The sequence below is a fragment of the Chiloscyllium punctatum genome, chromosome 30 (assembly GCF_047496795.1).
Source record: "Chiloscyllium punctatum isolate Juve2018m chromosome 30, sChiPun1.3, whole genome shotgun sequence".
In the NCBI taxonomy this organism is placed as follows: Eukaryota; Metazoa; Chordata; class Chondrichthyes; order Orectolobiformes; family Hemiscylliidae; genus Chiloscyllium; species Chiloscyllium punctatum.
Genome location: NC_092768.1, coordinates 31,931,706 through 32,003,794, shown reverse-complemented (window position 1 = coordinate 32,003,794; position 72,089 = coordinate 31,931,706). Strand labels below are relative to the sequence as shown.

The following is a 72,089-nucleotide window of genomic DNA, read 5'->3' as shown; positions in this document are numbered from 1 at the left end:
CGGTCCAACCCGTCCATGCCGACCAGATATCCCAACCCAATCTAGTCCCACCTGCCAGTGCCCGACCCATAGCCCTCCAAACCTTTCCTATCCAAATATACACATCCAAATGCCTCTTAAATGTCGCAATTGTACCAGCCTCCACCACATTCTCTGGCAGCTCATTCCATACACGTACCACCCTCTGCATGAAAAAGTTGCCCCTTAGGTTTCTTTCATATCATTCCCCTCTCACCCTAAACCTATGCCCTCTAGTTCTGGACTCCCCAACCCCAGGGAAAAGAATTTGTGTATTTATCCTATCCATGTCCCTCATGATTTTATAAACCTCAATAAGGTCACCCCTCAGCCTCTGACGCTCCAGGGAAAACAGCCCCAGCTTGTTCAGCCTCTCCCTGTAGCTCAAATCCTCCAACCCTGGCAAGATCCTTGTAAATCTTTCTGAACCCTTTCAAGTTTCACAACATCTTTCTGATAGGAAGGAGACCAGAATTGCACACAATATTCCAACTGTGGCCTAACCAATGTCCTGTACAGCTGCAACATGACCTCCCAACTCCTGTACTCAATACCGTGACCAATAAAGGAAAGCATACCAAATGCCTTCTTCACTATCCTATCTACCTGTGACTCCAGTTTCAAGGAGCTATGCACCTGCACTCCAAGGTCTCTTTGTTCAGCAACACTCCCTAGGACCTTACCATTAAGATTTGCTTTCACAAAATACAGCATCTCGCATTTATCTGAATTAAACTCCATCTGCCACTTCTCAGCCCATTGGCCCGTCTGATCCAGATCTTGATGTAATCTGATGTAACCCTCTTCGTTGTCCACTATACCTCCAATTTTGGTATCATCTGCAAACTTACTAACCGTACCTCCTATGCTCGCATCCAAATCATTTATGTAAATGACAAAAAGTAGAGGGCCCAGCACCGATCCTTGTGGCACTCCACTGGTCACACGCCTTCAGTCTGAGAAACAACCCTCAACCATCACCCTCTGTCTTCTACCTTTGAGCCAGTTCTGTATCTGAATGGCCAGTTCTCCCTGTATTCCATGAGATCTAACCTTGCTAATCAGTCTCCCATGGGGAACCTTGTCGAACGCCTTACTGAAGTCCATATAGATCACATCTACTGCTCTGCCCTCATCAACCTTCTTTGTTACTTCTTCAAAAAACTCAATCAAGTTTGTGAGACATGGTTTCCCACGCACAAATCCGTGTTGACTATCCCGAATCAGACCTTGCCTTTCCAAATACATGTACATCCTGTCCCTCAGGATTCCCTCCAACAACTTGCCCACCACCGAGGTCAGGATCACCGGTCTATAGTTCCCTGGCTTGTCTTTACCACCCTTCTTCAACAGTGTCACACCTGTCCATCTTCCTTTCCACCTATCGGTTCCACCCTCCACTCTGTCACCTTCACCCTCCCCCTTCATCGACCTATCGCATTCCCAGCTGCCTTCCCCCCAGCCGCACCCACTCTCCCATTTATCTCTCAGACCCCTTGGGCACCCCTTCTCGTTCCTGATGAAGGTCTTATGCTCGAAACGTTGACTCTCCTGCTCCTCAGATGCTGCCTGACCGGCTGTGCTTTTCCAGCACCACACTCTCGACTCTGATCTCCAGCATCTGCAGTCCTCACTTTCTCCTTGCTGCCAGATCTGCTGAGTTTCTCCACCCCGACCCCGATGTTTGCAGCAGATCTCCTGCACACACTGTATTTGACGTTACTTTTCCCAGGTCTCGGACCTCAGTGGTATTTCGAAACAGGGGCTCGGAAAAACTGCTTGAGTGAAGGAAAATGCAGAAGTGGCATTCATGGGGAGGTAATAAATGGCAGAGAGAAAATTGTACGTGTGGAGAGAATTGCAGGTCATTGTAGGAATTATGTCGGATAGGGACAATCACGTGGCAGTTACTGCGGTATGGAACAATGTGAAAGGGGGGCAGTGATGATTGGAAGGGGTATCTGTGGGGTGAGTGAACGAAAGCTCAATAAACATGGGACTGGACAGAGCAAAATGGCAGATGTTCACTCACACCCTCAAGGATTCTCCCTCTGCTGGACAAATACAGAATTGTCTTCTCTATGGATTGTAAACCAGGGGAGGGGGTGGGATAGAGAGAAAGAAAGAGAGAGACAGGATCCACCAATTTTAGCGTCATCAGCAAACTTACTAACCATATCTCCTGTATTCACATCCACATCACTGATATAAATGATGAAAAACCATGACCTAAATGAGCGGTGGGGCAGCATCTACAGGCTGAATGGTCTACTGTTGCTATCTTGTGAGGGGACCATTGTAACTGTGCAGGCAGCTGGGGTGAATATCTTCCTTAATGCTGGAAAACGGTCAGCTCCACAGACCCCAGCAGATGGATCACTGCCTCCCTCTGCTGGAGTAGCCCCTGCACTGCACATTACGGCCGGTTGAAGGTCCAGCCCAAAAACAAGTGAAAAGCCCTTCCTCATGAAGGGCTTATGCCTGAAACGTCGACTCTCCTGCCCCTCGGATGCTGCCTGACCGGCTGTACTTTTCCAGCACCACACTCTTCAACTCTGACTCTCCAGCATCTGCAGTCCTCACATTCTCCTACGTTATTATCAGTACACCTCACAAACCTGCTCCTGTTTTGATTACCACCTCTCATCCCCAGGAACACAGGGACAGCAGACCATTTATCCCACCATTTAATGTAGCCATGGCTGATTGAACAGTTACCATTTACTCGCAGTATTGCCATCGTCCCTTTTACCAACGATACCTAAAACTCTAAACTTTAAAGACAGCTAATTCCTGATCTCTTAGGATTCAAATTCCAGCATCTGTCACAATGGGATCGGAACCTGCACCTCAGAACATCTCCTGAGCAAACGACAGGTCAGGGTAACCCTGAGGGTCGATGCCAGTGGGAACATCCTCCACCCACCCTCCAGCTTTGCCATCGGAGGAAGCAGAGGTTTCCTGACATACGCAGGGTTGCCGAAAGTGTGCCGAACCTGCGGGAGGCCAGGCCACATGACGGCGGATTGTAAGGTGACCGTCTGCCGAAACTGCAAGCAGGAAGGCCACCCGACCAAGGAATGTAAGGAAGCCAAGAACTGTAATCTGTGTGGAGAGGCGGGTCACATGTACAAGGCCTGCCCAAGACGAGGGGCCACCACCTACACACAGATGGCCGGAGGTGGCAACACGAGCCGTGGACCACCTAAGACCAGCAAGGTACCACAAACCAGCACGGGGACGGTGTCTGGAGGCACCCAGAAGGAAGGGCAGGCTGTAGCAGAGCAGGCGGCAGACAGCGGGGAGATGCAGCAGCCGATCCAAGCTCCTTCAAGACAGACGGAGGAAATGGAAGAGGAGGGATCAAAGGAAGCAGAGGATTGGATTACTGTCAAAAACAGGAAGAGGAAACCTCCCAAAGCCACCCAGCGAAGGGGGAAGCGACACCTACACGACGAGGATACAGGCAGCTCTTCCGACGGTGAGGACGGGAGCATGGAGGGTCATCACCAGAGGAAGAGGCAGAGCGCCGTGAGGAAAAAGGAGGGCAAAGCAGGAAAAGACGATCCCTCTGAGGGGATGGGTAAAGGCCTCCCCCGACCTGGTGAGAACCAAGAGGTACCCACCGGCCCACAGCTCCAGGTAACTGGGAGCAGCGGTCCTGATACAGCCCCGCTGTCAGATGGAGAACTGGACTAGACTATGTGGACCCTGGGCCCGACCCGAAGACACCAGAGCGGGGAAATGACTCCAGCGTGGAGCCGGACAGCTACCTCAGCCCTGGGAGGGTCCAGCAGTTTGCCGTCACCACGGGGATGCACACAGCTTCCCCAGAGGGGCAAGACCACCAGCAAATGGACACTGTTCACCTCGTAAACTGTTAAAATGGGGTTAAAAATTGCCAGCATCAATGTGCATAGCATCAAATCGGCCACGCGATGTGTTTCTACGATGGCCTTCGTGGCCAATGTTAAAGCCGATGTCCTGTTCCTGCAGGAGTGTGGGATACCGCACCTCAGCAGTTACAGGAGATGGTCGAGCTTGTGGGCCCATGGGCCGTCAGTTTGGTCAGGGGGCAACGATAGCCTCGCCTCCGGCCTGGGTATCCTGCTGCGAGGAGGCAACTTCACCATCTCTGAGGTTGAGGAGGTGGTGAGCGGGTGCCTCCTCGTCGTGGACATCATGTAGAGGAATGTTCCCCTGAGACTGATTAATGTGTACGCCCCAGTGGGAAAGAGTGAACGGTTGGCCATCTGCAGCAGCTTCCACTGTTGCTGGCTACGTCCAGGCTGGTCATTCTGGCCGGAGACTTCAACTGTATCATTGATGCAGATGGACGATCCGGCAGGGGTGGGGGGGTGGGGAGGGGGTGGATGGGAACAGTAAACTGGACGCCACGTCCAGAGTTTCAACCCCAGGACACCAATGTGAACTTCACCAGTTTCCTCATATCCCCTTCCCACACCTCACCCCAGTTCCAACCTTCCAGCTCAGCACCGTCCCCATGACCTGTCCTACCAGCCAATCTTCCTTCCCACCTACCCACTCCACCCTCCTCTCTGACCTATCACCCCCCCATCCCCATCTCCATTCACCTATTGTACTCTTTGCTACCTTCCCCCACCCTCCCCTCTGACCTACCTCCCCACCCCATCCCCCTTCACCTATTCTACTCTGCTACTTTCTCCCCACCCCCACCCCCTCTCATTTATCTCTCCACTCTGCAAGCTTCCTGCCTCTATTCCTGATGAAGGGCATTTGTTGGTTTGTTGATGAGAGTAAAACTCCAATGTTTATAAATAAAAGCAAATTACTGCGGATGCTGGAATCTGAAATCAAAAGAGAAAATGCTGGAAAATCTCAGCAGGTCTGGCAGCATCTGAAGGAGAGAAAAGAGAGCTGATATTTTGAGTCTAACTGACCCCTTGTCAAAGCTAAAAAAAAGGAAGAAATAGGATGGTATTTATACTAGGCTGAGAGAAGGTATTTATACTAGGCTGGAAGTAAGCGAGTAAATCAGAGACATATAAAAATGATATTTACTTTTTTTATTTCAAAATATACTTTATTCATGTAAATAAATCTTTGGTACTTGTACAATTTTCCATGTCGTTCATAGTTATATACATTGCATGTCTTAACATTACAAAGAACAAATTGAATTGATATAATTTACAGTTATCCTATTAACAGTTACCTTTATTAACTATCCAGTCTCTTGGTATTTGGCTGTGGCTTCAGTGGAACCCACCTACTGAGTGGGTGCCCTGTTATATGAAAGCAAATGAAATTTCTTTAACCCCCAGTTTATGGAGTTACCATTGTCCATTTGACTGTCCTGTGTCTGGGGTGACTTGTCTACATCCCCAAGGTAAGCACGAACTGCTGGACCTTCGCTGGGCTGAGGTAGCTATCCAGCTCCTCACTGGGGTCATTTACCCGCTCTGGCATCATTGAGCCAAGGCAAGGGTCCTCCCTGTCCAGTTCTGTGTCTGACAATGGGACTGTCAGAGGATCACAGCTCTCGGTTGCCTGTAGTTGTGGGGCAGTGGGTACCCCCTGGTTCTCACTGGGTGGAGAGTGACTTCAGGGGGTCTATTGTCTCCTGGTTGGGAGGAAATGCCCTCCTATTTACCGACGGCGCTCTGTCTCTTCTTCTGGTGGTGATGACCTTCTTTGCGTCCAGCTTCCCCCTCCGAAGAGCTGGCCGTCCTTCCCTCGTGCAGCTGTCTTTTCCCCCTTTGCTGGGAGGCTTTGGGGGCCTGGCAAGATTTCCTCTTCCTGTTTTTAACAGGTGTCCACTCCTCTGCCTGCTTGATTACCTCCTCCTCCTCCATTTCTTCCATCTGCCCGGCTAGAGCTAAGATCAGCTGCTGTGTCTCTCCGCTGGCTGCCGCCTCCTCCACTCCAGCCTGTTCTTCTTTCTGGGTGCCACCAGACTCCGTTTCCCTACTGTCCGGGTGGACCTTACTGGTCTTTGGGGGTCCACGGGTCACATTGCCACCTCCAGCCATCTGTGCGTAAGTGGGGGCCCCCCCGTCTTGGACAGGTCTTGGACATGTGGCCCGCCTCTCCGCACAGGTTGCAGCTCTTTTCTTCCTGACAGTCCTTAGTCAGGTGACCCTCCTGTTTGCAGTTCCTGCAGATGGTCACTTTGCAATCCACCGCCACGTGTCCCGACTTCCCACAGGTTCGGCACACTTTCGGCTGCCCTGCATATGTCAGGTAGCCTCTGCTCCCTCCAATTGCGAAGCTCGAGGGTGGGTGGAGGATGTTCCCACTGTCATCGGCCCTCAGAGTTACCCTGACCTGCCGCTTACTGGTCCAGATCCCAATGGGGTCGATCACATCAGTGGCTTCTCCCTCAACTTGGACGTACCTTCCCAGGAAGGTCAGGACATCAGCCGCTGGAACATAGGATATGTATGTATAAAAATGATATTTACATTAAAAATGATATTTACATTTGAATCACGGGCCTGTTTCTTTCACACCAGAGGGTGTTAAAGAATGTGTATCCAGAAAAGGTGGTGCTCTCAGTTTAATGTCACATCCAAACAACATTGAGAAATATTTCCTTGTCCCTGGAATCCTTAATCTTAACCGTGAGGTCTCCTGAAGGAATTGATTTACATGGTGGAACACAGAGGGTGGGAGATTGCAAAGCTGCAGTTTCACAAAAGAAGATTTGTTCAGTTTGTAGGGATTAGGAAAAAGTGATGGCAAAATATCTTTCAAGTTTCACCAGCAAAGCTTAAAAATTGCTTTTATTCGCGTTCACCTAACATTACGTAAACAGTGTTTGATAACAGAGTGCTTCAGGTGTCTGAGAGATTTGTGGGGCTTTGTTTTGGTGAAAGAGGAGTCAGTCTGAAGGGGGCGGGGCGTTCTCGTTTCCGAAAGAAATGCAAATTAGTGCAGCTTCTCCGGGTGCCCAGTGAGTGTAGTATTCAGTGAAACATGAGCTTTTCTCCGGGTGTTCTTTGATCCAGGTGAGAAATGGCGCTGTTGTGCAGACAGGGAACCTCAGGCAGGTGAATTTTCGATTTCCGAAAATGCAGTTAGTGTGAGTGTAAGAGCTATGGGCTGTTGTTGGGTTTGAGCGAGTGCGAGTATTAAGCATACTTACCTGGCAGGGGAGATACCATGATCACCAAGGTGGTTCTCCCAGGACGAGGCTATCCCATTGCACTTCGGGTGTGCTGACGCCTGCGATGTCCCCAAATGCGGGATACTCGACTGCAAAATTTGTGGTAGTGGGGGACTGCGTTCGCGCTCTCCCCTGATTTACAAACAAAAAACAGAACATTCAGCAGAGGGCGCTCATTTCTGTGCTTCATACGGCTTTCTATATACCGTGCATCTATATGGACAGATATGCTGCACGTCTTACACCATCCTCTCTTATATTCAGCTCTGTCCACTTATTCTTCTAAACTGGATGCCACGTTCAGAGCCCTGATGGACACGGTAAAAGATGCCAAGCTGCACGATGTCTTCAGCACCCCTGCAGATGGAGCGCAGCGTAGATGCACCTGGTCACGGGCAGACGGGTCTATCTGCTCAAGGATAGATTACCTGTTTGTGTCCCGAACGCTCTCGGTCAGATCCGCTGAAGCCACAGCCAAATATCAAGAGACTGGATAGCTTCCCAGTCAGATCTGGAGTCAGGCAGTGCTGCCCCCTCTCACCCGCCTTGTTTGCGTGCTGCTTAGAGCCATTTGCCGAGTCCATCAGGAAGGATGCGAGCCTGAGAGGGGGTGACTATTCCTGGCAGCGGGGGCCTGCAGGTTAAGGCCTCCCTGTACATGGATGACATTGCCGTTTTCTGCTCGGATCCGCTGTCCATGCGCAGACTTATGTGCATATGTGACCAGTTCGAACGGTCCTCGGGGGCCAAGGTAAACCGAGGCAAGAGCGAGGCCATGCTCTTCGGGAACTGGGCCGACCAATCCTCGATCCCCTTCACCGTCAGGACCGACCACCTGAAGGTGCTGGGTATTTGGTTCGGGGGGGCTGGGGCGTGCGCCAAGTCTTGGGAGGGGCGTATCAGCAAAGTGAGGCAGAAACTGGGCAGATGGAAGCTACAGTCGCTCTCCATCGCCAGAGAAAACCTGGTCATCAGGTGTGAGGCACTATCATTGCTATTAAACGTGGCACAGGTCTGGCCTATTCCCAGAATCTGTGCCGCTGCAGTCACCCGGGCCATCTTCCAGTTTATATGGAGGTCAAAGATGGACCAGGTCCGAAGGGACTCACTGTACAAAGATCTGGGCACCGGGGGGAAAAATACACCCAATGCCACCCTCACCCTGATGGCCATCTTTGTGTGTGGCTGCATCAAGCTGTGCGTGGATCCCCGGTACGCAAACACCAAGTGTCACTACGTACTGAGGTTCCACCTATCCCCGGTGTTGCGAAGGATGGGCCTGGCCTCGCTGCCGCGGAACGCTCCGAGTAGTTGGACCGTTCCGTATCACCTGTCCTTCGTGGAGAAGTTTATGAGGAAAAACACCTTTGACCACAAGTCCATCAGGAAGTGGTCAGCACGTAGTGTCCTTGAGACCCTTCGAGAAAAGGAGAGGGCGGATCCTGTCGAGCGGTTCCCTGAGCAGACTGTCAAAGCCATTTGGCAGAATGCCTCATCGCCAGGACTTTCCAACGAGCACCAAGACGTGGCTTGGCTGGTGGTGAGAAGGGCTCTGCCTGTGAGATCCTTTATGCACGCCCGGACTCTCTGCCGCACTGCACGCTGCCCTCGAAGTGGCTGCGGGGGGGACGAGACTGTCACACACCTCCTTCTGGAATGTGCCTATGCAGAAGAAGTCTGGAGAGGAATGCAGTGGTGTTTGTCGAGGTTCGTCCCGAGCAGCGCCGTGATGTGGGACTCCGTGCTCTACGGCCTGTTCCCGGGGACTCACACCGAGACGAACATTAACTGCGCCTGGAGGATCATCAACTCGGTGAAGGACGCTCTCTGAGTGGTCAGAAACCTGTTGATCTTCCAGCTGAAGGAGTTGACCCCGACTGAGTGTTGCAGACTGGCACATTCCAAGATCCAGGACTACGTGTTGAAGAACGTGCTGAAGCTTGGGGCAGCTGCCGCCAAGGCGCGGTGGGGAAAGACCACCGTGTAAGATCTGCCTGCCTAAAGAAGAACAGGGGGCCCCGCGCAGTCATTTGGGCTCTGCTGACGCCTCAGCTAAAAATGTAATCGTACAGACCTGTAAATAGGAATGATTACTCTGTTTTAGGTATGTAAACAAATGGAATGTTTACATATGTATGGCATATTCAACTGTACAGACCATCAATGTATTTTATGAATAAAGCATATTTCTGAAATTAAAAAAAAGTTCTCCCAGGACGAGGCTATCCCATTGCACTTCGGGTGTGCTGACGCCTGCGATGTCCCCAAATGCGGGATACTCGACTGCAAAATTTGTGGTAGTGGGGGACTGCGGTCACGCTCTCCCCTGATTTACAAACCAATGACTGAATCTGAATTGCACTTTTTCTGTAGGCACTGCTGTTATACTGCGACTTGTCTTGTCACTGCTCCGTTAACGCCCAGGTTTGCTCGGGCAGTCTTTGGAATACCTTTCTTCCCTCTCCAAGCAAGATCCGTCCTAAGTTTAAAACCGTTAAGCCCACCAAACCTCTGCTGCATATGTGACCATTTCCCTCGATTTCCTCACTATATCTCTCAACATGCTTCATAAACACCTTCCCTCTTAACTGCTCTCAGTCACCATCTGCTCCATGTCTTACCACCGTTTGCTTCTTCGCCAACCTACCAAGCAAGGGCACCAACACCCTGAGCTACAAAGTGCAAAGCCCAGCCCACCTCACACCAGGGGGGGAACAATGCCTCATCTTCCACCTTCGGACCCTCCAACCACACAGCATCAATGTTGACTTCAGCCGTTTCCTCATCTTCCACCCCCCACCTCATCTCAGACGCGCCCCTCCACTTGACTTGTCCCACCTGTCCATTTTCCTTCCCACCTATCCACTCCACACTCCACGCTGACCTATCCCCATCAATGCTCCCCAACCCCCACCCACTTGCATGTACCTATCACCTTCACAGCAAGCTTCCCCCAGCTCCACAACCACCTCCAGTCCAATTACCGCTTTCACTCCGCTCCAAGTCTCCAGTCTGCTCCATTCCAGGCCTCAGCCATTCTGTACTGATACAGGCCTCAGCCATCCTGTACGGATCCAGGCCTTGAATCCCCTCCATCCAGCTCTCGGTCACTCTGTACTGACACAGGCCTCTAATCCACTCCAATCCAGCTCTCAGTCACTCTGTGCTGATCCAGGCCTCTAATCCGCCCCCATCCAGCTCTCGGTCACTCTGTGCTGATCCAGGCCTCTAATCCGCCCCCATCCAGCTCTCGGTCACGCTGTGCTGATCCAGGCCTCTAATCCACCCCAATCCAGCTCTCAGTCACTCTGTACTGACACAGGCCTGTAATCCACCCCAATCCAGCTCTCAGTCACTCTGTACTGACACAGGCCTCTAATCCCCCCCCCATCCAAATCTCGGTCACTCTGTGCTGATCCAGGCCTCTAATCCACTCCAATCCAGCTCTCGGTCACTCTGTCCTGATCCAGGTCTCTAATCAGCTCCAATCCAGCTCTCGGTCACTCTGTGCTGATCCAGGTCTCTAATCCGCTCCAATCCAGCTCTCAGCCATTCCAGACTGTTGCAGCTCTCCATCGGCTCCTCTTCAGCTCTCAGCTGCTCTGCACTGATCCAGGCCTCTGGTTCTCTCTGTTCTTCCTCACAGCTGCTCCACACTAATCCAGGGCCACAACACACTGCAGTACACCAGAACTGCAAAAAGAGGAAGAAGAACACCTATACAATGTATTCGCCAAAAACAGATATCCGTGCAATTTCATCAAAGGATGCCTAAGGGAGAGACAACGGAACTAGTACATGCCACGCTACAATACATCAAGAACATTTCCGAACTAACAGCCAGACTACTGTGATCACTAGGACTCATAACAGCACACAAACCAACAGCCACTCTCAGACAACAACTCACCAGGACGAAGGACCCGATACCCAGCATGAGCAAAACCAATGTAGTGTACAAAATCCCAAGCAAGGACTGCACAAAACACTACATAGGACAAACAGGAAGACAGCTAACGATCCGCATCCATGAACACCAACTAACCACGAAACGACACGACCAGCTATCCTTAGTAGCCACACACACAGGTGACAAGCAACATGAGTTCGACTGGGACAACTCTACTATTATAGGACAAGCCAAACAGAGAACAGCCAGGGAATTCCTAGAGGCATGGCACTCATCCACAGATTCAATCAATAAGCACATCGACCTGGACCCAATATACCGACCACTGCAGCGGACAGCTGCAACTGACAACCGGAAGCGGCAGATTCAAACCACTCTAAATGCCGGAGGAAACATCACAGAAGCGCTTCACAGGAGGCTCCCAAAGACTGAGGATGTCACCTAGACAGGGGACAAAACGTCTGCAACATAAATTCCCAGCTCGGCGAACAGAACCACAACAGGTCTTAGACGACAGAACACGAGAGAGGCTGGACCAGCCGCTATCTCTGGACGAGCTGACCAAGGCCCTCGAGTCCTTCGAAAAGAATAAAACTCCCGGAAGCGTCGGCTTACCGGTTGAGCTGTATTCCGCTCTGTGGGACTTGATTGGCCAGGACCTGCTGGAGGTGTATGTCAGTATGCTCCGGGCAGGTACCATGAGTGAATCCATGAGGAAAGGCATCATCACCCTCATCTACAAGCGGAAGGGGGAGAGGGAGGAACTCAAAAATTGGAGACCAATCTCACTGTTAAACACAGATTACAAAATTCTGTCAAAGGAAATCGCCAACCGGGTCAGGTCTGCTCTGGGGTCGGTGATTCACCCTGACCAAACCTGTGCTGTACCGGGCAGGAAGATCTCTGAGAGTCTCGCATTCCTCAGGGATACGATCGCCTACGTGCAGGACAGAGGGTTGGACACCTGCCTGATCAGCCTGGACCAGGAGAAAGCCTTTGACAGGATATCACACAGGTATATGAGAGATGTTCTCTCCAAAATGGGCTTTGGGGAGGGAATCTGCAATTGGATCAGACTGCTCTACACCAACATTGTCAGTGCAGTCTCAATCAATGGGTGGGAATCAGAGAGCTTCCCAGTCAGATCTGGAGTCAGGCAGGGCTGCCCTCTCTCTCCTGCCTTGTTTGTGTGCTGCATAGAGCCATTTGCCGAGTCCATCAGGAAGGATGCGAGCCTGAGAGGGGTGAGTATTCCTGGCAGTGGGGGCCTGCAGGTTAAGGCCTCCCTGTACATGGATGACGTCGCTGTTTTCTGCTCGGATCTGCTGTCCGTACACAGACCCGTGTGCATATGTGACTAGTTCTAACGGGCCTCGGGGCCAAGGTAAACCGAGGCAAGAGCGAGGCCATGCTCTTCGGGAACTGGCCGACCAATCCTCGATCCCTTTCACCTTCAGGACCGACCACCTGAAGGTGCTGGGTATTTGGTTCGGGGGGGCTGGGGCATGCGCCAAATCTTGGGAGGGGCGTATCAGCAAAGTGAGGCAGAAACTGGGCAGATGGAAGCTACGGTCGCTCTCCATCGTGGGAAAAAACCTGGTCATCAGGTGTGAGGCACTGTCATTGCTATTAAACGTGGCACAGGTCTGGCCTATTCCCAGAACCTGTGCCGCTGCAGTCACCCGGGCCATCTTCCAGTTTATATGGAGGTCAAAGATGGACCGGGTCCGAATGGGCTCACTGTACAAAGATCTGGGCAACAGGGGAAAAAAATACACCCAATGCCACCCTCACCCTGATGGCCATCTTTGTGTGTGGCTGCATCAAGCTGTGCGTGGATCCCCGGGACGCAAACACCAAGTGTCACTACGTACTGAGGTTCTACCTGTCCCCGGTGTTGCGAAGGATGGGCCTGGCCTCGCTGCCGTGGAACGTTCCGAGTAGTTGGACCGTTCTGTATCACCTTGTCCTTCGTGGAGAAGTTTATGAAGAAAAACACCTTTGACCACAAGTCCATCAGGAAGTGGTCAGCACGTAGCGTCCTTGAGACCCTTCGGGAAAAGGAGAGGGCGGATCCTATCGAGCGGTTCCCTGAGCAGACTGTCAAAGCCATTTGGCAGAATGCCTCATCGCCAGAACTTTCCAACAAGCACCAAGACATGGCTTGGCTGGTGGTGAGAAGGGCTCTGCCTGTGAGATCCTTTATGCACGCCCGGACTCTCTGCCGCACCGCACACTGCCCTCGAAGTGGCTGCGGGGGGGACGAGACTGTCACACACCTCCTTCTGGAATGTGCCTACGCAGAAGAAGTCTGGAGAGGAATGCAGTGGTGTTTGTCGAGATTCGTCCCGAGCAGCGCCGTGACGCAGGACTCCGTGCTCTACGGCCTGTTCCCCGGGACTCACACCGAGACGAACATTAACTGTGCCTGGAGGATCATCAACTCAGTGAAGGACGCTCTCTGGGCGGTCCGAAACCTGTTGATCTTCCAGCTGAAGGAGTTGACCCCGACTGAATGTTGCAGACTGGCACATTCCAAGGTCCAGGACTATGTGTTGAGGGAGGCGCTGAAGCTTGGGGCAGCTGCCGCCAAGGCGTGGTGGGGAAAGACCACCGTGTAACATCTGCCTGCCTAAAGAAGAACAGGGGCCCCGCACAGTCATTTGGGCTCTGCTGACGCCTCAGCTAACTATGTGGATAGTAATCGTATAGGCCTGTATATATGAATGATTACTCTGTTTTCGGTGTGCAAAAAAATGGAATGTTTACGGATGTATAGCATGACCAATTGTACAGATCATCAAAATATTTTATGAATAAAGTATATTTTTAAAATAAAAAACACTGGTCTGCGATTCAAATCTAAACGTCATTTTCGAGTAGATCTGATTTACTTATCGACATGAGACATTTATTATCGTTGATGCCAGTTTTTCCTTCTAACTTCCTGAGTAACCTTACAGTTCCTAAATAACCTCACACTCATTTACAATTTGCTTTAGAAGCACAACATATTTTTTACTTAAAAATATAATTTATTCATAAAAACATCTTTGTGTGTGTACACTGCGGTAAATGCCGTCCCGTTCTGGACAGGAGCATTTGAAGTAAATAAACAAAACCTTTGAGTTTGACTCTATCCCAACAAACCAAAGGCATCCTGTACACACCCAAGACTATATTTCCTTGTATTGAGACACCAGGAGGATCCAATAGTTAATAAAAAGGTTTATATTACCCTGATTGAAGCTGGTCAAATTGGAGTTGAGGTTGTTCTTCCTGACGTTGCTGTTTCTTGGTGCTAATATTCTCTCTGGAGTGTGTGAGGGCTCTCTGATTTGAAGGTGTTTTTAAAATTAGTTATTCAGGTCATTTCTGAGTACAGTTACTGAGCAGTAGTTTAATGTCACAATGTAATTAGCATAATTTAGTCACTTGATGTTTCTATCGCAGGAAGAGGGTTACAAAAGACAGAGTTGGATATTGTAATTTCCCTATCGATTGAGCTGAGCTGTCTCAGAAACAGTTTTCCTGAAACTCAGAACTATTGGTCCACCCACAACCTTGCAACATTGCCCTGTCAACAGCAATTCAATCGTTAATCGAGGTGAATGGTTCATGTACCTGTCTGGCTTGATCCAAGTGAATGTTGGAAGTGTCCTGGCTTAATATCTCAATACCAGTGTCTCATTAACACCTATTCAATGCAATCAATCAAGATTTGTGTATCTGTCTGTCTAACCTGCTCCAATTCCCAGCTCTTTGTTCGGTTGGCCAGTTTTCCCAGCATGGCATTCAGTTTCTCAATGTTGCTTTCAGTCTCCCAAAATAGCTGTTATTTTATTTCAAGGGGACATTTCACTACCTACAAAAGAGGATACAAAGATTTCGTACAAGGTTCCAGAAATTCCCTCACCTGCCTCCTTCAGCGTTCTGGGAGGGATCCCGTCAGGGCCGGGGTCTTGTCCACCTTAATGCTTTTTAAAATACCCAACATCTGAAATATCAAAACAGCTCTCGCAAAACTCACCATACCCTTCTGCTTTGATAATACTGATGCAAAGTTTTCGTTAAGGACTTTACCCACTTCCTCCAGTCTCATGCATAAATTTAGATTTAGCTTTTATTGTCACGTGTACAGGAGTCCAGTGAAAAGTGTATAATGTCGCCACACACGGGGTCATCTTAGCTACAAAGATACCTAGATACAAATAAACTTTCATACTAAGTGTTAAAAGAATGATAAAAATCACACAACACCAGGTTATAGTCCAAGAGGTTTATTGAGAAGCACTAACTTTCAGAGTGCTGCCCCTTCATCAGGTGATTGTGGAGAATAAGATCACAAGACACAGAATTTAGAGCAAAATTTTACAATGTGATGTAACTGAAATTATATACTGAAAAAGACCTGGATTGTTTGTTAAGTCTCTCATCTTTTAGAATGACCATGTTGGTTTCAGTTCTTTCCTATGTAAATCCCAAAAAGTTTTTTAAAAGTTATATTGTCAAGTGAACTTTAACAATACGTGCCATGTCAGCTCAGATATGCATTGAAGGTGGAAGGTTAAAGGTCTGTCTGCCTGTGTCCCAATGTTCAGACTGATTCTATCTCTATAAAAGGGATTTACAGAATCATACATGGATTCATGCAGTTTTTGAGCAAAATAAAATACAATTCTGCAAGTACAAATTCACCGCACAAACCTACGTGTGTGTGTGTGTGTGTGTGTGTGTGTGTGTGTGTGTGTGTGTGTGTGTGTAGGACAGAGGGGTCACCTGGAGTGTGACATGAACCCAAGGTCCCAGTTAAGGCCATCCCCGTGAGTACCCAACTTGGCTATTGGCTATCAGCCTCTGCTCGGCCACTTGGAAGGCAGACTTCAGGACAGGTAACAATGTTTATAAAATCATGAGGGTTGTGAAGAGGGTAAATAGACAAGGTCTTTTCCCAGGTGTGGGGGAGTCCAGAACCGGAGGGCACAGGTTTAGGGTGAGAGGGGAAAAATGAAAAAAGGGACCTAAGGGGCAACTGTTTCACCCAGAGGGTGGTGCATGTATGGAATGAGCTGCCAGAGGAAGTGGAGGCTGGTACAATTACAGCATTTAAAAGGCATCTGGATGGGTCTATGAATAGGAAGGATTTAGATGGATATGGGCCAAGTACTGGCAGATGGGACTAGATTAAGTTGGGATGTCTGTTAGGTGCAGACGAGTTAGACTGAAGGGTTTGTTTCTGTGTTTGTTTGACTCCATGACTGCACCTTCCTAAACCCTGATCTCTACCCATAAGGCCTTGCTGGGTGAGCCCTCCAAGGTGTCCTCCCTCAGTAAAGCTGAGATATTCTCCCTAATCAGTAGGCAACTTACCCACCACCTTTACATCCCTCCCTATTTCACCCTGCAGAGTGGAACTAGTGGACCTCCCTGCCAGGATATTGATGTCCCACAAGCTTAGGTCCCTCTTGGACCAGTCCCATCTGCCCCAGATGGCATCTCAAAGATACACACACCTGAAGCCCTCTCTCCGACACCAGCTCTTTTACCACATATTTAGCTGTATGTTCTTCCCATTCCTGGCCTGACTGGCATGTGGCACTGGCAGTAATCCCAAGATTTTAACCCTAAAGGTTCCTGCTATTCAACTTGCTAGCTGACCTCCTATGCTCATTTTACAGGATTTCATCTCCCTCATTGTCTAAGTTGTCAGTGCCAATGTGGACCACAATCTCTGGCTGCTCACTCTCCCTTTCAGAACATCCAGTGCCCACTCAGTGACATCCTTGACCCAGACAAGGAGGCAACGCATGACCTTGAAGTCTCACTCACAGACACAGAGATATCTCTGTGTGTCCCTCACTATACAGTCCCCTATCATTACTGCTCGCCCACACTTTGACCTTCCCCGCTGTACAACAGTGGAGATTTTCCTGTACTTCCACACACATCATCAACTGTGTCCGCTACTCTTGATGTGGTCTCCTCTACATTGGGGAGACGGGATGCCAACTTGCAGAATATTTCAGAGAACATCTCTGGGACACACGCACTAAACAACCCCTCCACCCTGTAGCCAAACATTTCAACTCCTCCCCCATTCCACAAAGGAGATGCAAGTCCTGGGCCTCCTCCACCACCAATTTCTAGCCACTTGACGATTGGAGGAAGAAGGTCTCATCTTCCACCTTGGGACCCTGTAACCACACGGGATCAATGTTGATTTCACCAGTTTCCTCATCTACCCTCCCCCCCCACTCATCCCAGATCCAACCCTCCAACTCGGCACTGCCCTCTTGAATTGTCCTGCTATTGACAATCTTCCTAGCCACCTGTCCGTTCCACCCTTCACTCTGACCTATCACCATCACTCCATACCTCCATCTACATATCACCTTCCCCACCAATTTCCTGCCAGCCCTTCCCTCCAATATACCTCTTAGCCCCCTTGGGCACTCCCCCACCTTCCTGATGAAGAGCTTATGCACAAAATGTTGACACTCCTGCTCCTCGGATGCTGCCTGACTGGCTGTGCTTTTCCAGTACTACCCTTTTTGACACTGTACAACAGTACCAGTTATGGTGCTACTGCTGCTTTACTCTGAGAGACCATTCACCCCCAACATTATCCAGAGATGGATATCTGTTTGGAGGGGAGTGGCAAAGAAGAATCCTGTTCTGCATACACAAGCTTACCCATCGTCCTGGTGGTCACTCAACTCTTCTCTGTCAGTGTAGTCCTTACTGGTGGTGTGACCAGCTCACTCAATGTGCTATCCATGACATTCTCAGCCTCAGGGATGCTCCACAGTGAGTCCATCCAGGTGCTCCGTGCAGAATATCTGCAGCTGAACACGCTTCCTGCATACGTAGTCAGCATGGTCACTGGAAATGCCCTGATTTCCCAACATTGCAGGAGGAACATTCCACAGGGCTGAGCTGTCCTGCCATTTCCAACCTCAACAACTAAACCAACCTTATCAACAGCAGATAATAATCTGGAAACAGATTACACAACCTTACCCACTCGTCACCAAACCTGGGTCTGTCACTCCTGAGCAGACTACAATATTTATTTTTATTTAAAAACTATATTTATTCATAAAATTGTCTACAAGCACAAACAGATGTTCTAAATCATTATCTTTGCAGAAACAAACAGGATGTTGGAATTTTGCCATTTCCCAGAGACCCCCAAAGTTGCAAAAAAGCAAAAACATTTTTTCCTCATGCAGGGAAATTCATTTGGAGGCAATGAAACAGCGCTACAAATCAACACCCCCCCCCCCCACCCTCCATTGTACTTCAGCAAGAAGGCCCCAGACGGTGGTCTATCCCCACTGCACCTTGGCAGCAGCTGCCCCAAGCTTTAGTACATACCTCAGCACATAGTGCTGGACCTTGGGAATGTGCCGGTGTACAACACTCAGTCAGGATCAACTCCTTGCTCTGGAAGACCGACAAGTTACAGGCAGGCCAAGGAGCATCTTTCACCGAGGTAATGGTCCTCCAGGCGCAGTCGATGTCTGTCTCGGTGTGCGTCCCGAGGAACAGACCGTCGAGCACAGAGTTACTCCAGATGAACCTGGCAGAGGTCTACAGAGTTACTAAAATTTGGGGCATAGAATGGATAGTCACGGTGTTTCTCCCAGGGTGGAAATGTCAATTGCCGGGGGCATATACATTGTACTGAGTTCACACGATATTGGGTTTTGGAATTGGAACATTACGTGGAGTACTATGCCCAGTTCTCATCTCCCGATTACAGGAAAGACATTGTTAAGCTCAAGAGCATTCAACAGGATGTTTCCAGTAATGGAGGGTTTGAGTGATAAGGAGAGGCTGGATAGGCTGGGACTTCTTTCACTGGAGCGTCGAAGGTTCAGAGGTGACCTTACAGAGTTTATAAAATAATGAGGGGGAGAGATAAGTGTCATTTCCCGAGGGGGGGGGATTTCAAGATGAGGGGGGTATATTTTCAAGGTGAGAGGAGAAAGATTTTACAAAAGACAATGAAGGCTTTTTTTTAAACACAGAGAACAGTTCGGGTGTGGGAAGAACTGTCAGACGAAGTGGTGGATGTGGGTACCTTAACAATGTTTAAAAGACATTTGGATAAGTTCATGAATAAGAAATGTTTAGAGGGATATGGGCCAGGAGCAGGCAGTTGGGAATAGTTGAGTTTGGGATTATGGTCGGCATGGACTGGTTGGACTGAAGGGTCTGTTTCCATGTTGTATGACTGTATGACTCATGTACATTCAGAATATACCCTCAGCTAATGGGCTGCACACCTTTCAGAGACTTTCTGTCTGCCAACAACTATCTGATTGGCTCTCAGACAGCTGAATGGCTGATGGGTGGGAATGATTGGGCAGAAGTTACCAAACCTTGGGTAAGGAAAGAGCAGTATAATAAAACCATCAGCCTGAGGAAAACCAGTTTACTTATCCTCATCAGTTGCTGGAAACTGTGCTCTTAAGCAATAAGGCAGAGATTTAAATCGTAGGGTGGCTTGATGGTTAGCGCTACTGTTTCACATCACCAGGGACATGGGTTTCATTCCAGCCTCGGGCGACTGCCTGTGTAGAGTTGCCACACTCTCCCTGTGCCTGTGTGGGTTTCCTTCGGGTGCTCCGGTTTCCTCTCACAGTCCAAAGATGTGCAGGGTAGGGTTAATTGGCGGTGCTAAATTGCTGGAAAAGCACAGCAGATCAGGCAGCTTCCTCAGATGCTTGCCTGACCTGCTGTGCTTTTCCAGCACCACACTCTCGACTCTGATCACCAGCATCTGCAGTCCTCACTTTCTCCATGTTAAATTGCTCCATAGTGTCCAGGGATGTGCAGGCTGGGTGGATCAGCCATGGGACATGCAGGGTTATAGGGATAGGGGTTTTATCTGTTCCAGTTATACATTGGTGGTGCATAATTGTATGTCTATAGTTAGAATTCAGTTATTTTAATTAGATAGTAACTCTTGTTCAACACAGAAGCTAGGTCATGTTTCCTATCGATCTGGTTCTCAAAAACACAGATAATTTGGGGAATTTTACCTGCTTTTATAAAATCTATGACGAGCCGGGGAATAACCGCTTAATTTCCAGCATGCTACCTCAAACGATGTCATAATTCCTAAAAGGTTAAGCACTTGGCATCGGCTATTTCAGTTAACACAACACTTTTCCAGAAAAGAATTTAAGGTCCAGTAGACCTCATGAAAGCAGAGATTCACTGAGCAACTTGTGAGTTTCTGTGTTCGGTTGCACATGTGTAGTGGTCGCAGATCACCATTGGCTTTACAAAAGTAATGACATCGAACGCTGACACTTCCTCCATGGAAACAACACCAGAAAGCAGCTCTTCAAAATCATAGGGGTGGGGGTACGGTGGCTCAATGGTTAGCACTACTGCCTCACAGTGCCTGGGACCCAGGTTTGATTCCAGCCTTGAGCAACCGTCTGTGTGGGGTTTGCATGTTCTCCACGTGTCTGCGTGGGTTTCCTCTGGGTGCTGGTTCAATTCCCACCTCAGGCGACTGACTGTGTGGAGTTTGCACATTCTCCCCGTGTCTGCGTGGGTTTCCTCCGGGTGCTCCGGTTTCCTCCCACAGTCCAAAGATGTGCAGGTCAGGTGAATTGGCCATGCTAAATTGCCCGTAGTGTTAGGTAAGGGGTAGATTTAGATGTAGGGGTATGGGTGGGTTGCGCTTCGGCAGGGCGGTGTGGACTTGTTGGGCCGAAGGGCCTGTTTCCACACTGTAAGCAATCTAATCTAATCTAACCGATGTGCAGGTTTGGTGGCGTGGCCATGTTATATTGCTCATCGTGTTCAGGGATGTGTAGTTTAAGTGCATTAGTCAGGGATAAATGTCGAGCAATGGGGAAATGGATTTGGATGGGATACTCTTCAGAGGCTCGATGTGGACTTGTTGGGCCAAATGGTCTGCTTCCACACTGTAGAGATTCGATGATTCTTCAATGTGGATGGGAAGCTAGGGAAGAAATTGTGGGGCCATGAGCTGGGATATTTGTATCGTCTACAGCCACGGGTGAGGTACTGGAGGGTGGCTAATGTTGTGCCTTTATTTTAGAAAAGCTGTAAGGAGAATCCTGGGAACTATAGATCCGTGAGTTTGCCATCAGTGGAGGGTAAGTTGTTGGAGGGAATCCTGTGGGATAAGATTTATGTGCATTTGGAAAGGCAAGGACTGATTCGGGATAGTCAGCATGGCTTTGCGCATCAGAAATTGTGACTCAAACTTGATTGAGAGTTTTGAGAATGTGATCAAGAATATAGATGAGGGCAGAACAGTCGAGTCGACATCGACATTAGCAAGGCCTTTGACAAGGGTTCCGTATGGTGGACTAATTAGTAAAGTTCGATCACATGGGATTCAGGGAGAGCTTATCAATTGGATGCAAAATTGGCTTGGGAGTAGGAGACAGAGGGTGGTGTTGGAAGGTTGTTTTTCAGACTGGAGGCCTGTGACCAGTGGTGCTCTGCAGGGCTCGATGGAAGGTCCACTCTTGTTTGTCCTTTATAGAAACGATTTGGATGAGAATTTAGGATGCATGGTTAGTAAGTTTGCGGATGACACCAGGAGTGGCAGATGGAGTTTCATTTGGATAAAGGTGAGGTGTTGCATTTCGGTAAAACAAACAAGGACTGATTATGTAGTTAATGGTAGAGCCCTGGGTAGTGTTGTTGAACAGAGTGACCTAGGGGTTCAGGTACATAGCTCTTTGAAAGTTATGTCACAAAAAGCTAAGGTGGTTGAGAAGGAATTCAGCGTGTTTGCCTTCAATGCTCAGGCCACTGAGGAAAGGAGTGATGTCATCTTACAGTTGGACAGGATGTTGGTGAGGCCACTTTTGGAACACTGTGTCTGATTCTGGCACCTTGTATCGGAAGCTTGTGATTAAATTGGACAGGGGTCAGAAAATATTTACAAGGATGTTACTGAGACTGGACGGTTTGAGTTATAAGGAGAGGCTGGATCAGCTGGGACTTTCTTCACTGGAGTGTACGGGTTAAGGGTGACCTTACAGAGATTTATAAAATCATGAAGGGTATAAAGAAGGTGAAGAGCGAAGGTCTTTTCCCTCGGGTGGGGGAGTTCAAAACTTGTGGGCATATTTTTAAGGTGAGAGGAGAAAGATTGAAAAGAGAGTTGAGGGGTAACTTTTTAACACTGAGGATGGTTGGTATGTGGAGTGAACTACCAGAGGCAGCGGTACAATTACAAAATTGAAAAGACATTTGGACAAATACATGAATAGGGAAGGTTTAAAGGGATATGGGCCAAAGACTGACAAATGGGACTAGTGCAGTTTGGAGAAACTTGGTCAGCATGGACGAGTTGGGCCGAAGGGTCTTTTCTGTGCTGTCTGACTCTATGAAATAGGTTGAAAGTAAAAGAGGGTGTGAGAGACAACGGTGTTAAGTGCCTGGAATGTGCTGCTAAAGGAAATGGAAGAGGCTGATACTGTTGTAATATTTAAGAGGCATCTTGATGGATATACAATCAGGCAGGGAATACAGGGTTATGGACCACCTTGAGGCAAAGATGGTTCGTTTAGAAATGTGTCCTGTGTCGCCTGAACTTGATGGGGCTGAGGGCCTGTTCCTGTTCTTTGTTGAGCATAGTATTTATTGCAGGGTGGAACAAAATAAAAGGTGGACTAAGCATCCATGGAGTGGGGGGTAGAATTTAAGTGACGCACAGAGAGCAGCTGCTGGTCATGAAATGCAGTCATAGGCACGTTGTGAAAACAGCACCACCTTCGGGATATTTGCAAATACAATCTGTTATTAGTTTGTAAACCAGGGGAGAGCGGGAACGCAGTCCCCCATTATCACAAATTTCACAGGCAAGTATCCCACATTCTGAGACATCGGAGTAGGAATCCGTACACCTGAGGCGCAATGGGATAGCCTCATCCTGGGAGAAACACTGTTTATTTAAATTGTAAAAATTATACTTTATTCAGAAATATTACCCGAATCTACATAAACAGGTACGAAAGCAGTTCTGAACAGGCTTCACATATCGAATCTTCAATCTGACATTCCCTGTGGTTGAAAAGGCCAAAGGTATTTCTTACCTACGCAGGAGACAATTTACACACATTTGCCGCAAAAGTGAACAGATCCCCTTTGTGCTTCAGTAGGAAGAGCCCAGACGGTGGTCTTTCCCCACCGCAGCTGCCCCAAGCTTCAGTGTGTCCCTCAGCACGTAGTCCTGGACCTTGGGATGTGCCAGTCTGCAACGCCCGGTCAGGGTCAACTCCTTGCCCTGGAAGACCGACAAGTTTCGGGCAGAACAAAGAGCGTCTTTCACCGAGGGGACGGTCCTCCAGGCACAGTTGACGTTTGTCTCAATGTGTGTCCTGGGGAACAATCCGGAGAACATGGAGTCATGGAGCTGCTCGTGACGAACCTCGACATAAACCACTACATCTCCCTCCAGGCTCCCTTTACAAAGGCACATTCCAGAAGGAGATGTGTGACAGCCATAGCAGCACACACTCAAATACATTCATGTGGACAGCAGCTTCCAAACCCATACCCTCTGCCATCTCGAAGCAAAACAGCAGCAGATACATGGGAACACCACCACCTTCAAATTCCCCTCCAAGCCACTCAACCATCCCGACTTGGAAAAATACCGCTGTCCATCAAGTGTCACAATGCCCCTCCCGAACTGCACAAAAGGATCCTGGGTAATCCAAGATGGAGGACGGGAAACATTTGTGGCTGTAAGACCTGCTCCTTTTTTTGAGGCATTTTAGGTGTTGGAGGTGATTTCCTTGAATTCCATGAGCAACAATTATTGTTTTATAAACTGTTACATTGTTTGGGAACTTTGGGGAGAAAAGATCAAAACAATGGCACTTTTAAAAGGAGGAAGACAGACAAAGGCAGTGACCATGTGTTCAGTGAGGGAGGGAGGGAGGGAGGGAGAGAAAGAAACCTACACTGCTACCTGACCCAGCAGTGAATCTGCACAGTTACTGTCTTTGCTGGCTGAATTCATGTATCTCTGGACATCAGAGTGCATCTAGGAAAAATTAACCAACAGTGAGATTCACAGTTGATCTTGGAGGAACCGGTGTTGGAGAGGTCACAGCACAGGAACAGATAAGTGTGTGGTTTTTACATGTAACCTTGCTGTAGATCTAGAGTAATGACTAGAGTGGGTTATTTCTTGATTATATGTTTTACTGAGTTCTGTCTCTTGATTACATTTTTAAAATATCAACCATAAGTACAAAATTAGCCTGGAGATATATTTTTAAGAGCAATAAGATGGTGTTACTTTTGGGGTCTGTGGATTATGAAGGAGCAAAGATGGACAAAAGTAGAGTGACGTGCTCTTCCTGTTGGATGTGGGAGTTTAGGGGGAGTTTCCATGTTACTGATGATTATGTCAGCAGGAAGTGTCTTTGGTTGTGAATCCTATCAGATCGCATGGATCGGTCAGAGTTTAGTGGGAGGCAATGAGGAATTTACAAGACCAAGGCGGTGTGATGGATAGCAGTTATAGGAAGGGAGGAAAGCTGCAGATGTAGTCACATAGATGGGTTAAAACCAGGAAAGGTAGGAGGGATAGGCAAGTAGTTAAGGACTCTCCTGTGACTATCCCCATCTCAAACAAGTATGGTGTTTTGGAAAATGTAGGGGGTGATGGACTCTCAAGGGAATGTAGCACGAGCAGCCAAGTTTCTGGTACTGAGAACAGCTCGAATGTAATCTGGGGTATGTCAGGTTCCAAGTGATTGATTGTGGTAGGGGACTCTCTCGTTAGAAACACAGGCAGACGTTTCTGCTGCCAGCAGTGAAAACCAGAATGGTGTGTTGCCTCCCCAGTGCCAGGATCAAGGATGTCTCAGAGGATGCAGAATGATCTGAAAGGGGAGAGGGACCAGCAGGGGGTCATTGCACATATTGGAACTGGTTAGTACTGCTACCACAAAGCGCCAAGGTCCCAGGTTCAATTCCAGCCTCGGGCAACTGTCTGCGTGAAGTTTGCACATTCTCCCCATGTCTGCATGGGTTTCCTCCGGGTGCTCCGGTTTCCTCCCACAGTCCAAAGCTGTGCAGGTCAGGGTGAATTGGCCGTGCTAAATTGCCCGTAGTGTGAGGTGCATTAGTCAGAGGGAAATGGGTTTGGGTGGGTTGCTCTTTGGAGGGTCAGTGTGGACTGGTTGGGCTGAAGGGAATTCCACACTGTAGGGAATCTCATCTAATCTAAAACTAACGACACAGGGAAGGGAAAAGGATAAGATTCTGAAGGGAGAATACAGACGGATATTCAGGAATTTAAAAAGTATGTCCTTGAGGATAGTAATATCTGGTTTACTCCTGGTGCTATGAGCGAGTGAGGATAGGAATAGGAGGATAGAGCAGATGAATGATGGGCTGAGGAGCTGGTGCAGGGGTGAAGAGTTCACATTTTTGGATCATTGGAATCTCTTCTGGGTTAACGTGAGCTGGACAGGAAGGACGGATTGCACCTAAATTGGAAGGGGACTAATATACTGACAGGGAGATTTGTGAGAGCTGCTCGGGAGGATTTAAACTAGTAAGGTGGGGGTGGTGGGGGTGGTGGTGGTGAATGGAACCCAGGGAGATAGTGAGGAAAGAGATCAATCTGAGATTGGTACAGTTGAGAGAAGAAGCAAGTCAAAGAGTCAGGGCAGGCAGGGATAAAGTAGAGAACAAGGTATGACTGATAAACTAAACTGCATTCATTTCAATGCAAGGGGCCTAACAGGGAAGGCAGATGAACTCAGGGTATGGTTAGGAACATGGGACTGGGATATCATAGCAATTACAGAAACATGGCTCAGGGATGGACAGGACTGGCAGCTTAATGTTCCAGGATACAAATGCTACAGGAGGGACAGAAAGGGAGGCGAAAGAGGAGGGGGAGTGGTGTTTTTGATAAGGGATCCCATGACTACTGGGCTAAGGGAGGATATTCCTGGGAATACATTAAAAGAAGTTATTTGGGTGGAATTGAGGAATAAGAAAGGGATGATCACCTTATTGGGATTGCATTATAGATCCCGTCATAGTCAGAGGGAAATTGAGAAACAAATTTGTAAGGAGATCTCAGTTATCTATAAAAAAATTTGGGTGGTTATCGGGGGAGATTTTAACTTTCCAAACATAGACTGGGACTGCCATAGTGTTAAGGGTTTAGAAGGAGAGGAATTTTTAAAATAGTGATGGAAAAGGATAGACCACATCCAAAAGTTGAATTTCTACATTGGAGGAAGGCCAATTTTAATGGCATGAGGCAAAAACTTTCAAAAGCAGATTGGGAGCAGATGTTCGCAGGTAAAAGGGACAGCTGGAAAACCGGAAGCCTTCAAAAATGAGGAAATGATAGTCCAGAGAAAGTATACTGCATTCCTGTTCAGATGAAAGGGAAGGCTGATAGCTGTAGGGAATGCTGGATGATGAGAGAAATTGAGGTTTTAGTAAGGAAAAAAAAGGAAGTATCTGCCAGGTATAGACAGCAGAGATCGAGTGAATCCTTGGGAGAGTATAAAGGCAGGAGGAGTATACTTGAGAGAGAAATCAGGAGGGCAAAAAGGGGACATGAGACAGTGTTAGCAAGTAAGGTTAAGAAGAATCCAAAGGGAGTTTATAAATACATTAATAACAAAGGGGTAACTAGGGAGAGAATAGGGCCCCTCAAAGATCAGCAAGACAGTCTATGTATGGAGCCGCAGGAGACTGGGGAGACACTGAACAAGTAGTTTGCATGATGTTTATCATGAAGAAAGACATGGAAGACACAGAAAGTAAGGAAATAGATGGTGACATTTTAAAAAATGTCCACATTACAGAGGAAGAGGTGTTAGATGTCTCAAAACACATAAAAGTGGATAAATCCCCAGGAACTTCTCAGGTGTACCCTAGAACTCTGTGGCAAGCTAAGCAAGTGATAGCTGGGCCTTTTGCTGAGATATCTGTATCATCGATAGCCACAGGTGAGGTGCTGGAAGACTGGAGGTTGGCTAACGTGGTGCCACTGTTTAAGAAAGGTGGTAAGGTGAAGCCAGGGAGCTATAGACCAGTGAGCCTGACCTCAGTGGTGGGCAAGTTGTTGGAGGGAATCCTGAGGGACAGGATGTACCTGAATTTGGAAAGGCAAGGACTGATTAGGGATAGTCAGCATGGCTTTGTGTATGGGAAATCATGTCTCGTGACTTGATTGAGTTTTTTGAAGAAGTAACATTGATGAGGGATTGATGAGGGCAGAGCGGTGGACGTGATCTATGTGGACTTCAGTAAGGGGTTCGACAATGTTCCTCATGGTAGACCTACTAGCAAGGTTAGATCTCATACAATACAGGGAGAACTAGCCATTTGGATACAGAGCTGGTTCGAAGGTATGAGATAGAAGGTGGTGGTGCAGGGTTGCTTTTCAGACTGGAGGCCTGTGACCAGTGGAGTGCCACAAGGATCGGTGCTGGGTCCATTGTTTTTCGTCATTTATATAAAGGATTTGCTAGTAGCAGTAGTGGACTCTCCCTCTTTATGGGTATTTAAGTGGGCATTGGATAGGTATATGGAGGATAGTGGGTTAGTGTAGGTTAGGTGGGCTTTGATCGGCGCAACATCGAGGGCCGAAGGGCCTGTACGGCGCTGTATTCTTCTATGTTCTATGTTCTATGATTTGGATGTGAGCATAGAAGGTATTGCTTGTAAGTTTACAGACAAAATCAAAATTGGAGTAAACAGCGAAGAAGGTTACCTCAGTGTATAATGGGATCTTGATCAGATGGGCCAATGGGCTGAGAAGTGGCCAATGTACTTTAATTTAGATAAATGTGAGGTGCTGCATTTTGGAAAGACAAATCAGAGCATGAATCATACACTTAAGCGGAAAATCCTGAGGAGTGTTGCTGATCAAAGACATCTGAGTGCAGGTTCATAGCTCCTTGAAAGTGAACTCGTAGGTAGATAGGATAGTGAAGAAGGCGTTTGGTCTGCTTTCCTTTATTGGTCAGGGTATTGAGTACAGGATGTGTGGTAATGTTGCAGCTGTAAAGGACATTGGTTAGGCCACTTTTGGAATATTGAGTGCAATTCTGGTCTCCTTCCTATTGGAAAAATGTTGCAAAACATAAAAGGGTTTTAGAAAAGATTTACAAGGATGTTGCCAGGGTTTGAGGATTTGAGTTACAGGGAGAGGCTGAAAAGGCTGGGGCTGTGCTCCCTGGAGCATCAGAGGCTGAGGGGTGACCTTGTAGAGGTTTATAAAATCATGAGGGACATGGACAGGGTAAATAGACAATGTTTTTTCTCTGTGGGGTGGGGGAGGGGAGTCCAGAACTAGAGGGCATAGGTTTGGATGAGAGGGGAAAGATTTAAAAGGGACCTAAGGGGCAACATTTTCACACAGAGGGTGGTACGTGGAGGGAAGGAGCTGCCAGAGGGAGCGGTTTGCTGCTGCCTAGTCTCCTGAACGGGGAGCGGACTTATCAGAAAACTCTGAGTCCCAGAGGAAAGGCATTGAATCAATTAACCGAATAATCAATGATCTGAATGAAATAGTACCTGCCCCTCTGTACTGTATATGAAATCCCAGCATCAAACAGAGTCCCGAACAGCGTCTACAATCATGAGAGCACTTGTCGGTTTCCAAGAACACGATAGAGAGACAGTTGCCTCGCCTCGGACATGCGTTTATTTTCTCTGCCATTTTTATCATGAACGGCCCAATAAAGTGACAGGAATAAAGCACTTACTGTTGCAAAGGGCTGTGTAACTAACCTTTATGTTAAAACCATCCAGTCACTGGTGCTGGAGCTGCTTATGCTTCTCTGTTCTTGCCAGCGTTTTCACACGTTCTTCAGTACAGGTAATCCGAATTCACTTACCTCTTGGATAGAACGTTTCTGCGGGACCTTGAGATCTTCTTCGGGTAATTCAAAATTCGGAGAATTGATATCTGGATAATCGAAGTTCCTCTGTATTCTTTAAGGACTTTAAAAAGTTAAACATTACTTTCATAGAATAAGGTGAAAAATAAAGGCTCACAAGCATAAACTCCATCTCTCTCACACACACACACTCACACGCACACACACACATACACACACATTTTCTCTCTCTCTCTCACACACACATTTTCTCTCTCTCTCTCTCTCTCACACACACACACATGCACACTCACACGCGCACACTCACACGCGCACACTCACACGCGCACACTCACACGTGCACACTCACATATATAAGTCTCTCGGAGGTGAAATTGCATTTGCAGAATTGTATTTGCAGGTTCAGTCTATTTTATTCAAACAGAACACAATCAGCAGGCAGTCAATCCAGGAGACATTTTATAAATTCCTACTTTGAAAATCGAACCAGTCTGACTCAAGATGGGAATAGATTCAGTTTCTAACCCCACATCTTTAATGCATTGTCTCAGCTGTCACCGTTTTTTATAAAACCTTAAGTTATCTCAAGAATGTGACTTGAAAGAAGTTCTGGGATTTACATATCAGCGAATCGAAACCTGCAACCCATTCTAAAAGATGAAAGACTTAACAGCAATCTAGACTTGTTCAATACATCGTTTCAGTTGGTTGACACTATGAATTTTTGCTATAAATTCTGTGTCACATGATCCTGCTCCACAGGTACCAGATGAAGGGGCAGTGCTCCAAAAGCTTGCACTCCCAAATAAACCTGTTGGACTATAACCTGGTGTTGTGGGATTTTTTTTAATTTTGAAAAATAAAGAAATGAGGTAATGGTGAACATTAAAGCCCTTCGGAAAACAAAGGTATTCAGTGAAAGGTTCAGCAGTCTTTGATGAGACCCCCGCCTACCTCACTCTGTGGGAGACCTCAGCTGCCTGTTATCGATCCCATGCTGCAGTTACCGGGGACCTCCCTCATCGCTCGCTCTCCATCGTTGTTGGTAATGCTGAAGCTGCCACCTCTGTGATCTCCTTCTGGTCCCTCTGGAACATGGCCCAGCAAGACTCACTCACATACCGAGACACTGCCACACTGGGCTGGGGGACCAAGCCGAGACACTGTCACACTGGGCTGAGGGACCAGGCCCAGACACTGCCACACTGGGCTGAGGGAGCAGGCCGAGACACTGCCACACTGGGCTGAGGGACCAGGCCGAGACACTGCCACACTGGGCTGAGGGACCAGGCCGAGACACTGCCACACTGGGCTGAGGGACCAGGCCCAGACACTGCCACACTGGGCTGAGGGAGCAGGCCCAGACACTGCCACACTGGGCTGAGGGAGCAGGCCGAGACACTGCCACACTGAGCTGAGGGACCAGGCCCAGACACTGCCACACTGGGCTGAGGGACCAGGCCTAGACACTGTCACACTGGGCTGGGGGAGCAGGCCCAGACACTGCCACACTGGGCTGGGGGACCAGGCCGAGACACTGCCACACTGGGCTGAGGGACCAGGCCGAGACACTGCCACACTGGGCTGAGGGACCAGGCCCAGACACTGCCACACTGGGCTGAGGGACCAGGCCCAGACACTGCCACACTGGGCTGAGGGAGCAGGCCCAGACACTGCCACACTGGGCTGGGGGAGCAGGCCCAGACACTGCCACACTGGGCTGGGGGACCAGGCCAAGACACTGCCACACTGGGCTGAGGGAGCAGGCCGAGACACTGTCACACTGGGCTGAGGGACCAGGCCAAGACACTGCCACACTGGGCTGAGGGAGCAGGCCAAGACACTGCCACACTGGGCTGAGGGACCAGGCCGAGACGCTGCCACACTGGGCTGAGAGACCAGGCCGAGACACTGCCACACTGGGCTGAGGGACCAGGCCGAGACACTGCCACCTGGGCTGAGGGACCAGGCCCAGACACTGACACACTGGGCTGAGGGACCAGGCCGAGACAGGGCCACACTGGGCTGAGGGAGCAGGCCCAGACACTGCCACACTGGGCTGAGGGGCCAGGCCCAGACACTGCCACACTGGGCTGAGGGAGCAGGCCGAGACGCTGCCACACTGGGCTGAGGGGCCAGGCCGAGACACTGCCACACTGGGCTGTGGGAGCAGGCCGAGGCACTGCCACACTGGGCTGTGGGAGCAGGCCGAGGCACTGCCACACTGGGCTGAGGGACCAGGCCGAGGCACTGCCACACTGGGCTGAGGGACCAGGCCGAGGCACTGCCACACTGGGCTGAGGGACCAGGCCGAGGCACTGCCACACTGGGCTGAGGGACCAGGCCGAGACAGGGCCACACTGGGCTGAGGGACCAGGCCGAGGCACTGCCACACTGGGCTGAGGGAGTAGGCCGAGACACTGCCACACTGGGCTGAGGGAGCAGGCCCAGACACTGCCACACTGGGCTGAGGGACCAGGCCGAGACACTGCCACACTGGGCTGAGGGACCAGGCCCAGACACTGACACACTGGGCTGAGGGAGCAGGCCGAGACGCTGCCACACTGGGCTGAGGGGCCAGGCCGAGACACTGCCACACTGGGCTGAGGGACCAGGCCGAGGCACTGCCACACTGGGCTGAGGGACCAGGCCGAGGCACTGCCACACTGGGCTGAGGGACCAGGCCGAGACACTGCCACACTGGGCTGAGGGACCAGGCCGAGGCACTGCCACACTGGGCTGAGGGACCAGGCCGAGGCACTGCCACACTGGGCTGAGGGACCAGGCCGAGGCACTGCCACACTGGGCTGAGGGACCAGGCCGAGGCACTGCCACACTGGGCTGAGGGACCAGGCCGAGGCACTGCCACACTGGGCTGAGGGACCAGGCCGAGGCACTGCCACACTGGGCTGAGGGAGCAGGCCGAGACAGGGCCACACTGGGCTGAGGGACCAGGCCGAGGCACTGTCACACTGGGCTGAGGGAGTAGGCCGAGACACTGCCACACTGGGCTGAGGGAGCAGGTTGAGAGAAGTAAAAGGTCAAGTTCTGGGCCGTCCTGATTGGAACGACATCACTGTCTCTGGGTCGAAATCTGGGAAATCCTTTCCCAAACCGTACAGCTCAGGGACCGCACTGGGTCAAGAGGGCAGCTCATCCCCCGCCTCCTAAATTAGGGGCAATTAGGGAAAGGCAATAAATGCTGGGCCCATCCAGGAATGCAGGAGTTCAGACCTTGCTTTAGTTGTTACGACAGGCTCTCAAATCCTGAAAAGCCGATAACACAGCAGGGGGAGATCATCGCCCTTTACTCACGGGCCCACTGCGCTGGGAGTTAGACTCCGGCCGGGTGATGTCAGAGAGTGGGCCTTCACCCCGCAGATTTTCATAAACACCGAATTTTTCCCACCGTTGTTCAAACAGGGGCAGAAGTACGGGTAGAGTTTCTCTGTGAAGGCGTCAGTGAAAGTGTGGAGGTGGGACATACTGTCTGCGTTGTAAAACGACACTTGCCCCCCCTCGTAGTCCAGGTACACCCACCTCCCAGTAGTGCCTCCCCGATGTGAATCCCTCCGACCCCAGCACACAGGCGCACCGATCGAACCTCTGGGGCAGGTCCGGGAGCTCCTGCCTTCGGTCTCCCATCCTCACGGCCGACTGGTCCTCACTCAGGACCAGCCAGGGGTTGGCAGTTTTCGGATTCAGGGTCAGAGCGGCCGGCACTGAGCGGGGGAAGAAAAACAACACAGAAAGAAAAGGCAGAGGGTGAATGAGTTAAATCGAACCCGGGTCCCTGGCGCTGTGAGGCAGCAACACTAACCACTGAGCCACTGTGTCACCACCATTCGCTTGTTATCATCAGGGAACGTGCTCGGGTCCATGGGAAAAGGTATAATGGGAGAGTACTCAAAACAGTGATAACATTGAGCAGAGTCAGCATGGATTTCTGAAAGGGAAATCGTGCTCGACAAAGCGATTGGATGTAACTCGTAAAGTTGCTCAGGGGGAGCCACTGGATGTGGTTTACTTGGACTTTCAGGAGGCCTTTACTGAGGTCCCGGGTAAGAGATTAACGTGTAAAATGAAAGTGCATGGAATTGCAAGGGCGGGGGGGGGGTTGGGTATTGACATGGCCTGAGGTGGCTGACAGGCAGAAAACAATGAATAATAATATGGAACATTACAGGGCAGTATAGGCCCTTCGGCCCTCGATGTTGCACTGACCTGTACCAATCTGAAGCCCATCTAACCGACACTATTCCATTTTCATACATATGTTTATCCAATGATCATTTAAATGCCCTTAAAGTTAGTGCGTCTATGACTGTTGCAGGCAGTACATTCCACACCCACACTACTCTGAGTAAAGAAACTACATCAGACATCTGCTCTATAACTATCACCCCTCAATTTAAATCTATGTCCCCTCGTACTAGCTATCACCATCCGAGGAAAAAGGCTCTCACTCTCCACCCTATCTAACCCCCTGATTATCTTATAGGTCTCAATTAAGTCACCTCTCAACCTGCTTCTCTCTTACAAAAACAGCTTCAAGTCCCTCAGCCTTTCCTCATCAGACATTCCCTCTTTCCCAGGCAACATCCTAGTAAATCTCCTCTGAACCCTTTCCAATGTTTCCACATCCTTCCGATAATGTGGTGACCAGAACTGTATGCAATACACCAAGTGAGGCCGCATCAGGATTTTGTACAGCTGCAGCATGACCTCAATCCCTCCACCAATAAAACCTAACACACCGTATGCTTTCTTAACAACCCTATCAATCTGGGTGGCAACTTTCAGGGATCTAAGCATATGGACACCGAGATCTCTCTGCTCATCTGCACAACCAAGAATCTTACTGTTAACCCAGTACTCTGCATTCCTGTTACTCTTTCCAAAGTGAATCACCTCACATTTTTCTGTATTAAACTCCATTTGTCACCTCTCAGCCCAGCTCTGCAGCTTATCTATAACCTGCAACCTCCTTTGGCACTATCCACACCTCTACCAACCTTAGTGTCATCCGCAAATTTACTAACCCAGCCTTCTACATCCTCATCCAGGTCATTTATAAAAATGACAAACAGCAGTGGACACAAAACAGAGCCTTGTGGTATACCACAAGTAACAAAACTCTAGGATAAACATTTCCCATCAACCACCATCCTGTGTCTTCTTTCAGCGAGCTAATTTCTAATCCAAACCACGAAACCACCCTCAATCCCATGCCTCCGTATTTTGTGCAATAGCCTACCATGGGGACCCTTATCAAACACCTTACTGAAACCCCTATACACCACATCGACCGCTTTACCCTCATCCACCTGTTTGGTCACCTTATCAAAGAACTCAATAAGGTTTGTGAGACACGACCTACCCTTCACAAAACCTTGTTGAATATCCTTAATCAACTTATTTCTTTCTTATAAATCTTATTATAAATCCTGTCTCCTATAACCTAGTCCAACACTTTACCCTTAACTGAAGTAAGGCCCACTGCTCTATAATTCCCAGGGTTGGGTCAGGATAAACAGGTCACTTTCTCAATGGCAGCCCCTGTCCAGCGTCCCCTGTAATTTTCTCACTGTGCGGGCTTCCAACTCGGATACACGGCAGTGACTTGGGGAACTGTGTACAGTTCTGGTCACCACATTACCAAAAGGATGTGGATGCTTTGGAGAGGGTGCAGAGAAGGTTTACGAGGATGTTGCCTGGGATGGAAAGTGAAGACAGATTGAGTAGGTTAGGTTTCCTTTCATTAGAAAAATGGAGATTGACGGGGTACCTGATTGAGTTTTACAAAATCATGAAGGGTATAGACAGGGTGGATAGAGATAGGCTTTTTCCCAGGGTGAAGGATTCAATAACGAGAGGTCACGCTTTCAAGGTGAGAGGTGAAAAGTTTAAGGGGGATACAGGCGGCAAATCCTTTACACAGAGGGTGGGGGTGTCTGGAACGCGTTGCCAGCAGAGGTGGCAGAGGCAGGCACCGTGGATTCATTTAAGATGCGTCTGGTCAGATGCATGAGTAGGTGGGGAGCAGAGGGATCCAGATGCTTAGGAACTGGGCGACAGGTTGAGACAGTGGATTTGGATCGGCTCAGGCTTGGAGGGCCGAAGGGCCTGTTCTTTGTTCTAACCGGGAATCAACACCAGTTGAGCGAGTGGGAAAATATTTGGCAGATGGAGTATAATGTGGATCAATGGGAGGTGAACCTTCCAACAGTGGCTATTGGCAAGAGTGGCAGAGGTGCTCAAGTTGTGTTTAATTCCACCCCCCCAACGCCTCATATTTTCTTTTCCATTTTCCTCCCCCACATTCCTTGAAATCCCTGCTCTACTAACTGGGACTGAGAACACAGACATCTCTTTACCTGGGCTGATAGTGTCCAGTATTTCTCTCCAGGCAATATACTGCAAGGGACCTCTGAATATCCCCAGAGGAAGATCCATGTCCACCAGTTCCATCACATTGTGACTAATCCTGCAAGTTCAATGTTCAAAGATTGAAAAACAGATTTCCTTTCTTTTTGCTTTAAAAGATTAAGCTGTGTTTGTGAACAATTTGTTTTTGTAAATAAAGGAAAGTCATACTTGGCATTCCAGGAATCTTTCTCCTGAAACAAAACAGAAACACAAGTCAACTTTTATCAGACAGAACAAAAACTGAATACGATGACACGGGACAAGGTCAAAATTCACAGGACACCAGGTTATCGTTGGACAAGTTTATTTGAAAACACTAGCTTTAGGAGCGCTGCTCCTGCATCAGGTGATAGTGAGACACGGAGACCATAGACGCAGAATTTATAGGGAAAAGATCAAAGGGTCATACAACACATGTGAATGGATTGAACACATTCCCTTGGAACACGGGTCAGGCCATTTCGGACTGAGATAAGGAGGGATTTCTTTGAACTGGAGAGTGGAGATCCTTGTCAATTCTCTGCCCCAGAGGAGCGCAGAGTCTCACTCATTGAGTCATAGTCACAAAGTCATAAAGCACAGAAACTGATGCTTCAGTCCAACCAGTCCCGGCTGACCCTAATCCCAAACTAAATGAGTCCCACCTCCCTGGAGAAAGTGAGGACTGCAGATGCTGGAGATCAAAGTCGAAGAGTGTGGTGCTGGAAAAGCACAGCCAGTCAGGCAGCATTCCAGATGAAGAGCTTTTATTCGAAACGTTGCCTCTCCTGCTCCTCGGATGCTGCCTGACCGGCTGTGCTTTTCCAGCACCACACTCTTCGACACTAGTCCAACCTACCTGCTCATCCCCAAATCCCTCCAAACCTGTCCTATTCACATACTTATCCAAATGTCTTTGAAACATTGTAATTGTGCCCCCAACCACCACTTCCTCAGGAAGTTCACGTCACCCACGAACCACCTTCTGGGGAAAACATTTGTCCTTGTGTCCTTTAAAATCTCTCTCCTCTCACTTTAAACATATGCCCCCTCCTCTTGAAATCCCTCATCCCAGGTGCCATTCACCTGATCTATACCCCTCATGGTTTTATCAACCTCTCTAAGGTCACCCCTCAACCGCCTACGCTCCAATGAGGAAGGCCCCAGCCTTTCCTTATAACTCAAACCCTCCATCCCCAGCAACATCCTGGGAAATCCCTTGAGATTTCCAGTATCCGACGTTAACCCGTCACGATTTTATAAACCTCTCTAAGGTCACGATCCAGTGACGAGGTTCCTACCCTATCCGGCCTTTCAGGACAACACAGACCTTCCATTCCCAGAAACATCCTGGTAAATCCCTGGGAGATTTCCAGATATCAGGGAATACAGAGATATTGTAGGAAAATGGTCTTGGGATAAAAGGTGGGCCATGATCTGGTTGCACTGCTTTAAAGCAAGTTTGATGGGCTGAATGGCCCCCGCCTGGTCCTCATTCCCAGTCACCCCTTCACTTCCAATGATAGGGAAACAGAATACTGAACCCCCCCTCCCCAGTGGGTACGTAGGGGGCAGCGTTTACTCCCCACTCCAGGTGATTCTTGGCAATACCAAGATGCCGATTACCAAAGACATTTCTCTCCTTACCTTGAGGATAGTCAATACATCCGGCCGATTGAGCCGCGACTGAAACTCGGTCAGAACCCGCTCGGCGGAGTCCAGGGCACCCTGAATCTCCCGCAGGTTTCCTCGCATAGCCTCCAGGATCATCCCCTCCCGTGCACGGAGATCTCCGTCCAGGCACCGTTCCATCTCACTCAGAGTCCGGCGCATCTTGGCAAATTCATACTTGATGTGGACTTGCAGATTACGGGACTGCTCCTGGACACATTGGAACACAGGCACACGATCAAACTGTTTCAAAACGGGGAGTTGGGGGGGAGTGGGGAGGGGAGAGGGGGAAAGAAACTGAGGTTTGGAGAAGTGAACAAACGGGCGTCTCACCTTGACTTGGGAGATCTTCTGCTCCTGGTTGAATTTAGCCTTGAGCAGCTGGGCCTTCCTTTTGGCGGCCAAATCCAAGGACGATTTCAGCTGGTCCTGTAAACGAGAGCAAAAATTCCTGAATGGAGGCCTTCAGACGTTCCCAGAAAAGTGGATTGGGCAGGATGAAGTGCTGTGGAAGCCACCCTCCCCGATCTCTCTGCACAACGGCACAGACGTGGTCCCATTCAGCCCCATTGTATGTCTGCTGCCATCTTCCTGGATTCAATTCCCTCACCACCCCCACCCCAACCCCCACTCCCGCCCTATTGGACCTGCCTCTATCATGCACCCAGACAGAACATCCCAAACCCCAAAATCCCTCAGGACGGAGAAAGCCTTTCCCTTCCTATCTCCTCGGCTTCTCCGACCAGTACTGTCCCCCATATCTGTACATGCCCTGGTTCTCAATCCTCTAACCAACCGGAACATATTTCTCCCTCTCCACTCTGCCCAGACCCATCGTGATTTTCAACACTTCCCCAGCAGTACTTCACCAAGGCTACAAAGATTGGAGAGTTCGAGTCATGAGGAGAGGCTTGGACTGTTTCTCTGGAGCCGAGGAGGCTGAGGGGTGACATGAGAGAGGTTGGGAAAATCATGACAGGCAAAGATACAGTGAATAGCCAAAGTCTTTTCCCCTGGGAAGGGTAGTCCAAAACTAGTGGACATAGGTTTAAGGTGAGAGGGGAGAGATTTGAAAGAGATCTGAGGGACAAATCTTTCACACAGAGGGTGGTGCGTACATGGAACGAGCTGCTAGAGGAAGTAGTGGAACATTTAAGACATTCAGACAGATATATGGATAGGAAGGGTTTAGAGAGATATGGGCCAAATGCAGGCAAGTGGGACTAGTTCAGCTTAAGATACTGCGTCGGCATGGATGGGTTGGGCAGAAGGGCCTGTTTCCTTGCTGTGTGACTCTTATCAAATCTAACCTTGGCTTTCTCTTCTCCAAGAGAAGACTGTCACCAGTCTATGTGACTGAAGCTCCTCAGCCCGAGGTCAGTCCTCATCAATCTACACTGAGAGTTCTCTCTCTCTCTCTCTCACTAATTCATACACACGTACGAGCTTACGGGGAAAGGTGTCGGATGAGACTGCTGTGGGATGTTTCTCCTGAAGGTACAGGGGACACCAGTTCGACCAAAGCTGGAATATTGTGAAGACCCCAGTGGAGGCAGCCCAGAAAAGCTTTGTTTGGCTGGTCCTGGATCTGGAGGGATTTTGTTTGGAGGTTCATTAAGAGGTTTGAAGATTCGGAGGTGACTTTATGAAAATGTCTACATGATCCTTCGGAGATTTGACAGGGTAGCTGTGGAAATGTTGTTTCCACTTGTGGGAGATTCTGGGACCAAAGGGCATCATCCAAGAATAAGGGGGTGTCTATTTAAGACAGAGATGAGGAGGAATTTCATCTCTTTTAGAGGGGAGTGAATCTGTGCAATTCTCTACCACTGAGAGCTATAGAGGATGTGCTGTTAAGTACATCCAAGGCTGATCAGACAGATTTTTAATTAGTGAGGGAATCAAAGGTTATGGGGAAAAGATAGGAAACTGGAGTCAGGGATGATCAGATCAGCCATGATCACATCGATGAGAGGAGCTGACTCGATGGGCTGAATGGCCTATTTCTGATCCTCACCCTTCATCAGGGCTTTTGCCCAAAAGGTTGACTCTCTTGCTCCTCAGATGCTGCCTGACCTGCTGTGCTTTTCCAACACCACCCAGTTCAACTCTGATTCTCCAGCATCTGCAGTCCTCACTTTCTCCTCCTTCAGCTCCTCCCTGTTAGTGTCATACCTCTACAGAGGCTGGAAAATGGTTCACCAAGTCCCCCTTTGTTTCCACATGAACACTTCTTGACTGTAGTACTGCCTCGTTCAGAGTCAGGTACCAGAGTGTCAATAATTTTTAAATATTCATTCACGGGATGTGTGTATCGCTGGCCAGGCCAGCATTTATTACCCATCCCTAATTGCCCAGAGGGCAGTTAAGTGTCAAACCCCTTTGTTGTGGGTCTGGAGTGACACGTAGGCCAGACCAGGTAAGGATGGCAGTTTCCTTTAGTGAACCAGATGGGTTTTCCTCAATCATCACCAATGGATTCCTGGTCAGCGATAGAACCTTAAATCTAGATTTTATTTTAGATTGAATTTAAATTCCACCATCTGTGCAGAGGCGGGATTTGAACCTGGGCCCCCAGAACATTACCTGGGTGCTCCCCTTACACCCCCAGCCCAAATCCTGAAGAAGGGTTACACCTGAAACATTGACCTCTCCACCTCCTGATGCTGCCTGGCTTGCTGTGTTCTCCCAGCCTCCTGCTTGTCCAACTCTGGGTGACCACAACACCACTCAGTCCATCACCTCCTCATGTGGTATCCCTGAGGGTCACCTCCTGGTGTCAGCCCCCACCCGGGGGAGCTCAGACTCTGTGGCTGACCTGGTTCCGATCTCAGGATCTCAGCGTTGTCCCTAAACCTGGAGCTTCCCAGAATTGAGGGACAGAGTCCTGCACCGGTTGAATGTGTGGTCTGCTCCCTCTGGTTGCCCATGTTCACCTTGTAAAGTCCCACAGCCTCATTGAGGGGGATGAAGGTGTGATATCTGTGCTCCCGGCTGTCCCGGCAGATGCTGCAGAGGAGCTTCTGGTCGGTTTCACACAGCAGCTTCACTACTTCATGGTGCAGCTCACAGTGGAGCTGCTGGCTCTCCATCCTCCGGTTCCTGTTCAGCTGCCTCACCCTCACGGCCCAGGTTGGTGAGAGCCCGGTTGGACCTGAGGGTTATCCCCGGGAATACCTCCAGACACTCGGGACAGAAGTTGGTCTCCTGGGCTTGCCAGCAGCCTGTGATACAGGAGCGGCAGTAACTGTGACCACAGTCCAGGGTCACTGGATCCACAAACAGCCCGAGACACACCGCACAAACCAACTCCTCTCTCCAGCTCTCAGCCCACTGCCCGGAATCCATCCCGCCGGCAACTCCCAGCGTTTGGCGGTGTCCTGCCCTGAGATTCACTTCCTTGTGTTCTTTCAGAGAGCAGTGCACTCACGGTCCCCAGGGTGGGAAGGGACGGAAGAGGTGTGTTTGAACCCGCAGACAGCCTGAGAGTGTAATTTGATCCACTCACTGAGACTAGAGCCAACCCACAGACAATGTATTAACAAAGCAACCCACTCGATCACTGAAGGGCTTTTGCCCGAAACGTCGATTTTCCTGCTCCCCTAATGCTGTGCTTTTCCAGCACCACTCTCATCCTGACTCTAATCTCCAGCATCTATAGTTCTCACTTTCGCCTCTCCAAAGACGCTGCCTGACCCGCTTTAATTTCTCGCATTGTTTTTGTTTTCATTAGAGATTTGTGGTAACTTCGGCTCTAGCGCACATCACATTTCAAAATGCACACAGTCCTAACGTCCCTCTCAATTCAGAATATCCAGGCTCTCCCTCTCCTGCTCTCACTGCTGCCTGTAACATCTTCCCTTGATGAACCTGTGGGGAAGAAATTACATTTGAATTTCCCGCTGAAAACCAAAAACAAAAGCTGTCACCTAGACCTGAAACATTAATTTGCTCTCTCTCCAAGGATGCTGCCTGCTCCCTTGTGATTTCCAGCATCTTTTTATTTGTTTTCAGTCGATTTCCAGGATCTGCAGCGATGAGCTCCCAGTTTGAATTTCCTTGGTATTGAATTAAAAATCACCCAACACCAGGATATAGTCCAACAGGTGAAACTGGAAGCACTCGTTTCACATCAGGTGGTTGTGGGTTGTCCTGATGGAGGAGCGGCGCTCCGAAAGCTAGTGCTTCCAATTAAACCTGTTGGACGAGAAGCTGAACAGCGGCTCCTCCAAATCCTGTCTGGTATTCAGAGTTAGTTCCGGGATTGAAAAACTGTCCAATCACAATTGAGGTTCTCAACCAATCAATGGCATCAGCGATTGACCAAACGACCGTGGTGACTTCTGCACCAATCAGACGCTTGTTCTTCTTGACCAATAGGGAAATGTCGGGCGCCAGCTGCTCAGGACGGTATAAAAGGAGGGGCGCGCACCGTGTTCTTGGTGTCTTGGTGGATGAGGTGCTGAAAGGGTGTGGCCGGGGGGGCGTTCAGAAGGTGCACAAAGAGAGCTCCGTGCTCAGCAGCCTGAAGAAAGAAGATGGCTCGGTAATGTCATCTCAGGCTGACGTCATGAGGATCAGCAAATCCTTCTACGCCAGCCTGTATGACTCGAAGCCAACCGAGAGCGCGGCCTCCCAGTCGTTCCTGTCCTCTATCACGGAGGTCCTAGATGACGGAACACGAGAGAGGCTGGACCAGCCGCTATCTCTGGATGAACTGACCAAGGCCCTCGAGTCCTTCGAAAAGAATAAAACTCCCGGAAGCGACGGCTTACCGGTCGAGATTTATTCCGCTCTCTGGGACTTGATCGCTCAGGACCTGCTGGAGGTGTATGTCAGTATGCTCCGGGCAGGTACCATGAGTGAATCCATGAGGAAAGGCATCATCACCCTCGTCTACAAGCGGAAGGGGGAGAGGGAGGAAATTAGAAATTGGAGACCGATCTCACTGTTAAATGCAGACTACAAAATCTTGTCAAAGGTCATCGCCAACCGGGTCAGGTCTGCGCTGGGATCGGTGATCCACCCGGACCAAACCTGTGCTGTGCCGAGCAGGAAGGTCGCTGAGAGTCTCGCACTCCTCAGGGATACGATCGCCTACGTGCAGGACAGAGGGGTGGACACCTTCCTCATCAGCCTGGACCAGGAGAAAGCCTTTGACAGGATATCGCATACATATATGAGGGATGTCCTCTCCAAAATGGGCTTTGGGGAGGGAATCGGAAATTGGATCAGACTGCTCTACACCAACATTGTCAGTGCAGTCTCAATCAATGGGTGGGAATCAGATAGCTTCCCTGTAAGATCTGGAGTCAGGCAGGGATGCCCCCTCTCACCCGCCTTGTTTGTGTGTTGCATAGAGCCATTTGCCGAATCCATCAGGAAGGATGCGAGCCTGAGAGGGGTGACTATTCCTGGCAGCGGGGGCCTGCAGGTTAAGGCCTCCCTGTACATGGATGACGTCGCTGTTTTCTGCTCGGATCCGCTGTCCGTGCACAGACTCGTGTGCATCTGCGACCAGTTCGAACGGGCCTCGGGGGCCAAGGTAAACCGAGGCAAGAGCGAGGCCATGCTCTTCGGGAACTGGGCCGATCAATCCTCTATCCCCTTCACCGTCAGGACTGACCACCTGAAGGTGCTGGGTATTTGGTTCGGGGGGGCTGGGGCGTGCGCCAAGACCTGGGAGGAGCGGATCAGGAAGATGAGACAGAAACTAGGCAGATGGGGGCAACGGTCGCTCTCCATCGAGGGAAAAACCCTGGTCATCAGGTGTGAGGTACTCACAGTATTGCTATATGTGGCACAGGTCTGGCCTATCCCCAGGACCTGTGCCGCCGCAGTCACCCGGGCCATCTTCCAATTCATTTGGAGATCAAAGATGGACCGGGTCCGAAGAGACTCTATGTACAAAGACCGGTGCAATGGGGGAAAAAACACGCCCAATGCCACCCTCACCCTGATGGCCACCTTTGTGTGTGGCTGCATCAAGCTGTGCGTGGATCCCCGGTACGCAAACACCAAGTGTCACTACGTACTGAGGTTCTACCTGTCCCCGGTGTTGCGAAGGATGGGCCTGGCCTCGCTGCCGCGGAACGCTCCGAGTAGTTGGACCGTTCCGTATCGCCTGTCCTTCGTGGAGAAATTTGAGGAAAAACACCTTTGACCACAAGTCCATCAGGAAGTGGTCAGCACGTAGCGTCCTTGAGACCCTTCGGGAAAAGGAGAGGGCGGATCCTGTCGAGCGGTTCCCTGAGCAGACTGTCAAAGCCATTTGGCAGAATGCCTCATCGCCAGAACTTTCCAACAAGCACCAAGACGTGGCTTGGCTGATGGTGAGAAGGGCTCTGCCTGTGAGATCCTTTATGCACGCCCGGACTCTCTGCCGCACTGCACGCTGCCCTCGAAGTGGCTGCGGGGGGGGACGAGACTGTCACACACCTCCTTCTGGAATGTGCCTATGCAGAGGAAGTCTGGAGAGGAATGCAGTGGTGCTTGTCGAGGTTCATCCCGAGCAGCGCCGTGACGCGGGACTCCGTGCTCTACGGCCTGTTCCCCGGGACTCACACTGAGATGGACATTAACTGCGCCTGGAGGATCATCAACTCGGTGAAGGACGCTCTCTGGGCGGTCCGAAACCTGTTGATCTTCCAGCTGAAGGAGTTGACCCCGACCGAGTGTTGCAGACTGGCACATTCCAAGGTCCAAGACTACGTGTTGAGGGACGCGCTGAAGCGTGGGGCAGCTGCCGCCAAGGCGCGGTGGTGAAAGACCACCGTGTAAGATCGGCCTGCCTAAAGAAGAACAGGGGGCCCATGCGGACGTTTTTTTGGGCTCTGCTGATGCCTCAGCCAAATATATGTACAAGATTGAGAAATGCACAGGATTGTAAATGACAAGCATAAATTTGAATCTGTGTTTGTAAATGTGTACATATGTATGGCATGATCAAATGTACAGACCATCAAATCTTTTATGAATAAAGTATATTTTTGAAATAAAAAAAAATAAAATCACACCTTCATCCCCCTCAATGAGGCTGTGGGATTTTCCAAGGTGAACATGGGCAACCAGGGGGAGCAGACCACACGTTCAACCGGTGCAGGACTTTGTAATGTTAAGACATGCAATGTATATAACTATGAACAACATGGGAAAATTGTACAAGTACCATAGATTTATTTACATGAATAAAGTATATTTTGAACTAAAAAAAAGATATCGTCCAGGATTTCTGCAGCGGACGTGTACTGCCTGCAGGATTTCCCTGGGGCAGGCTACTTTGATGTGACCTTCAGAAGCGTGAAGCAGTGTGAACAGCTCATGAAGGTCTTCAAGGAGAAGGAAGGGGAGCCGCTGTTTTCCATCTTGTCAGCGACCCCATTGTGTGTGCTTCCTGCACAGAGGAATCGGGTTGTTACAATCCACATGTACAACCCCTATGTTCCAGCGGCTGATGTCCTGACCTTCCTGGGAAGGTATGTCCAAGTTGAGGGAGAAGCCACTGATGTGATCGACCCCTTTGGGATCTGGACCAGTAAGCGGCAGGTCTGGGTAACTCTGAGGGCCGATGACAGTGGGAACGTCCTCCACCCACCCTCGAGCTTCGCAATTGGAGGGAGCAGAGGCTACCTGACATATGCAGGGCAGCCGAAAGTGTGCCGAACCTGCGGGAAGTCGGGACACGTGGCGGCGGATTGCAAAGTGACCATCTGCAGGAACTGCAAACAGGAGGGTCACTTGACTAAGGACTGTCAGGAAGAAAAGAGCTGCAACCTGTGCGGAGAGGCAGGCCACATGTATAAGACGTGTCCAAGATGGGGGGGGGGGGGGGGGCCCACTTACGCACAGATGGCTGGAGGTGGCAATGTGACCTGTGGACCCCCAAAGACCAGTAAGGTCCACCCAGACAGCAGGGAAACAGAGTCTGGTGGCACCCAGAAAGAAGAACAGGCTGGAGTGGAGCAGGCGGCAGCCAGCGGGGAGACACAGCAGCTGATCCTAGCTCTAGCTGGGCAGATGGAAGAAATGGAGGAGGAGGTAATCAAGCAGGCAGAGGAGTGGATACCTGTTAAAAACAGGAAGAGGAAATCTTGCCAGGCTCCCAAAGCCCCCCAGCAAAAGGGGAAAAGACAGCTGCACGAGGGAGGGACGGCCAGCTCTTTGGAGGGGGAAGATGGACGCACAGAAGGTCATCACCACCAGAAGAAGAGACAGCCGTCGGTAAAGAGGAGGGCATTTCCTCCCAACCAGGAAACAACGGACCCCCCAAAGTCCACCCTCCACCCAGTGAGAACCAAGAGGTACCCACTGCCCCACAACTACAGGCAACCGAGAGCTGTGATCCTCTGACAGTCCCATTGTCAGACACAGAACTGAACAGTGAGGACCCTTGCCTTGGCTCAATGACACCAGAGCGGGTAAATGACCCCAATGAGGAGCTGGATAGCTACCTCAGCCCAGCGAAGGTCCAGCAGTTCGTGCTTACCTTGGGGATGTAGACAGCCACCCCAGAGACAGGATAGTCAAATGGACAATGGTAACCCCATAAACTGGGGGTTAAAGAAGTTGCATTTGCTTTCATATAACAGGGCACCCACTCAGTAGGTGGGTTCCGCTGAAGCCACAGCCAAATACCAAGAGACTGGATAGTTAATAAAGGTAACTGTTAATAGGATAACTGTGAATTCGATTAATTCAATTTGTTCTTTGTAATGTTAAGACATGCAATGTATATAACTATGAACGACATGGTAAATTGTACAAGTACCAAAGATTTATTTACATGAATAAAGTATATTTTGAAATAAAAAAAGGTGGCGCTCCCAGGATGAGGCTATCCCATTGCACTTTGGGTGTGCTGACGCCTACGATGTCCCCAAATGTGGGATACTCGACTGCAAAATTTGTGGTAGTGGGGGACTGCGTTCGCGCTCTCCCCTGATTTACAAACTAATTACAGAATCTGAATTGCACCTTTTCCGTAGGCAGTGCTGTTATACTGCAACTTGCCTTCTCACGACTCCGTTAACGCTCAGGTTTGCCCGGGCAGTCTTTGGAATACCTTTCTTCCCTCTCCAAGCAAGATCCGTCCTAACTTTAAAACCGTTAGGCGGCCCCCATACCTCTGCTGCAGATGTCACCATTTCCCTCTATTTCCTCACGATATCTCTCAACATCCTGCTTAAACACCTTCCCTCTTAACTGCTCTCAGTCACCATCTGCTCCATGTCTTACCACCGTTTGCTTCTTCGTCAACCTACCAAGCAAGGGCACCAACACCCTGAGCTACAAAGTGCAAAATCCAGGCCACCTCATGCCTGGGGGGAGCAATGCCTCATCTTTCGCATTCAGACCCTCCAACCACACAGCATTAATGTTGACTTCACCCGTTTCCTCATCTTCCACCCCCCACCTCATCTCAGACCCAACCCTCCATTTGACTTGTCCCACCTGTCCATTTTCCAACCCCCACCTCATCTCTTTTATCTCCAAGATTTCATACAAGGTTCCAGAAACTTCCTCACGTGCCTCCTTTCGCGTTCTGGGATATTTCCCCATCAGATCCGGGGGACTTGTCCACCTTAATGATTTTTAAATAAAGGCCCCCAACCCCACCTCTTGTTTAATGTTGAAATGCCCGGAGTACCAACATACCTGTCCCTAAACTCCCCACCCACCTTGCCCTTCTGCTTTGTGAATACTGATGCAAAGTATTCGCTCCCAACATCACCCACTGCCACCAGCTCCACACACAGATTTAGGTTCTACTGTGTCACGTGTACTCAAGTACAGGAGTACGGTGGATAGTATATAATGTCGCCACACACGGGGTCACCTTCCAAATAAACTGTAGCACTAACTATTAAACGAAAAACACCACCCAACACCAGGTTATAGTCCAACAGGGTTTATTTGGAAATACAAGCTTTCGGAGCACTGCTTCTTCAGGTGGTTGTAGAGATTGAATACACAGAATTTGTACCAAAAACACCGGCGTCTCCAAATCATCACCGAACATAGTTCGAGGCTGGGGATCAGCCCTTGATCGCGGATGAGGATCAGCCGTTGATTGGAGAGTTGAGTCTTTCACACCCAGAGCCAGATCCCAGGCAGGGATCAGCAAACAATCTGGCGCCTTCGGTGACCTGTGGGGAAAGGAAACAAAGTGGTTAAGGTTTCAGCTTGCATCTGGACAGCATTATCACGGCCGCACTGCTCGAGTAACGAACGTAACTAACCTCAGTCATAACAGAAAAGTCAACCTTTCCCCAGCACCGCCTCCGTCAGACACACTTGGGAAAGGGACAGCACCAGGTTAAGGAAAAGGAAGGTAAAAGAAAACATCCATTAATCTCGAATTGAAGTCAAAGTTGTAGTGACTCTGAAATAACCAAATAAGATAGCTTACCTCGAACTCTGTCCCCACCAACCACGAGTAGCCAGACCTGTGGAAAACATTCGGCCCCTCGCTGAGCTCCAACATGTCCTGCTGGAACGAAGAACTGCAGCCGCTGGAAACCTGAAACAGAAAAGTCTGGAGAAGGGAACAGAAAAGAGTGTAGTTCAGTTGGAGACTCCCGACTCGAAACCGGTTACTTTCTGAGCTAACCTTTCAAAAAACATGAGGAAGGAAGATGGAAGAGAATGGTAGAAGATAGGGTAGAAGTAGAGGGAAAGAATGAAGGTAATCCATACAGGCTGGATCCCAGCTGAGACTAGCAGAGGAGTGATTTCAGTGGGAAAGCCACAGCAAATCCTCCTGAGCTGAGTCTCCAGATGCAGATATTGACGTGTTGAGCAGCTGGATTTCGTCCAAGTGAAGAGAAGAGAGCGCTGAGCTTGGGTAAAGCCTTTGCTTGATGCAGCCGCCCGAGTGGTTGGTCTCCTCGAAGAGTCCCAACAGGCAAAGTCTGGCTGGCTTCTTACAGGACCATGAGGGCCGAGCTCTGGAAGCGCAGGTGGGTCTTGAAGCCCTGGGCGATGTCCCGTCGCAGGCGCTGGAAGGGCAGCTTGCGGATCAGCAGCTCGATGGGGTTCTGGTAGCGGCGGATCTCTGGCAGTCCCACGGTCCTTTCCCCTCCCAGTGAACTTCAGCGCCGTCTGCTTCGTCCTCGCCGCCCACTCTCATCCCCTCCCGTCCACTCTCGCCCATCCCCACCCACTCTCGCCCATCCCCACCCACTCTCGCCCATCCCCTCTCGCCCATCCCCTCCCGTCCACTCTCGCCCATCCCCTCTCACCCAGTCTCGCCCATCCCCACCCAGTCTCTCTCCCTCCCGCCCACTCTCTCTCGTTTCCCCGCCCAGTCTCTCCCATCCCCTCCCGTTTTCCCGCCCAGTCTCTCCCATCCCCTCCCAGTCGCTCCGGTTTTCCCGCCCAGTCTCTCTCCTCTTCCCGCCCAGTGTCTCACTTCCACCGCCCCTCCTTTTATAGAGTTCTGAGCCGCTGGCGGCTGGCGCCCGGCGTTTTGTGATTGGTCCAGTAAAGCCCGCGTCTGATTGGCGCATAAAGCACCCCCGCTGATCTCACTGATTGGTTGATATTGCGCTTTGTGATTGGACGGTTTGACAATCCGGGAACAATCACCCCCATATTTGGGAAACCCTGTGTTGCTGGACAGAATTGCCTTATTAGGTTATGATGCTCGTGTTCAGCACAGGGTGCTGTTGTTTTGAGCGCAAAACTTTGTTTCTATTTTGTATGCTTTGTTCATACAAATCTTTGTTAGATTCACAGCTGATGGTGCCATTCACATTCAGAGAACAGGTTCAGTCATGGATATCACTGGATTAAATGCCCATCCTCTTGGCTTCAGCTTGGGTCACTCAGCACATCGTCCTGGACCTTGGAATGTGCCAGTTTGCAACACTCAGTCAGGGGCTGGTAGATTTGTCATAACCAAAGCAGTCATTTTGTCACATGCTAAAAGTCTGGAAACCATTTTGAATCTTATGTTAGTGTCTGTCTGTCATACGTTCCCTGGCTCAGTGAGGTGGTTGAACTTGCAGCTGCACAAATACCTAACAGTGAAGTCTTTCCCACCTCTTCCTTTACAAGAACCTCTTGTATACAGACACTTGCTTATCAGCTACTAACCAACACTGTCCAGACACTATGTGACTGAGGCTAGTGACTGGGCAAAGTGCCTGAACTCGCCTTATTCTGCAATTAACAGTTGATGCTGCTAGATTAGCAGGACGCATGATGTGGTCTTGGGCTGGGATGAACAAAGTTAAAAATCACACAACACCAGGTTCTGGTGCAAGAGGTTTACTTAGATCACTAGCTTTCAGAGTGCTGCTCCATCATCAGGTTGCTGTGGAGAGTAGGACCAAGACACATAATTTATCGTGAAAGATTACAGTGTCATGCAACTGAAATGATATATTGAACAAACCTGGATTGTTGTTAAGTCTTTCATCATTTAGAATATTTTGATTCATTAATATGTAAATCCCAGAACTTCTTTTAAGTCACCTTTTCAAGACAACTTAAGGTTTCATAACAAATTGTGACAACTCAACTCAGACAATGCATTCAAGGTGTGAGGTTAGAGTCTGTCTGTATCCCGACCTTTCCTGAAGAAGGGCTTATGCCCGAAATGTCGATTCTCCTGCTCCTCGGATGCTGCCTGACTTGCTGTGCTTTTCCAGCACCACACTCTCGACTCTGATCTCCAGCATCTGCAGTCCTCACTTTCTCCCACATTTCCTAATTTTGAGTCAGACTGGTTCTATTTCCAAAGTGGAATTTACAAAATGTTACATATATTGACTGCCTACAGATTATGCATTTTGTGAGCAAAATAGAATGTGAGAGGGTGTGAGTATGGGAGGTGTATGTTTGTGTGTATGAGAGAGAGCTTGTGTGTAAGAGAGGATCTGCATGACTGTGTGAGTATGTAAGAGTGTTTGTGTAAATGTGAGAGAGTGTGTATCGTGTAGTGGGGTCACCTGTGGCCCAGGTTGAAGCCATTCCCATGGGTACCGAACTTAGTTACCAGCCTCTGCGAGGCCACTCTGAGTTGTTGTATATCCCAAAGTCCTCCTTGGAGGATGTTCACTCGATGATCTGAGGCCAAAATTCCCTGACCGCTGAAGTGTTCCCCGACTGGGAGCGAACACCCCTGCCTGGTGATTGCTGTGTGGTGTCATCTGTTGTTGTAGTGTCTGCTTGGTCTCACCAATGAACCATACCTCGGGGCATCCTTGCCTGCAGTGTATGAGGTAGACAGCGCTGGCCGAGACAAAGATTGTGATACAGCCAGACCTGCTACGTACACGGTGCATGATGTCCCCACGTATAATGGTGGTATCTGACATGTCTTGCAGGGTTGCCATGATAGGGCTGTACAGTATTGTGGTCGATGTTATCCTGCATGCTGGGCAGTTTGCTGTGAATAATGGTCTGTTTAAGGTTTGGCAGTTGTCTAAAGGTGAGAAGTGGAGGCGTAGGGAAGGTCTTGGCGATAACGTGTTGCAAGCTGTGAAGAACATGGTGTCGTTTTCACCAGCCTGAAAAAGAAGCCCTTAACTCCACTCCTTGTTTCTTGCCCAATAGTCAATTCTGTAGCCAGGTCAAAATGCGTCAATGTGATCACCCTAACCAAGCCCAACCCCTACCTACCCTATAACCCTGCATTTCCCAGTGGCAGTGCACCCTAACCTGCACATGTTCGGACTGTGAGAGGAAACCCACACAGACACAGGGCGAAGGTACAAGCTGCACACAGACAGTTGCCCGAGGGTGGAACCGAACCTGGATTCCTGGCGCTGTGAGGCTACAGAGCTAACCACTGAGCCACCCTACCACCCGGGTTTCTAGATCATTGATTCAGGTTAAGGAGCTGCCACAGACAGGAAATGATGTCAAGCTCGGAGTTTTTAACAAATGGGCATCTTTAAATTTGGGGAGGAACTGGGCGTGCAGAAACCATTCCTGTTTTTTGGATAACTCCAGAGGAAACCCTGACAATTGTTGCATGGGAATGAGCATGGAACTTTGGAGGATTGGTTTCCATGTCGTGTTGCAGGTAGGGATTCCCCACAGAATGGAGCGTTTGAAGCAGTCTCCATCCATCATTTTGACAGAAAGTTTGATCCATTCGTGACATAAAAGGGAAAAAGAGCGTGGCTTGTTGGGGAGGCAATGGGATATTGGGACTAACCACAGCTCAGGAGATATTCTGAGGCGCAGGTTCCAATCCCCTTGTGACAGATGCTGGAATTTGAATCCTCAAAAAAAAAATCAGGAATTAGATGTCCTTAAAGGTTAGATTTTGAAGTATCATTGGTAAAAGGGATTATGGTGGTAGTGCGAGTAAATGGTAACTGTTCAATCAGCCATGGCTACATTAAATGGCGGGATAAATGGTCTGCTGTCCCTGTGTTCCTGGAGTTGAGAGGTGGTAATCAAAACAGGAGCAGGTTTGTGAGGTGTACTGATAATAACGTAGGAGAATGTGAGGACTGCAGATGCTGGAGAGTCAGAGTTGAAGAGTGTGGTGCTGGAAAAGTACTGCCGGTCAGGCAGCATCCGAGGGGCAGGAGAGTCGACGTTTCAGGCATAAGCACTTCATGAGGAAGGGCTTTTCCCTTGTTTTTGTGCTGGAACTTCAACTGGCCCTAATGTGCAGTGCAGGGGCTACTCCAGCAGAGGGAGGCAGTGATCCATCTGCTGGGGTCTGTGGAGCTGACCGTTTTCCAGCATTAAGGAAGATATTCACCCCAGCTGCCTGCACAGTTACAATGCTCCCCTCACAAGGTAGCAACAAGAGTAGACCATTCAGCCTGTAGATTCTGCCCCACCGCTCATTTAGGTCATGGCTTTACATCATTTCTCTCAATGATGTGGATGTGAATTTAGGAGATATGGTTAGTAAGTTTGCAGATGATGCCAAAATTGATGGTACAGGGCATCTTTCTCTCTCTCCCTCCCCTGGTTTACAAGATTTGGGCTGACAAGTGACAAGTAACATTCACACCACACAATTGCCAGACTATGACCGTCACCAATGTGAGACAATCTAACCATGCCCTTTCACATTCAATGGTATCACCCTCACTGAATCCCCCACTATCAACATCCTGGGGGTTATCATTGACCAGACACTCAACTGGACTTACCACATAAACACAGCGGCTACAAGAACAGGTCAGAGGCTAGGAATATTCTGGCGAGTAATGCATCTCTTGAGTCCCCAAAGCCTGTCCACCACCTACAAAGTGCAAGTCAGGAGTGTGATGGAATACTCCCCACTTGCCTGGATGGGTGCAGCTCCAACAACACTCAAGAAGCTTGACACCATCCAGGACAAAGCAGCCCCGCCTTGTTTGGCACCACATCCACAAGCATCCACTTCCTCCACCACCAATGCTCAGTAGCAGTAGTGTGTACTATCTACAAGATAGAACATAGAACATTACAGTGCAGTACAGGCCCTTCAGCCCTCGATGTTGCACCAACCTGTCATACCAATCTGAAGCCCATCTAAGCTACAGTATTCCATGTACGTCCATATGCTTGTCCAATGACGACTTAAATGTACTTGGCCCAACAAGTCCACACTGACCCTCTAAAGAGTAACCCAGCCAGACCCATTTCCCTCTGACTAATGCACCTAACACTATGGGCAATTTAGAATGGCCAATTAACCTGACCTGCACAGTCTTGGACTGTGGGAGGAAACCGGAGTACCTGGAGGAAAGTAGGCAGACACAGAGAGAATGTGCAAACTACACACAGACAGTCGCCCACGGCTGGAATTGAACCTGGGTCCCTGGTGTTGTGAGGCAGCAGTGCTAACCACTGAGCCACTGTGTTACCCTCATGGGTCTAGGTAGGATGCTGTTCGGAGGGTTGGTGTAGACCTGTTGGGCTGAATGGCCTGTTCCCACACTGTGGAGATATATCGCCGTTCCTTCACTGTCACTAGGTCAAAATCCTGGAATTCCTTCCCTAAGGGCATTGAGGGTCAACCCACAGCAGGTGGGCAGCAGTGATTCAAGAAGGCAGCTCACCACCATCTTCAGAAGGGGGTAACTAGGGACGGGGAGTGAATGCTGGGCCCAGACAGCGATGCCCATATCCCATGAGAGAATGAAGTAAAATTGAGACTAAGAGGTATCCAATTTAAAAGAGTAATAAGGAGGAAGTGTTGTGAATTGATCAGCCCAGAGTCTGGTGGATGCCAGGACATTGATTAAAGTTAAGGAGGAGATAGACAGATTTTTAATTAGCGATGGTTGAAGGGATATGGAGAGTGAGAAGGAAAGTGGGGTTGAAGCTGAGATGAGATTAGCTTTCATCATATTAAATGGTGGAGCAGGCTCAAGGGGTTCAACTGGTCAGTTCTGCTCCCACCTCTTGAGTTCTGACATTGTGATGTAAGTGAGATGCTTCAGCAATAGTAGTAGAAGGTGACATGGAAGAGAGAGGGAGAGAGAGAGAGAGTGGGGTGGCACAGTTACTCAGTGGTTAGCACCAAAGCCTCACCGTGCTAGTGGCCCTGGTTCAATCCCATCTGTAAGCAACTGTCTGTGTTGAGTTTGCACATTCTCCCTGTGTCTGTGTGTGCTCTGGTTTCCTCCCACCATCCAAAAATGTGCAGGTTAGGTGGATTGGCCACAGTAAATTGCCCCATAGTGTCCTGGGATGTGCAGGTTAGGGTGGAATGGCCCACATACAGGCTAGGTGCATTGGCCATGAGGAGGGCTGGATTAGGGTCAAGGATGGGTGTGGGTGGGATGCCCTTTGGGAAGGTTGGTGTGGACCTGTTGGGCCAAATGGCCCTTTTGCACATTTGTGTGGATTCTATCTCTTCCCTAAATGCGCAAAGATTAATCCTGGTCTGCCCCATTCCCGGGGATGCTGCGAGTTGCGAGCAGAGATCTGTTTAAGTGACAGACCCAGGGATACAAAGGTGTTCAAAAAGGCAGTATGAATTCTCGATCATGTGACCTCTCAGTGTTATATACATGAGCCTGTGCAACAAAGAAAAAGTACAAACCTGCCCATCTCCATGCTCTGACTCAAAACAGCAAGCGACCAGCCACCAGTCCAGGCCCCACACTCTGGGCAGTGAGAGGCATTGAGTGATATAGTTGGAATGCATCAACTGAGCCCTTTACAAAGCAGACTCAGGGATAGGTCTGCAGAACTGTCTGCCCCAGGCTGGGACTAGCCCGTATACAAAACAAGTAGTGGCTCTGTTTTGGTGTCCAACAAGAAACAATTTTCCTTTCCAGCTGTGATTCCTCAATTATTACAGAGAGCAAAATGGGCTGTCGCAGATTAACAGTTCACTTCAGTGTAGGTGTTGGAGGTCATGTTGTAGTTGTACAGGACATTGGTTTGGTCGCTTTTGGAATATTGCGTTCAGTTCTGGTCTCCCTGCTGTAGGAAGGACGTTGTGAAACTTGAAAAGGTTCAGAGGGATATAGGTCAAATGCTGACAAAAGGGAGTTGATTAATTTAGGATATCTGGTCAGCATGGAGGAGTTAGACTGAAGGGTCTGTTTCCATGCTGTACATCTCCGAGACTCGATGACCTTGTACACATTACATCTTGTTATGAATCACTGGGGTAGCTGTTAGTCAAGCCTCTTTGTTCCCAGTGTCATTAGGAACATTAACAATTTCAAGAAGTATTCCCCAGTTTCCCCGAATTTCTGATAGAAATCACAGACCAGGTTTCTGCATTGAACCAGAATCAATATTTATTACAAGAAATTAGTCTCTAACGTCAGGTAACCTTGATGTGGAGGAGCTGGTGTTGGACTGGGGTAGACCAAGTTAAAAACCACACGACACTTGGTTATAGTCCAACAAGTTTATTTGGAAACACTAGCTTACTTCCAAATAAGCCTTTTGGACTATAACCTGGTATTGTGCAATTTTTAACTTCAGATAATCAGTTAGAAACCACCGGCATATAATTACTAACTTCTAATCCCCTTCGAAACTCCCCTGTCACACACATACACCCACAGACAAATGACAGGGTAAAACAGATTATGATCATAGGAAAGATTGGAAAGACAGTTCAATAGTATTCATTCCCAGATTCTGTTGTCGAAATGATCTCATAGAGTCATAGAGATGTACAGCATGGAAACAGACCCTTTGGTCCATGCAGACCAGATATCCCAACCCAATCTAGTCCCACCTTCCAGCACCCAGCCCATATCCCTCCAAATCCTTCCTATTCATATACCCATCCAAATGCCTCTTACATGTTGCAATTGTACCAGCCTCCACCACTTCCTCTGGCAGCTCATTCCATACACGTACCACCCTCTGTGTGAAAAAGTTACCCCTTAGGTCTCTTTTATATCTTTCCCCTCTCACCCTAAACCTATGCCCTCTAGTTCTGGACTCACCTGCCCCAGGGAAAAGACTTTGTCTATTTACCCTCTCCATGCCCATCTGGATTTTTTAAACATTTACAAGGTCACCCCTCAACTTCTGACACTCCAGGGAAAACAGCCCCAGCCTGTTCAACCTCTCCCTACAACTCAAAACCTCCAACCCTGGCAACATCCTTGTAAATCTTTTCTGAACCCTTTCAAGTTTCACAACATCTTTCCAATAGGAAGGAGACCAGAATTGCACGCGATATTCCAACTGTGGCCTAACCAATGTCCTGTACAGCTGCAACATGACCTCCCAGCTCCTGTACTCAATTCTCTGACCAATAAAAGAAAGCATACCAAACGCCTTCTTCACTATTCTATCTACCTGTGACTTCACTTTCAAAGAGCTATGAACCTGCACTCCAAGGTCTTTGTTCAGCAACACTCTCTAGGACCTTACCTTTAAGTGTATAAGTCCTTCTGCTGGCCAGTATGTTGCAGGGCTCCTTACTCTGAATACTTGCAGAGGCAGCAGATGGCTGGTATCACATAAAAAATGCCTCTGATTTATCAGTAACAAGCCAAAACTTACAACTATTGCTGCAGGAAAGATAAGACCATAAGACATGGAGCAGAAATTAGGCCATTCAGCCCATCAAGTCTGCTCTACCATTCAGTCATGTCTGATAAAGTTCGCAATGCCATTCTCCCATTTTCTCCCTATAACCCTTGATCCCCATGATACTCAAACTGCTTTTCATCAGGTTTACAGTGTGCTTTGACTGCAGTGAACAGAGAGACAACTCCTGAGCTGAGGAAGTACTGTACTCCCCTCTTTTTCTTTGAAATTTGTTCCCAGCTTCAGGCTTTCCAGAGACCTGAGAACCAATCACTCAGTTGTTGCCAGGCAGAACAGTCTCTGTGTGGGAGAAGGGAATACCATTTTGCCTACTGTCCACTTCCTTACAGAAAACATGTTTGGCTCTCGCGAAAGAGGGCCTACCCACAATGCCACTGGTACCTCAAATTAGCTACACTCAGGAACTAACAGTAAAAGAGCCAAGACCTGAGCCATTACCTAATTGGAGGAACATGTTATCTAAACAACCAGCTAATGGGATTCTCGACTTCAGACTGGCACTGCACCTTCAGAATCCACAAAGGCTCTCTCTGTCTCCCCAGGAGTCCAGCTGACACAATGTCCCCACAGACTACATGATCAGGGTATTCCATATGGATGGCCACTGTCCTATGGAACTATTGTGAACAGGATGTGACCCCTTACAGTCTCATTGCCTTTAGATTAGCTAACCTCCTGTGGGCAATGTTTACTTGACAGATAGTGCTGGACACGCAGCATTGATTCAACAATGTCAAACCTATCAACTGTAATCAGAACGGTATTGTCCTGTAATTAACTTTTTTTTATTTCAAAAATATACTTTATTCAAAAAATAATTTGATGGTCTGCACAGTTGGTCATGCCTTACATATGTAAATATTTGCACACAGAGATCAGAATTTATCATTTTTATAAACAGATCTGTACGTTTAACAATCATATGCCCATATATTAAGCTGAGGCATCAGCGGAGTCCAAATGACTGCGTGGGCCCCCTGTTCTTCTTTAGGCAGGCCGATCTTACACGGTGGTCTTTCCCCACCGCGCCTTGGCGGCAGCTGCCCCAAGCTTCAGCTCGTCCCTCAACACGTAGTCCTGGACCTTGGAATGTGCCAGTCTGCAACACTCGGTCGGGGTCAACTCCTTCAGCTGGAAGATCAACAGGTTTCGGACCGCCCAGAGAGCGTCCTTCACCGAGTTGATGATCCTCCAGGCGCAGTTAATGTTCGTCTCGGTGTGAGTCCCGGGGAACAGGCCGTAGAGCACGGAGTCCCGCGTCACGGCGCTGCTCGGGACGAACCTCGACAAGCACCACTGCATTCCTCTCCAGACTTCCTCTGCATAGGCACATTCCAGAAGGAGGTGTGTGACAGTCTCGTCCCCCCCGCAGCCACTTCGAGGGCAGCGTGCGGTGCGGCAGAGAGTCCGGGCGTGCATAAAGGATCTCACAGGCAGAGCCCTTCTCACCACCAGCCAAGCCACGTCTTGGTGCTTGTTGGAAAGTTCTGGCGATGAGGCATTCTGCCAAATGGCTTTGACAGTCTGCTCAGGGAACCGCTCGACAGGATCCGCCCTCTCCTTTTCCCGAAGGGTCTCAAGGACGCTACGTGCTGACCACTTCCTGATGGACTTGTGGTCAAAGGTGTTTTTCCTCATAAATTTCTCCACGAAGGACAGGTGATACGGAACGGTCCAACTACTCGGAGCGTTCCGCGGCAGCGAGGCCAGGCCCATCCTTCGCAACACCGGGGACAGGTAGAACCTCAGTACGTAGTGACACTTGGTGTTTGCGTACCGGGGATCCACGCACAGCTTGATGCAGCCACACACAAAGGTGGCCATCAGGGTGAGGGTGGCATTGGGCGTGTTTTTTCCCCCATTGCACCGGTCTTTGTACATTGAGTCTCTTCGGACCCGGTCCATCTTTGATCTCCAAATGAATTGGAAGATGGCCCGGGTGACTGCGGCGGCACAGGTCCTGGGGATAGGCCAGACCTGTGCCACATATAGCAATACTGAGAGGACCTCACACCTGATGACCAGGTTTTTTCCCGCGATGGAGAGCGACCGTTGCCCCCATCTGCCTAGTTTCTGTCTCATCTTCCTGATCCGCTCCTCCCAGGTCTTGGCGCACGCCCCAGCCCCCCCGAACCAAATACCCAGCACCTTCAGGTGGTCAGTCCTGACGGTGAAGGGGATAGAGGATTGGTCGGCCCAGTTCCCGAAGAGCATGGCCTCGCTCTTGCCTCGGTTTACCTTGGCCCCCGAGGCCCGTTCGAACTGGTCGCAGATGCACACGAGTCTGTGCACGGACAGCGGATCCGAGCAGAAAACAGCGACGTCATCCATGTACAGGGAGGCCTTAACCTGCAGGCCCCCGCTGCCAGGAATAGTCACCCCCCTCAGGCTCGCATCCTTCCTGATGGATTCGGCAAATGGCTCTATGCAACACACAAACAAGGCGGGTGAGAGGGGGCATCCCTGCCTGACTCCAGATCTTACAGGGAAGCTATCTGATTCCCACCCATTGATTGAGACTGCACTGACAATGTTGGTGTAGAGCAGTCTGATCCAATTTCCGATTCCCTCCCCAAAGCCCATTTTGGAGAGGACATCCCTCATATATGTATGCGATATCCTGTCAAAGGCTTTCTCCTGGTCCAGGCTGATGAGGCATGTGTCCACCCCCCTGTCCTGCACGTAGGCGATCGTATCCCTGAGGAGTGCGAGACTCTCAGAGATCTTCCTGCCCGGTACAGCACAGGTTTGGTCCGGGTGGATCACCGATCCCAGAGCAGACCTGACCCGGTTGGCGATGACCTTTGACAGGATTTTGTAGTCTGCATTTAACAGTGAGATCGGTCTCCAATTTCTAATTTCCTCCCTCTCCCCCTTCCGCTTGTCGACGAGGGTGATGATGCCTTTCCTCATAGATTCACTCATGGTACCTGCCCGGAGCATACTGACATACACCTCCAGCAGGTCCTGGCCGATCAGGTCCCAAAGAGCGGAATAAACCTCGACCGGTAGGCCGTCGCTTCCGGGAGTTTTATTCTTTTCGAAGGACTCGAGGGCCTTGGTCAGTTCATCCAGAGATAGCGGCTGGTCCAGCCTCTCTCGTGTTCCGTCATCTAGGACCTCCGTGATAGAGGACAGGAACGACTGGGAGGCCGCGCTGTCGGTCGGCTTCGAGTCATACAGGCTGGCGTAGAAGGATTTGCTGATCCTCATGACGTCAGCCTGAGATGACGTTACCGAGCCATCTTCTTTCTTCAGGCTGCTGAGCACGGAGCTCTCTTTGTGCACCTTCTGGAAGAAGAAACGTGAGCACGTCTCGTCCTGCTCCACCGAGCGGACCCTGGACCGGAAGATTATCCTGGAGGCCTCCGAGGCGAAGAGCGAGGCTTGCTGGCCCTTCACCTCCTTGAGGTCCTCCGTGACATCCACCCCCATCGTCTGCAGCAGGAGCAGGTTCTGCATACTTTCCTGGAGCTGGGACAGTTTTCCCCGCCTCTCTCTCGCCTCCTGGACACCTTTGAGGATAAAGAACCTCTTGATGTTCCCTTTTACCGTTTCCCACCAGTCCGCTGGAGACTCAAAGAGGGGCTTCACGGTTCTCCAACCTGCGTAATCCCTCTTGAGCTCTTCGATGTTTCCCGGGGTCAACAGCTTAGTGTTCAGTTTCCACGTTCCCTTGCCCGCCCGCTGTTCGTCCTGTAGGTGACAGTCGGCCAGCAGGAGGCAGTGGTCAGAGAAGAACACCGGCTTGACGTCGGTGGATCTGACCGAGAGCGTTCGGGACACAAACAGGTAATCTATCCTTGAGCGGATAGACCCGTCTGCCCGTGACCAGGTGTATCTACGCTGCGCTCCGTCTGCAGGGGCGCTGAAGACGTCGTGCAGCTTGGCGTCTTTGACCGTTTCCATCAGGGCCCTGGACGTAGCGTCCGGTTTACTGTCCCCCCCGCCGGATCGTCCATCAGCATCAATGATGCAGTTGAAGTCTCCGGCCAGAATGACCGGCCTGGACGTAGCCAGCAGCAGTGGAAGCTGTTGCAGGACGGCCAACCGTTCACTCTTACCCACTGGGGCGTACACGTTGATTAGTCTCACGGGAGCGTTTCTGTATTTGACGTCCACGACGAGGAGGCGCCCGCCCACCACCTCCTTAACCTCGGAGATGGTGAAGTTGCCTCCCCGCAACAGGATACCCAGGCCGGAGGCGCGGCTATCGTTGCCCCCCGACCACACTGACGGCCCGTGGGCCCACAAGCTCGACCATCTCCTGTAACTGCTGAGGTGCGGTATCCCGCACTCCTGCAGAAACAGGACATCGGCTTTGACGTTGGCCAGGAAGGCCAGCGTTGAAACACATCGCGTAGCCGCTTTAATGCTACGCACATTTATGCTGGCAATTTTAAACCCCATTTTAACAGTTTGCGGGGTTACCAGTGTCCATTTTCTTCTGGTCTTGCTCCAGTGGGGTAGCTGCGTGCATCCCCGTGGTGACAGCAAACTGCTGGACCTTCCCAGGGCTGAGGTAGTTGTCCGGCTCCACGCTGGAGTCATTTCCCCGCTCTGGTGTCATCGTGTCAGACCCAGGGTCCGCATCGCCCCGTTCTCCATCTGACATCAGGGCTGTCACTGGGACGCTGCTCCCAGTTCCCTGGAGCTGTGGGCCGGTGGGTACCCCTTGGTTCTCACCGGGTCGGGGGAGGCCTTCACCCATCCCCTCAGAGGGATCGTCTTTTCCTTCTTGGGCGGTGTTGCCCTCCTTTCTCCCCACGGCGCTCTGCCTCTTCCTCCGGAGGCGACCCTTCTTGCGCCCGTCCTCACCCTCGGAGGAGCTGCCTGTATCCTCCTCTTGGAGGTGTCTCTTCCCCCTTCGCTTGGTGGCTTTGGGGCCCTCGAGAGGTTTCCTTTTCCTGTTTTTAACGATAATCCACTGCTCTGCCTCCTTTGATCCCTCCTCTTCCATTTCCTCCGTCTGTCTTGCAGGAGCTTGGGTCGGCTGCTGCATCTCCCCGCTGTCTGCTGCCTGCTCCTCTACAACTTTCCCTTCCTTCTGGGTGCCTCCAGGCACCGTTCCTTTGCTGATTCGCGGTACCTCGTTAGACTTTGTCGGTCCGCGGCTCGTGTTGCCACCTCCGGCCATCTGTGCGTAGGTGGCGGCTCCTCGTCTTGGGCAGGCCTTGTACATGTGGCCCGCCTCCCCGCACAGGTTGCAGCTCTTTTCCTCCCGACAGTCCTTTGTCAAGTGACCCTCCTGTTTGCAGTTCCTGCAGATGGTCACTTTGCAATCCACCGCCACATGTCCCGACTTCCCGCAGGTTCGGCACACTTTGGGCTGCCCTGCATATGTCAGGTAGCCTCTGCTCCCTCCGATTGCGAAGCTCGAGGGTGGGTGGAGGATGTTCCCACTGTCATCGGCCCTCAGAGTTACCTTGACCTGCCTCTTACTGGTCCAGATCCCAAAGGGGTCGATCACATCGGTGGCTTCTCCCTCGACTTGGACGTACCTTCCCAGGAAGGTCAGGACATCAGCCGCTGGAATGTAGGGGTTGTACATATGGATTGTAACAACCCGGTTCCTCTGTGCAGGAAGCACACACAATGGCGTCGCCGACAAGATGGAGAACAGCGGCTCCCCTTCCTTCTCCTTGAAGACCTTCAGGAGCTGTTCGCACTGCTTCACGCTTCTGAAGGTCACATCGAAGTAGCCTGCCCCAGGGAAATTTTTTTTTTTTTATTTCAAAAATATACTTTATTCATAAATGATTTGATGGTCTGTACATTGGATCATGCCATACATATGTCCATATTTACAAACACAGATTCGACTTTATTCTTGTCCTTTACAATCCTGTGCATTTTTTCAATCTTGTATATATACATATATTTGGCTGAGGCATCAGCAGAGCCCAAAAAAACATCTGTATGGGCCCCCTGTTCTTCTTTCGGCAGGCCGATCTTACACAGTGGTCTTTCCCCACCGCGCCTTGGCGGCAGCTGCCCCAAGCTTCAGCGCGTCCCTCAACACGTAGTCTTGGACCTTGGAATGTGCCAGTCTGCAACACTCGGTCGGGGTCAACTCCTTCAGCTGGAAGATCAACAGGTTTCGGACCGCCCAGAGAGCGTCCTTCACCGAGTTGATGATCCTCCAGGCGCAGTTAATGTTCGTCTCGGTGTGAGTCCCGGGGAACAGGCCGTAGAGCACGGAGTCCCGCGTCACGGCGCTGCTCGGGACGAACCTCGACAAGCACCACTGCATTCCTCTCCAGACTTCCTCTGCATAGGCACATTCCAGAAGGAGGTGTGTGACAGTCTCGTCCCCCCCGCAGCCACTTCGAGGGCAGCGTGCGGTGCGGCAGAGAGTCCGGGCGTGCATAAAGGATCTCACAGGCAGAGCCCTTCTCACCACCAGCCAAGCCACGTCTTGGTGCTTGTTGGAAAGTTCTGGCGATGAGGCATTCTGCCAAATGGCTTTGACAGTCTGCTCAGGGAATCGCTCGACAGGATCCGCCCTCTCCTTTTCCCGAAGGGTCTCAAGGACGCTACGTGCTGACCACTTCCTGATGGACTTGTGGTCAAAGGTGTTTTTCCTCATAAATTTCTCCACGAAGGACAGGTGATACGGAACGGTCCAACTACTCGGAGCATTCCGCGGCAGCGAGGCCAGGCCCATCCTTCGCAACACCGGGGACAGGTAGAACCTCAGTACGTAGTGACACTTGGTGTTTGCGTACCGGGGATCCACGCACAGCTTGATGCAGCCACACACAAAGGTGGCCATCAGGGTGAGGGTGGCATTGGGCGTGTTTTTTCCCCCATTGCACCGGTCTTTGTACATTTTTTTTTTTTTTATTTTATTTCAAAAATATACTTTATTCATAAATGATTTGATGGTCTGTACATTGGATCATGCCATACATATGTCAATATTTACAAACACAGATTCGACTTTATTCTTGTCCTTTACAATCCTGTGCATTTTTTCAATCTTGTATATATACATATATTTGGCTGAGGCATCAGCAGAGCCCAAAAAAAAACGTCTGTATGGGCCCCCTGTTCTTCTTTCGGCAGGCCGATCTTACACGGTGGTCTTTCCCCACCGCGCCTTGGCGGCAGCTGCCCCAAGCTTCAGCGCGTCCCTCAACACGTAGTCTTGGACCTTGGAATGTGCCAGTCTGCAACACTCGGTCGGGGTCAACTCCTTCAGCTGGAAGATCAACAGGTTTCGGACCGCCCAGAGAGCGTCCTTCACCGAGTTGATGATCCTCCAGGCGCAGTTAATGTTCGTCTCGGTGTGAGTCCCGGGGAACAGGCCGTAGAGCACGGAGTCCCGCGTCACGGCGCTGCTCGGGACGAACCTCGACAAGCACCACTGCATTCCTCTCCAGACTTCCTCTGCATAGGCACATTCCAGAAGGAGGTGTGTGACAGTCTCGTCCCCCCCGCAGCCACTTCGAGGGCAGCGTGCGGTGCGGCTGAGAGTCCGGGCGTGCATAAAGGATCTCACAGGCAGAGCCCTTCTCACCACCAGCCAAGCCACGTCTTGGTGCTTGTTGGAAAGTTCTGGCGATGAGGCATTCTGCCAAATGGCTTTGACAGTCTGCTCAGGGAACCGCTCGACAGGATCCGCCCTCTCCTTTTCCCGAAGGGTCTCAAGGACGCTACGTGCTGACCACTTCCTGATGGACTTGTGGTCAAAGGTGTTTTTCCTCATAAATTTCTCCACGAAGGACAGGTGATACGGAACGGTCCAACTACTCGGAGCGTTCCGCGGCAGCGAGGCCAGGCCCATCCTTCGCAACACCGGGGACAGGTAGAACCTCAGTACGTAGTGACACTTGGTGTTTGCGTACCGGGGATCCACGCACAGCTTGATGCAGCAACACACAAAGGTGGCCATCAGGGTGAGGGTGGCATTGGGCGTGTTTTTTCCCCCATTGCACCGGTCTTTGTACATAGAGTCTCTTCGGACCCGGTCCATCTTTGATCTCCAAATGAATTGGAAGATGGCCCGGGTGACTGCGGCGGCACAGGTCCTGGGGATAGGCCAGACCTGTGCCACATATAGCAATACTGAGAGTACCTCACACCTGATGACCAGGTTTTTTCCCGCGATGGAGAGCGACCGTTGCCCCCATCTGCCTAGTTTCTGTCTCATCTTCCTGATCCGCTCCTCCCAGGTCTTGGCGCACGCCCCAGCCCCCCCGAACCAAATACCCAGCACCTTCAGGTGGTCAGTCCTGACGGTGAAGGGGATAGAGGATTGGTCGGCCCAGTTCCCGAAGAGCATGGCCTCGCTCTTGCCTCGGTTTACCTTGGCCCCCGAGGCCCGTTCGAACTGGTCGCAGATGCACACGAGTCTGTGCACGGACAGCGGATCCGAGCAGAAAACAGCGACGTCATCCATGTACAGGGAGGCCTTAACCTGCAGGCCCCCGCTGCCAGGAATAGTCACCCCTCTCAGGCTCGCATCCTTCCTGATGGATTCGGCAAATGGCTCTATGCAACACACAAACAAGGCGGGTGAGAGGGGGCATCCCTGCCTGACTCCAGATCTTACAGGGAAGCTATCTGATTCCCACCCATTGATTGAGACTGCACTGACAATGTTGGTGTAGAGCAGTCTGATCCAATTTCCGATTCCCTCCCCAAAGCCCATTTTGGAGAGGACATCCCTCATATATGTATGCGATATCCTGTCAAAGGCTTTCTCCTGGTCAAGGCTGATGAGGCAGGTGTCCACCCCCCTGTCCTGCACGTAGGCGATCGTATCCCTGAGGAGTGCGAGACTCTCAGAGATCTTCCTGCCCGGTACAGCACAGGTTTGGTCCGGGTGGATCACCGATCCCAGAGCAGACCTGACCCGGTTGGCGATGACCTTTGACAGGATTTTGTAGTCTGCATTTAACAGTGAGATCGGTCTCCAATTTCTAATTTCCTCCCTCTCCCCCTTCCGGTTTTAGACGAGGGTGATGATATTCCGAGCCAAAAGGCCGAGAAGCGATCCCCACAGCATCCCAACAGTACCTTCTTAATAAACAGGGTGTGGTCGAGTGGTGTACGTTCCTCAATCTTCTTCACAGTCACCCTGACTGTGTTTCGAACCCCCTGCCCAGGGCTGCGGGCAGCTGTCAAGGCCATAGCTCTGAGGTTGGCTGGTTCCTGAATTGGCGTTAGGCCGAAGCCAGCATGAAGATCCACCAAGAGCAGGTCAGCACAACCAAACGATCCAGCGATGATCTCTTCACTAGCTCTGATGACTCGCAACTCAACACCTGTCCTGATAAGAACAGACACTTCATCTTAGCCAAGAGGCCAAGAAGCGATCCACATCCACTACTTCAAAGCCACAGCACTCCAGTTGGGCTCTGCCTGGGTCGATACCTGCATGGCGGACACTGTCACCCTGCTTCACTGCCTGGCTCAGGATGGTCACACAATCTCAGTTGAGAAGGTGTTACTGTTTCAGACAATGGTCCATTACTTGGGATTTGAACTCTCACTGTAGCAGAGCACTGGCTCTTGATCTCCTCACTGCCAGTATCCACCTCCCTCCCCCTGCTACTCACACTGAACTGTTGTCCTACTTGGGGATGGTGAATCCCTGTAACCATTGGATACCTGATCACTGTGAAATCGATGTACCTCTCCGTGAGGCATTCTGGCTGTAATGGTGGGAAAGGCCGGCCCTATCGTGTTGGATTATCCATGCACAGTATCTGTTCCCCATTCAGTGGAACGGCACGGTGGCACAGTGGCACAGTGGTTAGTACTGTTGACTTACAGTAGCAGAGACCGGGGTTCAATTCTCGCCTCAGGCGACTGACTGTGTGGAGTTTGCACATTCTCCCTGTGTCTGCGTGGGTTTCCTCCCCCAATCCAAAAATATGCAGGTTAGGTGAATTGGCCATGCTAAATTGTCCGTAGTGTGAGGTGAGGGGGAAATGGGTCTGGGTGGGTTGCGGGTCGGTGTGGATTTGTTGGGCCGAAGGGCCTGTTTCCACACTGTAAGTAATCTAGTCACTTACCGTGCTACTGAATTCTGCAGCAACCCAACATTTTACTGCATTAAGGTGAACGGTCTGTGTGACCATCCTGCTTTCCCATTCTCATCTCACAGTGTGACACGCCCCAGCGTTAAACCCAGCTACTCCCTGGAGAGACCACCCTCCCCGACACCCAGATATGGGTCACAGACAGCTTGTCTTTCCAACCCCCTGAACATCAGAGAGTAGCCGGCTCTGCAATACACACGCCGTTTGAAATGCTCGAGTCTGCCCCGCTGCCGACTGGAACAAACAGCTGAACTGGTCCCTCTCCCTGCAGCTTGGATTCTGGCCACTGGCTCCTGCGGCGCTTTCCGGGCGGGCCATGGGCTGGGCTCCCTCTGGAGGCACAGGGCCGCTATTACAGGGAGGGGGGCGGGGGGGGGGTGCGCTGGGAAACCCAGGCAGCGAGGCCGACTCCGGAGCAACCTTTTCCAGGCTGTCCTTCTGCCCTCTGCCATTGCAGTTATCATGTGCACCGCCCACACTCCTGCCGACGGTCCTCACACGCACAGAAATGCTGTCACTGGGCAAGCTTCTGTTAACCCGATGATGTGTGGTTCACAGACACCAAAACTAAATGGAACTCCTGTGTTCCCCGAACTGATGGAAGGAATTTGCGCTGCACGCCTTCTAACTGTCTCGGTCCGGACACTATGTGACTGGAGCTTGCCCTCTGCCTGTCCATTACTCTATAGTTAACAGCGATATATCACAAATAAACATGTCAAGGCTCGTGTGCGCAAATCATTCCAAGAGTTTTTTTTCTCCAACAGCTTCAGATTGGTTTCACAGGTGGGTGAAACATTGAGGGCCGAAGGGCCTGTCCTGTGCCTTAATGTTCTCTGCTCTACGTATGTAAATATAGTCTTGTGTGAATAAGAAATGTTTTTGGTTTGTTTTTGGATCCAGTGTTTGTTTGTTTTCCCCAAGTGATACAGAACGAAAACAGACCCTTCGGTCCAACCTGTCCATGCCGACCAGTAATCCCAACCCAATCTAGTCTCAACTGCCAGGACCCGGCCCATAACCCTCCAAACCCTTCCTATTCACATACCCATCCAAATGCCTTTGAAATGTTGCAATTGTACCAGCCTCCACCACATTCTCTGGCAGCTCATTCCACACACTCTGTGGGAAAACATTGTCCCTTAGGTCTCTTTTATATCTTTCCCCTCTCACCCTAAACCTATGCCCTCTAGTTCTGGACTCTCTGACCCCAGGGAAGAGACTTTGTCTATTTATCCTATCCATGCCTCTCATGATTTTATAAACATCTATAAGGTCACCCCTCAGCCCTTATACTCCACGGAAAACAGCCCCAGCCTGTTCAGCCTCTCTATGTAGCTCAAACCCTCCAACTCTGGCAATATCCTTATAAATCTTTTCTGAACCCTTTCAAGTTTCACAACATCTTTGCAATAGGAAGGAGACCAGAATTGCATGCAATATTCTAACAGTGGCCTAACTAATGCCCTGTATATAATACTTTTTATCAAGATATTATATGTATATTATGAATAGAGTTTATGTTTGAAAACTTAAAAGCATTCTCATCTGCACATTTGGTCACTTCCTCGGCGTGACTTCCCTCTGACAAAGCCATTAGAACTATCCCTGATCAAACCTTGCCTCTCCCAGTGGTGAGAAATTCTCTCCTGTAGAATTGGCTGCAATGGTTCCCTTCCAAAGATGTTCACCTCACTGGCTGATCGTGTCATGGTCCATCTCGACTACTTCTCTTGTCAAGTGGAACCACCTCAGCTATTGGTGACTGGGTGATCACTCAGCAGGATACCTTTGTTCAGTCTGCAAGTGTCACTCTGACACTCTGCAAGTGGAATTCTACCCCATGCTCTCACACTGCCATACCTGTCAGTGCACTGTTCATGTGAAGTTCAAGTTCAGGTCAAGGATCACCCTCCTCATCTTCCAATCAGAAACCAATCATTTGGAATCAAAATTCAGTACAACACTCTCAGTCTATGAGCTTTGCTTCCTGAATCCTCTGTGTGGGGGTGGAATGACTAAATGATTCACTCGACACCCAGGAGTTCATTTCCAGCAACAAAGAGTTTATTGAAATTACCCCAAGGGGAGGAAACCCTCTGAAAATCCAGAGAGCACTTCCCCAAACAAAGGAAACATATATTTTCATACCTTTGTTTCATATTGCCTTTAACATTTACAAACTAATCACATTTTAATTAATTGCGTACATTTCCAATGAAGCGAGTGATCTGACTGCATGGCGAGAGGTGGACAGGCTTGTGGTCAGCTTTCAGCCCTTCAAGGTCTCATGATGTTTCCCAAACTCTCTCATTTTTTTTTTATGGTGTGTGTGTGCAGGTGTGAGACACAGTGAAAAGACACAAAGTGCACGAATCTTTATTCAATTTCCACCACCAGGAAGATACGAAAAACACCCAAGTGGCCAGTGACAAGCACTGCCCACAGGGCAATGCTGTGTGAGCAAAACAGTGAAGGGGAGGGTAGGGACTAAATCAAAATAGAGTTGGATGGGGAAATAATACACTCCACTCCCTGCGGCGCCCACCCCTCCCTGAACGACTCCAGGGTGTCGGTGGACACAGCGTGCTCCTTCTCCAAGGACACCCGGGCTCTAACGTAACCGCGGAAGAGGGGCAGGCACCAAACTCTCTCATCTCCCTTAGTAGGGTTTTCCCCAATGGCCACTGTATTCAAATACATTCCTGCCCAGATATTTACCAGCTGCACAGTGTTAAATGACAGTTCATTGGATAGTCACCTATTTTACATTCCTTGTTACATGAAACACAAAAGCATATTGCTTTTTTACAAATTGTTATAATATCAGTTCCAACAAAGTTAGCTGGTCACATCTTATGTTAGAATTCTTTAGCTAACAAGTTGTAAGCAGCTTCTTCCTCACCATGTTTACTAGACTCCATGTTTATTCGGCTTTACAGAAACTATTCTTGATGAACAAAGTTGAGAATCACACAACACCAGGTTGTAGTCCGACAGGTTTATTTAGAAGTAGTGACTTTCAGAGTGCTCCTCCTTCATCAGGTAGCTGTGGAGCAGAATCATAAGAAACAGAAATTATAGCAAAATATCTGTGTCATGCAACTGAAACGATAGGTTGAACAAATCTGGATTGCTGTTAAGTCTTTCATCTTTTAGAATGGGTTGCAGTTTTCGGGCCACATCATATTCTTGATGGAGCAACACCACCACCTACTGGCTTACATCGGGGCTCCACGGGCTTGTTCTCCTGCATTACCGGCTATGGGCAATTGGTGGTGCTATTGTGAGTTTCCAAACCCACACCATGGATTGACTGAACTTCTTTCAAGCCATCGCATTGCCATCGTTGATTTTGAAGTTATCTCCCGAAGTACAATTTGTCCAATAAGGAACTTCCCTAATCTACAGGCATAACCCTGAACTTCTAGTCACATGGTTTTAATTGCCTCAACCTCACTTCGACTTCTTTGTTCTACACTTTTCCGATGAATACTTACAATAGTTTGAGAGACAGCAACACTCCACCTTTCGATTTACAACCTTCCAGACTCAACATCAAATTCAACAATTTTACTGCCAAATTGCTGACGCCATTGTTTTTGGGCGATGTGTTTTAGCGAAGTTTCTGTGATTCCTATCAACATGCCATTGAAATGCACCTTTACATGTCCCACTGCTATTTCCTTCTGGCTTGCTTTCACCATCACTTTGCCATTTCGCCTTCCGCCCTCTGCCCTGTCTTCCTTCTGCATTGCCCCCTGATTCTTATCGCACCACCGCATTTTTCCCTGCGGCTCCACAAACATAGAATCTGCAACATCTTTGGCCTTTTCCCAGTTCTGGCCAAAGTTCACAGAACTGAAACACTAAGTTTAGTTCTTTCTCCGCAGATGCTGAGTATTTGCAGCGTTTGTTTGTTTATTTCAGTTTTCCAGCGTGCACAATGTTTTGATTTTGTGACAGTGCCATCCATTGGACGTGATCGACACTGAATGAATGCCGCAGTTCCATTTGTCGCCAGGAGGTGGCAGACCTGTACCATCAGCGTCAGCTGCGGGATAATTGTTTGCTTGCATTACACACACCACCAGCAGGTGGAAATATTGCACCAATAATTCACCGACTGGGACAAAACTGTTGAAATACATTCAATGTGACAGAAGGCAGAGAGGGGAAGTTGTCTAGAAATACCTTCCCTTAAAATTCAATGGTGTTACCATCCCTGAATCCGCCAGGACCGATATCCTTGGGGTTACCATTACCCAGAAACACCACTGCACTCAGCTCATAAAAACAGTGGCTACAAGAACAGGTCAGAGACTCGGAATACTGCAGTGAGTAATTCACCTCCTGACTCTCCAAAACCTGTCCATTCCCCACAAGGAACAAGCCAGGAGTGTGATGGAGTATTCCCCTCTTACCTGGATGGGTGCAGCTCCAACAACACTCAAGGAGCTTGACACCATGTGGGACAACTGACACCACATCCACTCCCTCCACCACCAATGCTCAGGAGCAGCGTGTGTACCATCTACAAGATACTCTGCAGAAATTCCCCAAAGATCCTCAGACAGCACCTTCCAAACCCACGGCCACTTCCATCAGGAAGGAGATGGGGAGCAGATATACAGTATATACATATACAAGCCATTCACCATCTTGATTTGGAAATATATCACTGTTCCGCCACTGTCACTGGGGGAACATTCAGGAATTCTCACCCTCAGGGCACTCACCCCATTTGGATGATGTTTTGATCTCTCTGCCCTTGGTCTCCCTGCCCATAAATTCTGTTTCCTGTGCTTCCCTTCACTTCACCTGACAAAGGGGTGATGCTCCAAACACCAGTGATTCCGAATGAACCAATTGGATTCTAACCTGGTGTCATCTGAATTCTGACAGTAACCTGGGACACACCCAGTCTATCACTAACCTGGGTCAGTAACCTGGGACACACCCAGTCTATCACTAACCTGGGTCAGTAACCAGGGACACACCCAGTCTATTACTAGTTGAAAAATGTGGTACTGGAAAAACACAGCAGCTCAGGCAGCATCCGAGGAGCAGAATTGACGTTTTGGGCATAAGCCCTTCTTCGGGAAAGCACCACATTTTTTAACTCTGGTCTCCAGCATCAGCAGTCCTCGTTTTCTCCGGTCTATCACTAGCCTGGTTCAGTAACCTAGGACCCACCCAGTCTAATACGAACCTGGATCAGTAACCTGGAACACACCTGGTCTATCACTAACCCGGGTCAGTAACCTGGGACACACTTGGTCTGTCGCTAACCTGGTTCAGTAACCTGGGACGCACCCAGTCTATCGCTAACCCGGTTCAGTAACCTGGGACACACCGGTCTATCACTAACCTGGGTCAATAACCTGGGACAGACACGGTCTTTCATTAACCTGGGTCAGTAACCTGGGACACACCCGGTCTATCGCTAACCTGGGTCAGTAACCTGGGACACACTCGGTCTATCACTAACCTGGGTCAGTAACCTGGGACACACCCAGTCTATCACTAACCTGGGTCAGTAACCTGGGACACACTCGGTCTATCACTAACCTGGTCCTTTTGTTTGAATTCATTCCCTGGATGTAGCGATCGTTGGTTGGCCAACATTTATTGCCTGTCCCTGGTTGCCTTTGAGCAGGTGATGGTGAGCTACTTTCTTGAACCGATGTAGTCCACATGCTGTTCATTTACCCACAATGCCATTCCGGAGGTGGTTCCAGGATTTGACACAGTGAAGGATTGGCAATATCTTTCCAAGTCAGGATAGTGAGTGGCTTGGAGGGGAACTTGCAGCTGGTGATGCTCTCAAGTGTCTCTTGCCCTTGTCCTTCTCGGTGGAAGTGGCTGTGGGTTTGGAATGCACTGTTGAAGGAGGTTTGGTGAATTTCTGCAGTGCATCATGTCGATAGTTCAAACTGCTGCGAGTTAGCAAGGGATGGTGGAGGGAGTGAATGCACTGCTTCCTC

At 49.8% G+C, this 72,089-nt stretch overlaps 1 long non-coding RNA gene, 2 other non-coding genes and 2 pseudogenes across 3 annotated transcripts; 3 read left to right on the top strand and 2 right to left on the bottom strand.

Annotated features, from left to right (window-relative positions):
- The first annotated feature begins 7,139 nt into the window (after window positions 1–7,139).
- Window positions 7,140–7,303, top strand: LOC140455756 (U1 spliceosomal RNA). Its single transcript, XR_011953017.1, has one exon. It is a non-coding gene; the product is annotated as a U1 spliceosomal RNA (small nuclear RNA).
- A 2,005-nt stretch (window positions 7,304–9,308) lies between these two features.
- On the top strand, window positions 9,309–9,497 carry LOC140455853 (U1 spliceosomal RNA; annotated as a pseudogene).
- A 22,427-nt stretch (window positions 9,498–31,924) lies between these two features.
- On the bottom strand, window positions 31,925–40,445 carry LOC140455390 (zinc-binding protein A33-like; annotated as a pseudogene).
- A 5,386-nt stretch (window positions 40,446–45,831) lies between these two features.
- On the top strand, window positions 45,832–45,997 carry LOC140455764 (U1 spliceosomal RNA). Its single transcript, XR_011953020.1, has one exon. It is a non-coding gene; the product is annotated as a U1 spliceosomal RNA (small nuclear RNA).
- Window positions 45,998–46,948: 951 nt separating this feature from the next.
- LOC140455391 (uncharacterized) lies at window positions 46,949–48,175 on the bottom strand. The gene is made up of 2 exons (XR_011952829.1): window positions 47,466–48,175; window positions 46,949–47,202 (listed from the first exon to the last, which is right to left on the bottom strand). It is a non-coding gene; the product is annotated as an uncharacterized lncRNA (long non-coding RNA).
- Between the last annotated feature and the right edge of the window lie 23,914 nt (window positions 48,176–72,089).